The sequence below is a fragment of the Gopherus flavomarginatus genome, chromosome 7, assembly GCF_025201925.1.
Source record: "Gopherus flavomarginatus isolate rGopFla2 chromosome 7, rGopFla2.mat.asm, whole genome shotgun sequence".
Classification (NCBI taxonomy): Eukaryota; Metazoa; Chordata; order Testudines; family Testudinidae; genus Gopherus; species Gopherus flavomarginatus.
Window position 1 is genome coordinate 109,878 of NC_066623.1, and position 71,400 is coordinate 181,277.

At 44.9% G+C, this 71,400-nt stretch overlaps 1 protein-coding gene across 7 annotated transcripts; it reads right to left on the reverse strand.

Annotated features, from left to right (window-relative positions):
• Positions 1-10,492: 10,492 nt before the first annotated feature.
• REEP2 (receptor accessory protein 2) lies at positions 10,493-60,039 on the reverse strand. Of its 7 annotated transcripts, none has more exons than XR_007775477.1 (9): positions 59,888-60,039; positions 58,655-58,727; positions 51,818-51,894; positions 51,240-51,378; positions 50,527-50,640; positions 49,868-50,012; positions 48,320-48,480; positions 45,379-45,533; positions 10,493-10,926 (listed from the first exon to the last, which is right to left on the reverse strand). XR_007775477.1 is itself a non-coding variant. In XM_050962356.1 (8 exons), exons 1-8 carry the CDS (start codon positions 59,917-59,919, stop codon positions 45,459-45,461), a joined length of 777 nt encoding a protein of 258 aa, XP_050818313.1. In that variant the 5' UTR covers positions 59,920-60,039; the 3' UTR covers positions 43,235-45,458. The 7 variants fall into 7 exon arrangements, 4 of the variants coding, with proteins under 4 accessions (XP_050818313.1, XP_050818311.1, XP_050818312.1 ...); XR_007775476.1 differs by lacking the exon at positions 10,493-10,926 and adding an exon at positions 43,235-44,358; XR_007775475.1 differs by lacking the exon at positions 10,493-10,926 and adding an exon at positions 43,235-44,358 and having other exon boundaries at positions 44,681-45,533.
• Between the last annotated feature and the right edge of the window lie 11,361 nt (positions 60,040-71,400).

Below are 71,400 nucleotides of genomic sequence, written 5' to 3' on the forward strand. Positions count from 1 at the left end.
ATGCTGACCCATCAGTGCTGTGGGACTGAAACAAAGTCATCCTGGTGCTTACCATCTGAGAGTCCCTGGCAAAAATAATGGAATAAATAGTAATAAGGAAGCAAAAAATCAAGCGCCCCGAGACTACAGGATGCACCAGCAAAGCTAATGTGCAGCAGCAGTCAAAAATGCTAACAATGTTAGGAAAGAATTAGAAAATCAAGCTGAAAACAAGATAATGCCACCATGTAAAGCCATGATATGCCTCCAGCTTAAATACTCTGTCCAGTTCTAGCCATCCCTTCTCAAAAATGATTTCATGGAACCAGAAAAAGTTCAGAGAAGGGCGACAGAGATGATCAAAGGTATGGAACAGCTTCCATACAAGTAGAGAGACAACAGGTTAGAGCTGTTCAGCTGAGAAAACAGACGGCTATGGTGGGATATGATAGAGGTCTATAAAATCATGAATGTTGTGGTAAAAGTGAATGGAGAAAAGTGTTATTTACCCTTTCCCATAGTGCAAAAAACGCAGGGGCCATCCAATGAACTTAATAGGTAGCTGGTTTAATACAAACAAGATAAAGAACTTTTTCTATACAAAATGCACAATTAACCTGTGGAACTCATTGCCATGGGATGTTGTGATGGCCTAAAGTACAGCTGGGCTCAAAAAAAGGACTAGATAAGTTCATGAAGGATAGGTCCATCAATCACTATTAGCCAGGATGGTGAGAGATGCAATCCCATGCTTGCCATCACCCTAAATCTCTAATGCCAGCAACTGGGAGAGGAAGACAGGGTGGATCACTCTAGCTGGCTTGTTCTGTACACATCCTCTGAAGCTCTGGTATGGGCCACTGTCAGAGACAGGATACTGGGATAGATGGTTCGTTGATCTGACCCTGTATGGCAGTTCTTATGTTCCAGCAGCAGTCCTAGCATGTTAGAATACATTTTCCCAAACAAGTCCTACAATTTTAAAATTTCTGTAAAAAAATACCAAACAAAACCAAAAAAAGATGTGTGAATTAAGGTAACTGGAATTCAAAGAGCACTGGGGCTCCTTCATTTGAAGCGAGGTGCTGCCCTGAAGTACAAGTTAAACATCAGAACATGGAGAGGGCCAGCAATACTGTCTCATAAAAGATGGCATTGACTATAATTAGTGTTTTAATTGTATTTTAATCACAAAGTAGGCTGAACTTGCAGCATGAGATGGAATGATTCCTGGAAGTGCTAAAACTAAAAACTGGATGATATGAGAAATGCCCCATGGGATTTTGCTGACTGTATGTTATAACTCTAAAATCATTCTATTGTTTCCTTCTTGTTACATGTAGCTATGTATTTTAAGATTCCTCCGTTTAAAAGATTTTAAAATTGTGGATGAAAGGAATGCAGTAACTTACTATTTCATTTTAGAAAAACCTTTCATACAGTGTTTTAATTTTGCAAGATTTTAATTAAATGGCTTGGATATGATACTGTCATGTGGAAAAAGGCCCATAAACGACAGATGATTAAACACAGTAAAGTGTTTTAAGGAGGGACTCATATAGTGAGACACAACTGGGATCAAAGATATATAAAGAAAGTCTGAACCTATTCATTAGTGAGCTGTGATTTAAATTCACAGCTGATACTAAAATGGGATGAGTTGCATATGCTGTTGCATACAACCGCAAACCAAAAAGGATCTAAGTACAAATCCTACTCCCATTGAACTCAATGACTAAACTCCCGTTGGCTCCAGGGACACAGAATCAGGGCAGTAGGGAACTTAGGGGGATACGGGCAAGTAATAGAAAAGTAAGATACAATCTGAAAAGTTTACATTAATAGTTCTTGGCAAAATTATCTAACCATGATATTCAATGGGAGAGAGAATGCTAGAACACAGTGATGGCAACACAGCTAGGAACAGTGAACAATTAGAACCATTAGATCTGAGTTTACAATGTGATATGGCAGAAAAAAGCTGATAATCTGAGTTGCATATGCAGACCTTTACATCATGCAACAGTGAGTGGACAGTCCCTCTCTTTAAAAATCTCAGGTGAGACCACACCTACAATGCTGCATTCATTGGTGGATGCCTCTGTAGAAGAGAGACTGAAAAGAACAAAGAATGATTTATGAGGCGACATGATGAGAGCTAAGTATGTACAGTTTAGCTAAGCACCATCCTATCAGTCCACAAGTAGCTGAAGGATGTGAACCCCAAAGGAGGAAGACTCATTTAGATGGAATAACGAATGATGGGTCTGAAATTGGAGTTGATTGAATAGCTCATATTGAATAATTTAGTCGACTTTTGCCTCCATGTCTGTTCATAATTGTGCAGCACAGATCAGGACTTTACTCATTATTCACTGACAAAAAAGCTTTAACACATAATTAAGGCTGACTGGTGGTATCTTGTGTTCTTCCAGAATGTCAAGTTGCGCAAACCCCAAGCTTCTGAAAACCAGGACATATGTGTTTTGGTATTTCAAATTTAACTCTGTATTTCCTGGTCTTTAGAAGTTTAAGGTGCACAGCAATGCAACCTTAACTCAGTCCTCCTTGAACAATGCACACATTCTGCTCATAACATATTTATGAGGGCTCAGCAGTTAGTGCAGAGCCCTCAGAGAACAGGGCACATAATCTACACCTCCCCTACACTCACACATGTAGCCTACTCCACCTGCTAAATTTTACAACCCTTCAATAGAACAGGTATGTTAACAACAAGAAGGTCAGGGAAAGTGTGGCACCCTTACTGAAAGGGGAAGGCAACCTAGTGACAGATGATGTGGAAAAAGCTGAAGTACTTAATGCTTTTTTCGTCTTGGTCTTCACAGACAAGGTCAGCTCCCAGACTGCTGCACTGGGCAACATAGTATGGGGAGGAGATAAGAAGCCTCAGTGGTGAAAGAACAGGTTAAGGACTATTTAGAAAAGCTGGACATGCACAAGTCCAAGAGTCCAGATCTAATGCATCTTGGCTGCTGAGGGAGTTCGCTGATTTGATTGCAGAGCCACTGGCCATTATCTTTGAAAATTCATGGCGATCGGGGGAGGTCCCAGATGATTGGAAAAAGGTAAATATAATGTCCCTATTTAAAAAAGGGAAGAAAGAGAACCTGAGGAACTACAGACCAGTCAGCCTCACTTCAGTCCCCAGCAAAATCATGGAGCAGGTCCTCAAGGAATCTATGTTAAAGCACTTGGAGGAGAGGAAGGTGATCAGGAACAGTCAACATAGATTCACCAAGGCCAAGTCATGCCTGATCAACCTGATTACCTTCTATGATGAGATAACTGGCTCTGTGGATATGGGGAAACCAGTGAATGTGATACATCTTGACTTTAGCAAAGCTTTTGATAAGGTCTCACACAGTATTCTTGCCAGCAACTTAAAGAAGTATGGATGGATGAATGGACTATAAGGTGGACAGAAAGCTGGCTAGATTGTCGGGCTCTATTGGTAGTGATCAATGGCTCAGTGTCTAGTTGGCAGCTGGCATCAAGCGGAATGCCCCAGGGATCGGTCCTGGGGCCAGTTTTGTTCAATATCTTTATTAATGATCTGGATGATGAGATGAATTGCACCCTCAGCAAGTTTGCAGATGACACTAAACTGGGGGGAGAGGTAGATACACTGGAGGGTAGGGATAGGGTCCAGTGTGACCTAGACTGGCATTGGGCCAAAAGAACTCTGATGAGGTTCAACAAGGACAAGTGCAGAGTCCTGCACTTAGGAAGGAAGAATCCCATGCACAGCTACAGACTGGGGACCGACTGGCTGAGCAGCAGATCTGCAGAAAAGGACCTAGGGATTACAATGGACAAGAAGATGGATATGAGACAGGAGTGTGCCTTTGTTGCCAAGAAGGCCAACCACATATTGGACTGTATTAGTAGAAGCATTGCCAGCAGAACCTGGCAAGTGATTATTCCCCTCTATTTGACACTGGTGAGCCCACACCTGTAGTATTGTGTCCAGTTTTGGTTCCCCCCACTACAGAAGGCATGTGGACAAATTGGAGAGTCCAGTAGAGGGCAACAAAAATGATTAGGGGGCTGGGGCACATGACTTACGAGGAGTGGCTGAGGGAACTGGGGTTATTTAGTCTGCAGAGAAGAGTGAGGGGAGATTTGATAGCAGCCTTCAACTACATGAAAGGGGGTTCCACAGTGGATGGAGAGGCTGTTCTCAATGGTGGCAGATGACAGAACAAGAAGCAATGGTCTCAAGTTGCAGTGGGGGAGGTCTAGGTTGGATATTAGCAAACACTATTTCACTAGATGATGCACTGGAATGCGTTACCTAGGGAGGTGGTGCAATCTCCATCCTTAGAGATTTTTAAGGCCTCCCTTGACAAAGCCCTGGCTGGGATGATTTAGTTGGTGGTGGTCCTGCTTTGAGTAGGGGATTGGACTAGATGACCTCGGGAGGTCTATTCGAACCCTAATATTCTCACCTCTGCTATAATTTGAATTAGACTGAAAATAAGAGATACCTTTTTAATAGTGAGAGTAATTAGTTCCAGTGGTTATCTACCAAGAGTTGTGGTGGAGGTGGATTCTCCATCACTGAACATTTTTAAATCAAGATTGGATATTTTGCTAAAAGATCTGCTCTAGGAATTAAATTTGGGAAAGCTCTCTGGCCTGTGCTATACAGGCGGTCAGACTAGATGATGACAATGGTCCCTTCTGGTCTTGGAATCTTTGAATAACATTTTCTACCCTCTCTCAGCTTTTCCCATTATTGTGCTGAGAGCCAGAAATTGTCTACAAGTTCTGGCTCTGGATCCAGTTCACCCTCTGAAAATAATCTGAATAGAATTGGTAGATTTGTTTTTTTTACATCACTGCTTAACTTTATGGTAAATATTTTCTGTCTGACTGAAGGTTGTAACTGCCTTCCCTGAAAACTCTTGAGTATGAGCAGAGCTCACAGGCTCTCTTCACTGTGATGACAGAAGCTCCATAGCAACAGCAGGTTTGCTGCTTGCATTCCCTCAAGGACTATGTTGCTTCTGCACTGCCTATCACGAAAAGGGATTCAAAATTGAACCTATAAATATCACAGGTATTTAGTTTGCTTTGTAAAGAGCTTGCTTCAGTTAATGGTCTGGAGCTTTAATTAAAAAGAATGCTGCATGTTTATCTATAACCACTGCTGCTTTAACATCTCAGCTATCAGTTAACAGATGTGGAGACGGCATTTCTTTGGTTTTAAGCAGATAGGGATGCTGCTCTCATTCATTTACAGTCCAATATGTGAACATCTACAAGAGCTGATTGGACGTTGTAAGCAGACATTCCTTGAACTGTTACTCCATTTCCTCTGCTGAATCCACATTCATTATTATGTAACCAGGGATTGAATGCGTTCTCCCCTACCAGCTAGTGATGAGTTGGGGAGCGGGAAAGGCTTGAGTACCAGACAGTATTTACATAAACACACCCACTCTACCTAGGTATCCAGCAAACAGAGCTGTGTTGCCAAAGTGACCAATCCCTCATTCCAAGCAGTTCTTCCTTACATCATACCATCTACAGTGCTTTTTTCAAAATTAGTTTGCAGTAGGCTGCACTGTATATATAAAAGAGTACACACAAGCAAATCAGCAGTGACTGGATAATACAGGTCCTACAGCCAGAGGCTGTTATGTGCAATGGAATGATTCATGGAAGTTTTAGAACTATTAATTAGACATTGGTGTGCATTTGGCCCCCAGCTCCTGTTGTGACATGTACATTAGAGCCACCTAGCTCATTAGTTCTAATCTATAGCCACACAGGCAGTCTTTGAGATTATTTAAAGCTCTGCTGCAGAGAAGCAGCATGCTCCCACAGAGAAGGCCCAGACCAGTGCCCTAAGTAAACTGAGTTCTATTCCCAGGTCTGCCACTGATCTGCTTTGACACTTTGGACAAGTCATGTCACTTTATCTGTGTCTGTTTTCCCCTCTAAATTTTGTCTTGTCTATTTAGTTTGTAAACTCTTTCAACTTTACCTAGCTACATAAAAGCTATTTTAAAAAGTCTTCTTGATGCTAGAAAGAGAATGGACAGGTTCTGCCAGAGGCAGTGTTAGCCCACTGGTGACTATAAGCAGGAATATTTTTGGCCTCCCCCAACACACACACGACACATACTAATAAACCAAGCCCCCTTCCCCCCCTCCCCTTGAGCTGCTATGGGTCCTAAGCAATTACTTAGTGTGCTTATGCCTAGCACTGGCACTGGGTTCTGCACCCACTCCAGCTAGTAGAGAAGAACCAAGTGACTCTTAGAGAAGGCAGGTATTTATACCTTCAGTCAATGGAAAGTTGGGCTCAAGTGAATTACACATGCCTCCCCACCACTGCCAACTACTGCTCAAAAAGATTCTACAGTCACATGACTAGGCATGTGATTCAAACAGAAGACTCTGTTAAGGCTACATCACAAGCTAAAATAGTCATTTTATTGATCCTCAGGGCTTCCCTTCATTGCAGTATTAGTACAAGGTATAACTTGAGTGTTGCACCAACCTATTTCCTGTCCACATACAAAAATCTCAAGCTCAAGCAATGCTTTAAAACTTCAGCTAGTTGACCCATCGGGGTGTATGGTATGAAGGTTGAGTTAGTAATGTAGTAAGGATGCAGCTACAACTCAAGTTACCATAACTCATCAAGATCCATTCTGACCCAATTCCAGGTGCAGATAGCTGCAAACCTGCTGGTAGTCAGAACTCCAGATAGTAACATTTTGAGGAACAGCATATTTTCCAGGCCCTTACCTGTAGGTCACCAGCCTGCTCCACTTGTAGATGTGCTGCTCTTTCATTAGATATTTGAAAACCTCTGAGGCTCACACAGTTGGCTCGGCACCCAGGGTTTGGAACAAAATCTTCCTTTGCCATTCTGGAACTTCTAAGATTGTAATGTCCTAAAAAATGTGGGAAGCCTGAAGGTATAGAGAAGGTTTATGTAGTAAACCATTTTGCCCCCTTTCCCCCACAGTTCCCCCAAAAGGCCAAGGAGCTCTGCAATTCATTTAAAAAAATTTTAACTTACCATTGTTTGTGCAACCCTTTTACTGTGATTAACTGGGTTTTGTCCATAGAGTTTCTGGGTGATGAGGCATTGCTCTCAGAATACACTGAAGCCCACTTTTACAAAGTATCATTTTTTGGCAGTGCAATTCCACAAGGGTTGCCTGGGGATGCACTGAGACTTTTGTGAAAGAACCAAAGCAATAATGCATTGTTTGGTGTCTGCTTTTAGGCCCTTCAAGCTCTGCTGGTCCTTCCACCTCATCAACGCAGGCATACTCCAGCAGGTCCCTGGGATTCAGAACTGTGATAGTGCAAGCATTTCTGTAATGGACTTATGATGGACATTCTGGAGAGGGCAAACAAGCAGATACAGTACCAAAAGGAGAAGGCATCATGGCAAGTGGAAAGGCAGACAGGTTGGAGAATGAGAGGACATTTCAATACCTGAGGAGAGGCTTGCATCGCAATATCTGGAGTAAGAATATCAGCTGAGGGAAGAAGATAGCCTCTCAAACAGGTCTTTCTCCTGGGCTCTATTTACACTTATGGCCACCAGCATACAGACTCCTGATGTACCCACACCGTGGCCTAAGTCCCCTCCACAATTCCACCTTCTGCAGACCAGGAACACTAGATAATTCCATAGTTGGGTGGCCAATGCAATCAGGAATTAATAGCAGGTGAACAAAGCAAATCTACCCAGTGCAGTCTTCCACCCACCTGCAGGCACCCTCCCCCCACCAGCGTACTTCCACTCCCATGTAGACCCCTGCTCCCATGAAGAGCTCTAGTCTTCTGCAGCAGCACAAAATCCATGCTAAACATGGAGGGAAGGGAAAGGAAAACAGGGAGAGGGGCAAGCGACATGCAGCAGAAGGGGGTTTATTGTTTTGAACTGGTTTAATTGTTTGCACTGTCCCTGCACTTTGTTTAGTAAAAGGTTTTGGTGTTGGTTTATTACTGGTGTTTTGGTGTGCTAATGGCAGATGGCAGCCTGTCAATGGTTTATTATTGTGCTTTTATAATATAATATTAATAAAATAAAAACCTTTATTTTTGAAGAAATTTCATTGCTGCCCCTGCATCATATTGTAGAATGTGTATGTCAAATAATAAAGGTAAATGCATGATAAGGGATAGGAAGTGGCATGCAAACATTTTCTGAATACATATATCTACATCAAGCCCCACTGCAAATCCACAGCTCTTGCCACTCCTGACACCCCCCCATTTCATGGCAGTCATGGCATTAAAAACTACAATGCTTAGCAACTCCTCCCCCCTGCACATTTCATTGCATGATGTGACAGTGTGACCAGATGCATCCCTGTATTCAGGCTCTATACACTACTGTAATAATCTCTGTATAAAATATGCCTTGTGAGGTATCATTTGAAAATTAATAACTTGCTGGTCAATTATATGATGACAAAATCTGTATAGCAACATTATATGTAAAGTTACAAATTCCTCCTGACTGAGGTTGGTGGCATATGTTCCAACTCACCGAGCCCCGATTAGACTCAAGCAAGACTGCTGAAGCAGGTCCTAAACAAAGGAATAAGTGTTTATCCCAATTTACAAATACATTGTAAACAGTGTCCTCAGACAGCAAGAGAGAGAAGATAGGAGACAAGGAAAAATCTGCATTTCAGCAAACTGAGGTGAGAAAAAAAAACACGTGCATCCCCTTCCACCACCAGACACCTTGTTGGCTTTTTTTACTGTTTGGATTAACTTTAACTAGGGGGTAACTCTCAGGAAAATGCATTTCCAAGGGTAACTGAACTATAAAAGTGAGGGGCAAAAACACTTCAAGTTCTCTCTCCCTATCCATCTCTCTCTTTGTCACCTAAGACAACAAAAGAAACAACATTTGGACTTTGGGAGCAGACTCTGGCCTGAGAATTTGGTCAGCAATGTTACTGGAAATCTGTGATAAGAATTTCACCTTGAACCATTCTACTTTAAGTTTAGAAAGTATTTTCTCTGTATTTGTCTTGTAACCATTTCTGATGTAAATGCCTTATACTCTCAGGCACTTAAAATCTCTAATTATATAAATTTGTATTATTTAATTAAAACTAATCCAGTGTAGTGAATTGTTTGGATAACTTCATTTAAGGTAGCAGACTGTTGTAGGTTTAGCCCCGTGAGGGGCAATAGACCTAATATATCTGAACTGTCCAGGAGAGGGTCAGGAAGTGCACACCACAGGTTTTTGGAAAAAAATCTGGGACTGGGAGTGTGTTGAGATCACACTGCAAGTAGTAACCAAGGCAACTGGAAGCCGGTGTGACTGGTGTTTGCTAACAGGTTGCTAGGGTGAAAGCTGCTGAACCAGGGCTGTGACCATACACAGGCAGGCACTCAGGGGGTGACCTGACTGCTGTTTGTGAGGAGCCCAGATTGGGAAGTACAGCAGCAAAGCATTGTGAGGCACCCCAGGTTGCAGAGCAGGACTGACAGCTCCTCACTGGCCTGGGTTGCACCCTGGAATGTCAGACAGTACCTCTTACTGTAAAGATTGTACAAGCACATTCATAAACATACTATTCTCAATCTTTCATTGTCTCATGCAAGACCATAATGTGGGAACATGAAGCATCCCTGATTTATCATACCTGGGTCCATCCTTCCCTGGCTGTGATGGGGGAACTTCATAGAATCATAGAATATTTTCTGGTTAAGTGTACCAGTTCATGAATCTGTTACTGCCATAGGTCCATTCAGGGGCAAATGGTTCACCTTTAGTTTCACAGACTATGAAGAGGACAGCAAGCCACAATAATACAGACACCATTGATGACACAGGCATCCAAACATGTCTACAAACAGCACTAGTAGGATTTCAGGCTACCAAATACATATCCAACCACATTCTATACCTCCTGGGAGTATAACTGAACCTTTTTTTGCCAGGCCCTCTGAGATTAAGATATGGTTTCATAAACCAAGGCAAAAGGGGGCATCTGGGATCCTCCAGGAAAACAGCAGGGATAGCAGCACATTAACTCCATTTATGACAATATCATTTGGTGGGAATAGTGTTCCAGACTGTTGATGAATGTTGACTCCTGATAGAACATCCTTGCATCATAAACTTTTCTAGTGTACCCCACTTTGACATCCATACATCAGCCTCAAGGGCCTGCACAATGATAGAGTTGTACCCTCTGAGCTGTATGTACTCATGTGCTGCTTGAGGAGAGCACACTATGAGCACATTAGTCCCATCAATGGCCCTAGCCCAGTTTGGAAACCCCATTCTTTCAAAATCAAGAAGTTATTCCAAAACCTCTGCAATCACTTTACCCATGGTTGACTTTCCATTGCCTACCTGGTTAGTAATGGACATTTAACAATCGGTGGTAACCAGTTTCCTGACTGTAATAGCAACCCATTTCTGGAACAGTATGGTCACCCTCATGTGTGTGTCATGACACTAGAGGGTCAGTTCAAGCTGCTCACAAAGCTCAAGACAAGTAGCTTTCTTCATGCAAAAGTTCTGGACTTACTGCTGATCATACCAGGTCTGCATGATAATGTAATTCCACCAGTCTGTGCTTGTGGCCCTGTTACAAAAGCACTGGTCTACATAGGGGGCCATCAGCAGCTATGCGGAGTCATGAACAGTATCAGCCAATTTGTTTCTTCCATGTCTCTATCATCCTCATCCTCCATCATCAGGTATCTATGGTAAGTCAGAGACTGTCACCAGAATCTCCACCAGCATCTCATGAAAACTCTGCCTGTTTGCTTAAACAGGAGAGAAGGTGCAAGCAAGAGAAGCTCTTCAAATGGTGACTCCTCCATGCTGCTGGCTCCAGGTGCCAGGAGCATGCAGTCCCAAAAGACAGCTCAGCTGGATCTGTTAGGAACTTGGTGGGCTGCAACAATTTCCTGTAACGAGCAATGTGGACAGTGAAGTTTTCCCACGCTGTACCAGGAACTAGAGCAGCCAGAGCTCGGGAGGTCACTAGGAAGCCTGGGTTATGGCAGTTTGGCTCAGGTCTGTGTAATGCAGTGTGGATGCTGGGGCCCCAGGTTTGAAGCCCCTGTCCAGAAGTGCTAAACCTAGGGTCACTATGCAGTGTGGACACTCAAGCCTTGGCTTGAAAATCCATGGGCCACAGACTTGACTCCCTCTAACCCTGTACTTACATTGCAGTGTAGACAAACCTTCAGTGTTGTTTCGCAGTGTAGCTGCTCCCACTCATGCTAAGTTAGCTAGTAACTTGAGCTAGCTGTTGAAATGAAGACAAAGTTGTATGCTTGCATGTGTGTGACAGGAGGCACTAGCATACAATAGAAGAAGGGTTCCTTGTGTCCCCAAACCTGTATAAGGGTGGGCACAGTCTGAGAAAAAAAGTAAGGACTTCAGGATTTGGCTCATAGTTAACGTACGTGTTCTCCCACTCACATGCTCACACTGACATATGAACTTGCCCTCTGTGCACAGAAGAACAGACACAGGCAAACATATCTGCTCTGCACACACAGAGGCATGCTAGGAACACAAGCAACACAGACATACAGTATGGCGCATGTCCTACACACAAACTCAACCTCCATGTTAAGATATGCTACACAGACACACCCTTTATGGAAAAGTTCTATAAAAATTAATAGCAAAGGATATAATTTCTATAGGATTTTTCAACCAATCTATGGAATTCTATAGCAGGAATATAGAACTTTCTTAAATTCTACAGGGCTGTTTAAATTCTGCAGGTTTGAGTTCAATTTCGATAGCAATCTATTTAATTTTCATAAGCTTTTGCTAAATTTAATCTTACCTTGTATGCTCACAGTTCTGTGACACAAATCAGTCACACACAGAGAGATATATATTAGGGCTGTCAAGCAATTAAAAAAATTAATCACACCGTTAAACAACAAAAGAATATCATTTATTTAAATATTTTTGGATTGCTTTCTACATTTTAAAAAAATATTGATTTTAGTTACAACACAGAATACAAAGTGTACAGTGCTCACTTTAAATTTATTTTTGATTACGAGTATTTGCACTGTAAAAAAAATATTTTTCAGTTAATCTAATACAAGTACTGTAGTGCAATCTTTTTAACATGAAAGTTGAACTTACAAATGTAGATTTATGTACAAAAAAAACCTGCATTCAGAATAAAACAATGTAAACTTTTAGAGCCTGCAAGTCCAGTCAGTCCTATTTCTTGTTCAGCCAATCGCTCAGACGAACAAGTTTGTTTACATTTGCAGGAGATAATACTGCCCACTTCTTGTTTACATTGTCACCTGAAAGCGAGAACAGGCATGCTCATGACACTGTTGTAGATGGCACTGCAAGATGTGTGTGTGTGTGTGTGTGTGTGTGTGTGTGTGCGCGCGCGCTAAAGATTCACATGTCCCTTCATACTTCAACCATCATTCCAGAAAACATGCATCCATGCTGATGACAGGTTCTGCTCAATAACAATCCAAAGCAGTGAGGACCGATGCATGTTAATTTTCATTATCTGAGTCAGATGCCACCAGCAGAAGGTTGATTTTCTTTTTTGGTGGCTTGGGTTCTGTAGTCTCTGCATTGGAATGTTGCTCTTTTAAGACTTCTGAAAGCATGCTCCACACCTCATCCCTCTCAGATTTTGGAAGGCACTTTAGATTCTTAAACCTTGGGTTGAGGGCTTTAGAAATCACACATTGGTACCTTCTTTGTGTTTTGTCAAATCTGCTGTGAAATTGTTCTTAAAATGAACATGTGTTGGGTCATCATTTGAGACTGCTATAACATGAAATATATGGCAGAATGTGGGTAAAACAGAGCAGGGAACATACAATTCTCCCCCAAGGAGTTCAGTCACAAATTCAATTAATGCATTTTTTTTAAATGAGCGTCATCAGCACGGAAGCATGCTCTCTGGAATGGTGGCTGAAGCACGAAGGGGCATAAGAATGTTTAGCATATCTGGCACGTAAATACCTTGCAGTGCCGACTACAAAAGTGCCATGCAAATGCCTGTTCTCAGTTTTTGGTGACATTGTAAACAAGAAGAGGGCAGCATTATCTCCTGTAAATGTAAACAAACTTTTTTGTTTTAGCGTCTGGCTGAACAAGAAGTAGGACTGAGTGGACTTGTAGGCTTTGAAGTTTTACATTGTTTTATTTCTGAGTGCAGTTGTGTAACAAAAAAAAATCTACATTTGTAAACTGCACTTTCAGGACAAAGACTGCACTACAATACTTGTATGAGGTGAATTGAAAAATACTATTTCTTTTGTTTATAATTTTTACACTGCAATATTTGTAATAAAAAATACACTGATTTCAATTACAACACAGAATACAATATATAAAAACATCCAAAATATTTAATAAATATCAATTGGTATTCTATTGTTTAACAGTGCAAATGAAACTGCAATTAAATTTTGTAATCATGATTAATTTTTTTTAGTTAATCGCATGAGTTAACTGCAATTAATCAACACCCCAAATATACATAGAAAAAAGTGAAACACCAAAGACATCTACAGAGACATGCAAACACACAGAAAAATACTTGTTTCCATGTGCATTTGGGCATATGTTTGTGTGATGTACCACGCACTTACACACACCCCGCTACCCACCCACAGACGCATAGACTCAAAACACACAGACATTTCCCCTCAGCCTCTCACTTCTGGGATGGGAATCTCATCTTTGAGGTGGCTGTTACTGCAGTGGCAAACCTGCCCCCTTAGTGAGGATACCTGTGGAGGCAGAGGGCTGGAACATCTGATAACATTGGCACAAAGCACTGACAGCAAGGGGGAAGAAGAGAAAGTGTTTCCACCTACACAAGAAACTCCCTAGGGGCAGCAGGTGCACTGGACCTTGCTCCATCTTAATGCAGCCAGTCACACTGTGATGGAGGGAAACTGTTGGAGAGTTCTCCCTACTGCCCCTCTTCCCTCCAGTCACCTTATCCTCTCTCTCCCTGCCATCCCTACACAGCAGATATTTTAGCAATTCGGCTGGGTATTGGAGTCTTTTCTGCAGGACTGCAGTTAGTTTCTGACCAGTTTAATATTTCATAGTTAGGTGTGCTAATCAGCTACTGCTTTTGCACTCACAAAGAGCCAGGAATTCAGACTGATCTCTGGTTTTAAACCCATGATTTGCACATGCAAATAAATACAAACTTAATTTACACTCAGTTACTTGCAGGTGCAGTTGAGATCACTTAGATGTATAAAAGTGATGTTGCTTGGCCCTACAAGCAGAGGTCCATTTAAGGCTAGGCTAAAAATCTCACTCCAAGTTTTTTTTTGTTTACATATCTCATTGGTAGCCTTGCCCATTCCACCCTATAAGAAGAAATTCTACAATGGTTTGGACATGTGTTGTGAATCTAAACCCTTGAATAACAGCCTGAAAACAGACAACTATCTATTAAGGTAACAAGGCCTATGCCAGTGAGCAGACTTTAGGGATTTTTTTTTAATCTAATCCTCGGTTTTCAAACTACAAGAAGTAGCTCCTTTTTATAGTTCAGATTTTTATCTGAAGCTGTCAGATCTTTGTAATGGAGGAAAATGAAGGAAGGTAAAAGAAAGCGAACACAAGGAAAGTAACAAAGGAAATCTATATATGGAGCTATTCAACCTAGACACATACTTTATATGGGTGGCGAGTATAATAGCACCGCGGGACCAACAGACCCCTAGCTGGTGGGGGGGTGGGAGTTTTTGATTTATTATGCTCATGCAGGTTCTGGGGCAGCTGAGAAGGCAGTACGTGCTATTCACCTTCCCAGGTTCATCAGTAATCTCCCTCAACTTCAGAGAGACTAATGATCAACCCAGGAAGCTGATTAGCAAATACTGTCCCCTTAGCCACCCCCAAACCTGCATGACACATATCAAAAGCGTTGTAAAGAGACGCTTTTCCCCGGGGAGGCTTGGGTCTGGGGCGGGGAGGGGAGGCGCGGTGCGCTGAACTGGGGCTCCTCTGGGCAGGTGGGGTTGGGGGGCTCAGGACTTTGCCTGGCCCAGGGCTTCTCTGTCCGGGGGGGGGTGTGTCTCGTGTCTTCAGCCACGGAGGGAGCAGGGGGTCTCAGTGCTCTGGCCGCGGGGGAGGAGGAAGGGGCTAGCCTTCCTGAAGGGGAGCTCCACCTGCTGCCCATGAAAACCACCAGTCACAGTAGACAGATTGAGAAGGCGGCAAGAACAGTTAGCATCCTGGCCAGCAAATGAGGGGCAAGCACTGTCAAGAAAAAACAGAGAGGACAAATCAGCAAGATATTCTGATACAAGACTCAGCAGTGAAGAATAGCTCTGCCTGCAAACCATAACCCAATTCTAATGCCACATGTAGATTTCAGTGCAAACATTTGTTTGATAGGTGAATGGGAAAAGGAAACAGAAAACAGAAAACAGAGGTAATAGCTTTTAGCAGCATATTACAAAAATGGCATCAGCAGGCACACCTCCGTTATGACAATGACAACATTGTGTGTGTAGTGGTGTCCCGCTATGTCTAGTTGCTCTGTCACGTGCTGGAACAATCTACATCCAGGAGAGACTGATTTGCAAACACAGGAGTAATACAAGCTTCAACTAAAACAATCCTTGGGTTTCATCTCCTTGTCCTATAGGGACAGACATAGGCTTTATCAACCTGCTGAAGGGTAAGTAAATGTAATATAACCGAAGATGCAATCTTAGATAGTCTCTACCCCCCGTTGTATGGATTGTGTTATGTTCCCAGAATACACACAGAGAAATTAGATTTAAAAAACCCCAAATACTCTTGCTGGAAGTTTGCAATGTAACATTTCTATTTCTTAGAATTCAGACCATGACCACCACACAAGAACCCACAGACAGAGAAAATTGGGAGCTCTCTAATGCAGTAAGGCACAACTCATCTGACTTTGCTTTAAGATGGCTCTTTTCAGACTGACTCTGATAGCACTTTTTGCTTCAGAGCTCCCTTGGCTTGCAAACATGACCAGGAACACCCTTTCCCCCACCAAAACAGAACAACCAAAAATTTTTTAAAAGTTACAGCGTGCAATTCCAACACAATTCTCAGTACATTACAAATTGCATTTACAGATTCAGATTCATACTCCTCATGCAGGGGTATGACTCTGGGACTGCTTCTTCTAGCAGAAACAAAGTCACAATAACTGAGAATTAACAATAGAGGCTCTGCTGCCACCCAGTGGAATACAGGAGGCTGTGTAGCACAGCAGCACTTTCCTATTTTCTCTTAAAGCATCAGCCGCCAGAAAATCAATGGGTCCTTTGGAACATCAGGGCTAAAGTGAAAAGCTGAGGAGCAGGACATTGCAGAGATAGTAAACATTTTATTTTAATGACTCTGCACCACAGAGGATGTTGGGAGAGAGACCAACTATTTCCAGGTAATAGAGTGAGCGCAGTACAAGACTGAGGTGTCAAGTAGTCCTGGACTATAATGACAAATTAAATAGTAACAAGTCAGCAGGCCCATATGGTTATACCCAAAAGTAATGAAGGAACATAATAATTGAGTGTTGCTGTTGTTACCAAAAATATGCAGAACTGCATGATAGCCAAGTGTTGAGCCTATTTTTTTAAAAAGGCAGTTGGAGTAATCCTGAGCATTATAGCCAAATATATCTTACACCTCAGCACTAGCAAATTGGATTAAACAAACAATTAAAAGCAGAATTACAAAATACCTATATGAACATAATTTGATAGAGACAAACCAGAATGGTTTCTGAAAAGAAAAATCATGAGTCACTAAAAGTATTAGAATTTTGTGTGCATGTCAGCAAGATAGTGGACACAAGAAAACTGGTTGGTGTAATTGATTTGGACTTTGAAAAACTCTTTATCCTTTTAAGGAGGTACCTTGTCAAAGAAAACTAAGTTTTGGGACTGGGAACTGGGAAAGAGACAAAACTTGTAGGGCTAAATCAGGGGTAGGCAACCTATGGCAAGTGTGCCGAAGGCGGCATGCGAGCTGATTTTCAGTGGCACACTGCCCAGGTCCTGGCCACGAGTCCGAGGGGCTCTGCATTTTAATTTAATTTTAAATGAAGCTTCTTAAACATTTTAAAAACCTTATTTACTTTATATACAACAATAGTTTAGTTATATATTATAGACTTATAGAAAGAGACCTTTTAAAAACTTTAAAATGTATTACTGGCACGCAAAACCTTAAATTAGAGTGAATAAATGAAGACTCGGCACACCACTTCTGAAAGGTTGCCGACTTCTGGGCTAAATGGTCAATTCTGACAACCACTGAAGATTCACAATGGTGTGCTACAAGGTTCCATACTTGGGCCCCTATCCTGCAACTGGATCTTCAAAAAAGGAATCTATTGACATTGATAGGGCTCTTTGCAGGAACAGTATTCTGCTTGGGTGCAGCTAGATCGGGTGTTACGTGATGTATTAATTCATCTAGAAGATGGAGTGAGTAGTGAAATGAAAGTATTTGCATCTGACACAAAAATTACTCAGGTTAGTAAAGAACAGAAAAACTGAGACACTTGAAAGGGGCCTAACAAAACTAAGTGAATGAGCAATATGATGGGCAGCTGAAATTCAAAACTGACAAACACATCATTATATTGGAAGGAATAATTTGAACAACTCATATACCTTTTGGCATTTTGAAGTAACTGTAATAAGGCAGAAGACATGGACCACACTGGACAGCCTCAATGACAACCTCGAATCAATGTGCAGGTCGGAAAAGCAAACAGCTTTAGAAAGCATGAGGAATGTGACAAAGCGTAATATTTTTAACGTTACAGTATTATCTATTATAGCCTCACCTGGAATAATGTGTTTTTCCCGGCCTCATCACCCATCTTTGAGCTGCTCTGTTTCTATTACATCTTTTTTTAAGACAGGGTGACCAGAACTGAGCACAGTATTCCAGGTGGGAACGTATAAAATGTTAGGATGCATAAGGAATGGGACTGAAAAGATCAAGACTGTTTAGAAAATAGACTAGCAAGAGACATAATAGTAGTATACATAAAAAGGAATGATAAAAGGTAAATCAGGTGCCCCTAGCTGCTTGCTCATAAAATACAAGAACAAGAGGACACTCAAGTTGAAAGGCAACAAGTTTTAAATTGAGGTTTTTGGGTTTTTTTCCAAATTCTCAATGCATAATCAATCTATGGATCTCATTGCCACCAGATATCAAGGGCCAAGAAATCTATAGGGTTAAAACAAAAATTAGATTTTATATGGCTAATGTGAACATCCAGAGTTACGAGGGATTAGATAAAGAAGGATACAAACCCTCATTCTTCTGTGCATAAACCAACCACTAACCAACGAAAGAAGCTTCTCCTATAGGCAGGTTATTTCATAATCATCCAGTAGAGGATTTCAACATTTCATACTGGCCAGTGTCAGAGAGAGGAGACTGGACTAGATGGCTTGCTGATCTGATGTCTGAGTTGGGCTGGCAATTCCCATGTACCTATCCCTTCTATGAAGTAATGATCCTAGGGGGTAAACAGTGGGCATAGTTATCACGATCACTGTTCCTGTGCCAAGTGTTGGTATGGAGGTGAGGGAGGATGGCTATATGGAAGTATAAGTCTGTTAAGTTGACAGTCATGAACCAATCTTGAGCCTGAAGGGACTGAATGATGGAGGCAAGCAATACAATCCTGAATGTGAGACAGTATGTATTTCTTCAGTCTTCTAGGGGCTAGGATAGGATGGAGACCACCTTTCTTCTCTTCTTCAGGATAAGGAAACACCAGGAATAGAGCCTCTTCCCTTGTGCTCCTTTGTGGCTCCTAGACTAAGCAAAGTGACCACTTACTTTAATGGACTCTTGTGAGAAGGGCTCCTGAAGCCTGGGGAAAGGGGCGGGTGTAGGGAGAATAAAGATTAGAGAATTGGATAGGGTAGTCATGGATGATTATGTGTAACACACACATATTTGTCAGATGTAAAGGCAGAACAAGCCTGATGGAAAGGGACAAGGTGGCATCTGAAGAAGACATTTAGCTCTGGAAAGGCTCCTGTGGCTCTTCACACTCCCATCAGACCTGCTACCTTGAAGCAGATGAGGAGAATGGCAAGTGCCTCTTGGCATACCTATGCTTTTTCCTAAGAGGTTAGTCAGGTTGCTTGAGAGTAGGTGGGCATCCTCTGTCTTTGCTGTGGTTGATATCTATAGGGCTTATGATAGGGTGCTGAAGTACACACAATGTGGCCCTAGGATCCTGGAGAGAATAAAGTCTCATCTATCTACTTACTGAACTGCTCCATTCCCTGAAATGGCAGATCTTGCAGCCACAAGGATCTCTGCATTGTAACAGCTGTGTCCATGACCTAGCAGCTATGTCAGAGGTATTCACAGCGGCCTGCAAGGATATTTTTGACATGAACTAGCCTTCTTTTGCTATGGGCTTGAGCTTCTGCCTAGAGTCCTGCTGTTACCTTGTCCCACATAAGGAAATTATACTTCACAAAGAGGGCTTGGCAGCTTGCAATGTGAAGCTGCATTGAGGAAGAAGAGTATTCCTTTTCTATCAAGAGGTTGAATTTTTGGGGATACTCTTTGCAGATTTTAACTTCTCTTGCACTGAAAACAGTACGGTGGATTGGGGTGAACAAAGAATTCCTTAAGTCCTGTGTGGCACTTGATACCTCTTCTTGACTCTTCTGGCTGTAGGAGAAAGGGTGTCAGGTGTTTGCCATGGCATCTTTGCAGGGTTAAATATTCCTTCATTAATAGGGAGGTGAGGAACTTAATGTCAAAAAATTTGAGATACTTCGTAGATTACAGAAGTCTCAATATCCAGGATCTGAATCTAGGCAGTAGCTCCTGGAGTGCCTTCAAGTCATTTGGTGCTGGGGTACCCAGGATGAAGCCACTGTCTGATCCAGGGATAATGAAGATTCTTTAGGAGGCAGATCTCCTGTATGCTGGGTGAATGCCTACACGAAAATAATTTTTAAGCTCAAGAGTGGGACAGCAGGCAAAAACTCGACTGGTGCAAACAAGGAACCTCCCTGCTGGTATGCCTTTGGTTGTGCAGGGGAAAAGGTACACAAAAACCTAAAGGCCTTATGAAAACTCTTAACAGTGATCCACCTTGATCCAGTGATGGGATGATCCTGAACCTCAGACATCAAATGTAGGAGCTCAGTAGCCTGAATTCTATAATAGATCTTCATCGTCCTCTTTTCCTGGAGAGGAGGAAGTACCCTGAGTAGAAGCCTCTCCCTATGTGCCAAGGATATACTGGTTCTGTGAATCCCAGCTGTAGAAGCTATTCCACCTCTTGAATGAAAATCCTCTTCTGCATGGGATACCTGAAGAGGGATGAGATGGGTAGATTTGGAGAGAGTAGTGAAGTAAAATTGGATAGTATATCCTGTTAAGACTCACCAGCACCTATCTGATGTAATTGACTGCCAGTTTGTTGAAAATTGGGCTAGTTAACCTCCAAAGGGAGTGTGTGGGGAAGGCAGGAGAACCAGATCCTACCCTGTCAGGTTAGTTGGTCTGCAGCTCTGGAGAGTCCCATCAAAATGGCTGTTTTGACTGAGGAGCCATGTTAGAGAATGAAGGTGGTGCATTAGATCTCCTTCTTTGCACCTTCTGTCACTTGCAGCATGGTTTGTATTGCTGCTAGTGGTAGGAGGGTGGAGTAGTAGGCCCTTTTCTATGATATGTTGGTCACCTAGTGTACTTTCATGTGTGTGCTGGAGTGTAAATCCTCAAGGATCTAAACATGGCTCTTGAATCCTTTAGGGTGTACAGTAACTCATCAGTTCTCTCACTGAACAGATTATTACCCTCTAAAGGGAGGATCTTCCAATGCCATCTGCACTTCCCTTGGGATGCAGGACAAAAGGAACCAGGCTGCCCATCACATGAGCATGGCTATTGCCAGGGTGCAAGATACAGTGGCTGCTGCATCCACTGATGCTTAAAAGGACTTTCTGGCCAGCAGCTGACTTTCATCAATGATGGACTGAAACTGCTGTCTGCAGTCCTGGGGCAGTTTCTGAATTCAGATAAACAGTTGTAATTAATAAAACCATATTTTACCATGAGTGATTGATAACTTGCAATATGGAATTGTAGACATGGTGACAAATAAGATTCCTGACAAACAGGTCTAGCTGGTTAGCAGTGCAGAGAACATTTTCAAGTTGCTGATTAATGTGTAAGGCAACTAGGCCCTTCTGAAACCTGCTTGCAAGAATTTTATAAGAGAAGCAAGAAGAGGGTGAAACAATTTGTAAGCAAAATTCCTATCTACGGGAGAGACACTCCAAAGTGCAAAATCAAGAGGAGAGCCAAGTGACAGTTTCCATCCTGAAGGAGCAGTTAGTGACAGGATGAGGGATGATGGGTTAAGACATGAAATGAAGCGGTAATTCAAGGAGCAGCCTACATTGTCTTTTTCTGACCTGAGGACAGGCACTGAGTGGTCTGAGGAAGAGTGTGATGTTTCCCTAGTGTTATCTGGACCGGTGACCTACTAGATCACTCCAATCCTCAAATCTGGGAACCTGCTTTATCCTGCTCTGCTGTGAGAACCCCCATTCCTGGACTGTTCATGCACAGCTTCTAGCATGTAAGCTGCTCCCAGTTATGTGAGTGAGCACTTTTTGGCCAGACGCTGCTTCGACTGAGCAACCAAAAGACACTAGCCAATATTTCTGGTCCCAGACACAACCCTAGGAACCTCCAAGTTTTGCCCGCAGGACACTGCAAGCTTATGAGAGTTTGTCAATTTAACAAAGAAATTGGTATGTACCAGGCTTGTTATTCCCAAGCAGAGTCTCTTACATGCTTCAAACCAAATGCACTGCTTTAGACAGAATATGCAAACAAATTTATTAACTACAAAAGATAGATTTTAAGTGATTATATGTCAAAGCACAACAAGTGAGATTTGATCAAATGAAATAAAAGCAAAAACGCATGCTAAGCTGATCTTAACACTTTCAATGCCCTTACAAACTTAGATGCTTCTCACCACAGGCTGGCTGATTGCCCTTTAGCCAGGATCTCCCCTTTGATCAGTGCTTCAGTTGCTTGGTGGTAGTGTCTGTAGATGGAGGTGGGAGAGAGAGCGCATGGCAAACATCTGTCCCTTTTATCATGTTCTTTCTTCCCTCTTGGCTTTGCGCCTCCCATTCCCCCAATTCAGAGTCAGGTGAGCATTACCTGATTGTAGTCCCAAACTGACCAAAGGAAGGGGGGAGGGTGACCCAGTCGAGAGTCTAATAGATCCTTTGTTGCTGCCTAGGCCAGTGTCCTTTGTTCCTGTGAATCTGGGGTGGGTTTGGAGTGGGCTGCTATGGAGAAATTCCATGCCCTGATGAGGGGTGAACTGCCCCTCTATCCTGAAGAGTTCTCTCTGGGCTTGTTTTAAGCCACGAGGACACATTTTCAGTCTCATAACTTTATACATTAAAGTATAACCTATAACATTACTATAACAATGCTTAATGCATCATGAGCCTTCCGAAGACATCCGACATGACAAACTTCACATTGGATACCACACAATCAATTATAAGGATGAACATGGGGATGCTGGGTGTTCCCTCGAAGTACAGAGTGTTACAGGATGAACTTTTTATTTGAAGGAGTTGGAAATAAAGGTAATTGTAGGGAAACAAAATGAAGGAGATAGCCGAACCACCGTGGCTGATCTGGAGAATACCACCACTGTCTTGGTGAGTTTGAACAAAGCAGTACAAAGAGTTGGTGATCAACAAGAACTGTTTAGAGTAGTGTATCAACCAACTCTTTCACTGAGACAACAATGCATTCTGAGAGGCAGAAAACTGCAGGAGATCGCCATTAAGAGATAGTCAGGGCAAACTGGTTTGCTATGGATGCCATGAGTCTCATTACATCTGGAGAGAATGTCCATGTAACTGAAAGGATCAAGGAAGAATTTACTTTCTTACTAGAGAGAGAGAGAGAGAGAGAGAGAGAGAGAGAGAGTTTAAGGTCAAAACTCAAGTGAGGGCAGAAGAGACTCTCAAAAAGGGGACAATACCCCCACTACTTCACCTAGAGTGGGTTTACAGATGGTTAGAACTATGGCCAGTCCGCAGAGGAAAAGGCGGCATCAGAGCTTTCGGAGCCAACCTCACTGTATAAGTTGAGTTTGGAAGGCTGAAGACATGGTGTTTACTTGACATGGAATCTGAGGTCACCAGCGTGATGGCAAGTTACTTTTATAAGAACCTTGCAAGACCTCATGCCATGGGATCTTGGGATCATACCAGCTGGGTAAAGTTGACAACAGCTAATGGATTAGATATTCTGGTGATTGGAGATTTGGAGGCAGATAGTCACTGCTTAGTACACGTATTGCCTTAGAAGAGCGTTTTTATTGTCTGGGATGCTTATTTGAGCCTGAGATGGTGGGATTGAAGTTCCCATGATCCTGGACATGAATATCCTGAAGGATTTATATAGACCCTTTGGACCCTAGTGCAGCTTTCAGGAGGACTGTACTACGAGGACAGTGTCATGCATCTGGATGAAAGTAAATGCTCAGTGTCAGAAGATTCAACAGCCAGGCAGGATTGGATATGTACAAGAAGCTGGGAATAAAAGTGTCACAATTCCACCAACGAATGAGTGTCAGGTGCAAAGCTGTTGTTGTCTACAGTGGATATCCTCATGACAAGTTTTAGTGACTCCACCTATGACAAGCTTACCAGCAGGGGTTTCATAGCTCATGTATGGCCAAATTTTAGGAAGGAGTGTGGCCAGTCCAAATGTTGAATATCAGTGTCTGGGTGGCCTAGTTATCACCCTGGACCTGAGTGGCTGGGATAGTATGACCAGTCAGGATAGCGCCTCCAGAAATCTTGGAGATTGAACAAGGCGCTGCAGTGAGGGTTCAGGAAGCTCAGGAAAAGAAAGAGGGAAAGACTCACTACAACAAGAGCAGAAGCTGGAAATTGTTTCTCTGAAAGTAGACTGGGAAATGTTGCGTCCTGTTCAGAAACAGCAGTTGAGAGAGCTACAGAAACAAAGATGTGTTTTCTAAATCTGATAGTGACCTAGGGTATACTGAAGTAGTGGTGCTTTGTATACCCACTGGAAATAAAGGACCCGTAAAGCAGAGACATAGAAGAGTTTCTCCCCATGTGTACAAGGAATTCAAAAACCACATACAAAATTTGGTGTCTCAAGGAATTCTCAGAGAAAACGACAGTCCTTGGGCTTTTTCTCTGGTGACCATCAGAAAACAGGATGAGTCCATATGGTTCTGCTCTGATTACAGGAAACTGAACATGGGAACAAAGAATGATGCCTATCCATTGACAAGGATGGAATAATCACTAGATGCACTGGGTTGAGACACTGTTCTCCTCTCAATCTAATGGCTGGATATCTCCAGGTAGCAATGGGGCCTGAAGATATTGGGAAAACAGCCATGACTATCCCATTTGGACTGTTTGAGTGTATCTGCATGCCCTATGGGTTATGCAATGCTCCAGCCACCTTCCCAAGATTGATTGAGACAGTATTAGGAGATTAGGTATTTGAGAGTCTCCTAAATCATTTAGATGACATACTCATGTTCTCACATGTTAATCCAGAGAAGACCAGGGCACTGGAAAACTGGCCCAGACCAAAAAGTCCAACTGAAGTTAAAAGAATGCTTGGTTTTATAAACTATTACTGGGTTTGTGAAGATCTCTGTCCTTTGAATTAGCTAGTGGGGAAGCTCAAATGAGGGGTTAGGGTAGTACCTTTTGAGGGGACACCAGAATGCCAACAAGCTTTTGAAAAGTTGAAAAGGAGAGACTGATGACTACTCCAGTGCTAGCATATCCAGATTTCAAGCTGCCATTTATACTGACTTCTGATGCTAGTTTCTGTGGCTTAGGAGCTGTACTGAGCAGGTACAGGAGGGAGTGGAACGAGTGATAGCATACACTAGTAGGTGACTCCATAATTACAGCACATTCAAGTTGGAATTGCTGGCTTTAAAGTGGGCTGCTATGCAGAAATTCAAAAAGAGTATCTGATGTATACAAAGTTTACTATGAAGACAGCTCACAATCCCCTCAAGTAGTTAGACTCAGCAGATTTGCATGTTATGGAACACCCCTGGCTGCCACAACTCACTGAATTAGATTTTGAAATCTGTTACAAACCAGAAAAAGTGAATGGACACATGTATGAACTATCCACTTTGCCTGTATGGAATGAACCCGAAGGAAAAGATCCGCAGAATGATTTTATCCTCATTAAACCAGAAGAGGTGTGACCTACTTTATGGATGGACAAGGGTGAAGAGAACTCTCAGGAAACAAGAATGGTGGGATTGTCCTGTTGTCATGGTATAATCCCCCACTCTGAACCTTAGCGTCCAAAAGATGGGGTACCAGCATGAATTCCTCTAAGCTCAATTACCAGCTCAGTACTTGTAGCGCTGCCACCAACCAGGAATTCCAGTGCCTGGTACACTCTGGTCCCCCCAAAACCTTGCCTGGGGAACCTCAAGACCCAGTCCCTCTGGATCTTAACACAAGGAAAGTAAACCCTTTCCCTCACCATTGCCTCTCCCAGGCTTCCCCTCCCTGGGTTACCCTGGAAGATTACTGTGATTCAAACTCCTTGAATTTTAAAACAGAGACGAAAATTCACCTTCCCCCCTCCTTCTCTCTCCCCCTCCCAGACTCTCCCTGAGAGAGAAAGTAATCCTAACACAGAGAGAAAATTAACCCCTCTCTCCCCCTTCCCTCCTTTCTCCCCACCAATTCCCTGGTGAATCCAGACCCCGTCCCATGGGGTCTCACACCAGAATAAAAAAAAACAATCAGGTTCTTAAACAAGAAAAGCTTTTAATTAAAGAAAGAAAAAACAGTAAAAATTATCTTTGTAAATTTAAAATGGAATAAGTACAGGGACTTTTAGCTATAGACACTGGGAATACCCTCCCAGCCTAAGTATACAAGTACAAATTAAAATCCTTTCAGCAAAATACAAATTAAAACTCCTCCCAGCCAAATACACATTTGCAAATAAAGAAAACAAACATAAGCCTAACTCGCCTTATCACCTAGTACTTACTATTTTGAATCTATAAGAACCTGTATCAGGGAGATTGGAGAGAAACCTGGTTGTACATCTGGTCACTCTCAGAACCCAGAGAGAACAATCACCAAAATCTAACAGCACACACAAAACCTTCCCTCCCTCAAGATTTGAAAGTATCCTGTCCCCTGATTGGTCCTCTGGTCAGGTGACAGCCAGCCTCACTGATCTTGTTAACCCTTTACAGGCAAAAGAGATATGAAGTACTTCTGTTCTATTAACTCTTACTTATCTGTTTATGACACCTGTCCAGTGAGTTTATTACAGGATGTCAATTATTCCCCTGAGGCATTGAAAAGAATGTAGATGAAGGATCTGAATGTTGGTCCTGTTGCTCTTACTGAGGGTGAAGAGAAAGCAAGATAAATGTGATGCTCTCACTCTTGAGAGAAAGAAATGGAGGTGGCAGCAGAATAGATTGGTTTTACATCGAGGTCTGCTATATCACCACCTGACATGCCCTTGGGATAGCAAGAATTTGCTACAACTGACACCTGCGAAGGGAGATATATGAAGCTAAACACGATCATGGAGGACACTTTGGAGAATAGGATGCTTTAGAGATCACGAAGAGGAGTTACTATAGAATTGGTGTGACTCGAGATGTACAGAACTGGATACAACAGTGCAAGAGGTGTATGTTCTTGCTAGGGATGCATTTCCTCAAGAGAGACTGGCCATAATTTGTGTGACCATATCAGCACCTTTAGAAGTGTTAGCAATGGACTATACACTGTTGGAACCCAATAGAGTGGCAGAACTACCAGAAGTCGGACTGTCTACACAGCTGCTAAAGCAATCATGAAAAATTGGATATCATTATGGGTGTTCCACGAGGCTGCACTCAGATCAGGGGAGGAACTTTGAAGCTGGAGAGCTCCAGCAACTGTGTCACCTATATGGTATATCTAAAAGTCACAACACCATAACATCCTCAGGGAAATGGACAATGCGAATGATTTAACCGAACTATGCATGAAATGTTGAGGACACTAGTACCAGAGAGGAAGATAAATTGGAATCGGTATTTGTGAGTTGGCAACAGCCTACAATGGGCATATACACAGTTCCACAGGGTACTCTCACCCTTTTACTTAATGTTTGGCAGAGATCCTTATTTACCTCTGGATCTTCAGGTAGAGATCACTCTCAAACATATAGCTAACATGTAACATAAAATCCCTCCTTACCCTGTGAAGGGTTAATCCCTTCTTTACCTGTAAAGAGTTAAGAAGCTCAGACAATCTGGTTGGCACCTGACCAAAAGGACCAATAAGGGGAGAAGATACTTTCAAATCTGTGGGGGAAGGTTTTTTGTTTTGTGTTCCTTTGTTCTCTCCGGGTCAGCAAGGAACCAGGGCAGGGTAAATACATCTCACTAAGCCATATCTACACTAAGCATCTAATATTACAGAAATAGTAAGTAATGGCAAGGAAATGCATTAGATTATCTTTTGTTCTAGCTTGTGAATTTTCCCTGTGCTTAGAAGGAGGTTTATCCCTGTTTTTGTAACTTTAAAGTTTTGCCTAGAGGGGAAATCCTCTGTGTTTTGAATCTTTTTGTTACCCTGTAAAGTTATCTTCCATCCTGATTTTACAGAGGAGATACTTTTATCTTTTTTTTTTTTAAAACAAACTTCTTTTAAGAACCTGATTGTTTTTCAGTGTCCTAAAGACCCGGGGGGGGGGGGGAGGGTGATCTGTGCTCACTTTGTAACCAATTGGTTAGGATATTATTCTCAAGCCTCCCCAGGAAAGGGGGTGTAGGGGCTTGGGGGGAAATTTTGGGGGAGGTAGGGCTCCAAGTGGCCATCCCTGAAGGTTTGTTTAAATCACTTGGTGGTGGCAGCAATACCGAGGGCAGGGAAGGAATTTGTGCCTTAGGGAAGTTTTAAACCCAAGCTAGTAGAAATAAGCTTAAGGGTTTTTTTCCATGCAGGTCCCTACATCTGCACCCCAGAGTTCAGAGTGGGGAGGGAACCCTGACAATCACAGAGCCAACTGAAGCAAGAAACCTAGAGGAGTGGTCTGCGAGCATCACAAAAAAGTTAAAAGAACAGGAGTACTTGTGGCACCTTAGAGACTAACAAATTTATTTCAGCATAAGCTTTCGTGGGCTACTGCTCACTTCTTCGGAAATAAATTTGTTAGTCTGAGGTTCCACAAGAACTTCCTGTTCCTGTGCTGAGTTTAAATACGGGCTGTGGACCAATCAGGGCCCCTCATGTTCTGCAAATCAACTCCCAGGACTGGTGTCTTCTGAGTTCAGCTCCTATTCTGACAATAGTTAGCAGGTCCCTGGGTGGCAGATTGAATCTGCTAGCTCTACAGAGCCCTGCGGACTGGGATTCAAGACCCATTGTCCCTGACATCTGGGTTTGTGGGAAGTCCCTGCTCAGTTGGTCTGCTGTCGTGTTCTGACATCCAGGCAGATAGGATGCCAAAATGTCTATATTGGCAATCCATCAATTCCAAAGGCCTCTGTGCACAGGGGTATTATCGTGCTCCCCCTTGGTGATTTACATAGAACATGCATGCTATATTGTCCTTAAGGAGCTTGATGGTCTTGTCCTGGATTAAAGGGAGGAAGTGCTCGCATGCGTTTCGGACTGCCCTTAGCTCCAGTATGTTTATGTGCAGGTTGGATTCTGCTGGAGACCAGCGACCCTGGATCATGTTATGCTGGAGACCAGCGACCCTGGATCATGTTATCATGTAAACATGCTCCCTCATCCCATGAGGGAGGCGTCTGTCATGATTGTTATTGTAGGATCTTTCTGCTGAAAGGGGACACCTGAGCAGACGTTCCGTGGTTGTGCCCACCATGTGAGTGAGTCCTTTACCCTGCAGGGCATTGTGAGATGTCTGTTGAGAGAATGTTTGTGTGGTATATAGATGATTCGAAGCCAGGCCTGTAAGCATCTCATGTGGAGCCTGACATATTTTACAACAAACGTTGCACCCATGTGCACCAAAAGTTGTAAGCACTTTCTGGTGGACGATTGTGGGCTGTCCGTCACCACTGTAATCAAATTGGCTAAGGTGAGGAAGTGCTGTTGAGGTAACCTCACTGTTGCTGTGAGGCAGTTGAGGTAGGATCCTATAAATTCCAGCTGTTGGACAGGAACCACAGTGGACTTCTGTGCATTTATCTGTAACCTAAGATGTGTGAACAGGGTTATCATGGTCTGTGTGGCATTTACTGCTGCCTGCTGCATTGGTGCCCTTAGGAAGTCATCTAGGTACGAAAAAATCATCACCCCTGCCTGCAGAGGTGAGCTGTAATGATAGTGAGAACCCTGGAAAAAACCCCTGGGGTGGCTGACAGGCCGAACGGTAGCACTTTGTATTGGAAATGTTGGTTCCCTAGGTTGAATCTCAGGAATTGTCTGTGCACCAGGTGAATGTTAACATGAAAATAAGCATTTTGGAGATCGAGGGCCAAGAGCCAATCTCCTTTCTCTAATGCCAGAATTATTGTGGATAAAGTCATCATTTTGAAATGTGTTCTCAAAAATTTGTTGAGTTTTCGTAAATCCAGGATGGATCTCCATCCGCTGAGCTTTTTCTGAGTAAGAAAGTAATGGGAATAAAACCTCTCCCCCTGTGTTGAGCTAGCAGAGGTTCCACGGCACCTAATTGTATGGGGTAGTTTATTTCCTGTTGTAACAGATGATCGTGAGAGGGGTCCCTGAAGAGGGATGAGGAAGGGAGTGGGTAGGTGGAATAGAAATAAAGAGGATGGGGTAACCCTTCTGGATAATTTCCAAAACCCATTTGTCTGTAGTGATGGTGTTCCACACTGGGTAATATGGTGACAGACTGTCTCCAAATGGACTGGAGACCAAGATCAAAGAACGTGGAGGTCTAGTGCCCTCGATCACATCTTCAAAATGACTGTCTGGATGGAGGTAGATGATTGAGACGTGGAAGGCTGATCTTGGTTCGGCAGGCTTCTCATCTGTCTTTGTATACGTCGTTGGTCATCCTGTCTTTGGGCTGGGCATATGGGGCAGTCTGGAATCTCTGGCTGTAAAACCTGCCGTGTTTCTTTTTGTTTGTAGGTACATGGATACGCAATGTTTTTAAGGTCACCTGTGAGTCTTTTAAGGAGTGTAAGGACATGTCAGTGTTTTCTCAAACAACTTTTGACCCTCAAAGGGTAAGTCCTCAACGGTGGCTTGGACCTCCCTCAGGAACCTGGAGAAGTGGAGTCAGGATGCTCGACGCATGACCACAGATGTAGTGATGGACCGTGCCATATCTGCAGAGTCGAGAGAGGCCTGCAGGTCATTCTGGTGATGAGAGTCCCTTCAGAGATGTTTGCTTTGTACAGTTCTTTTTTGTCTTCTGGTCGATTTTTAATAAAAGTTGACGTTTTGGAGAACAGATTATGCATGTATTTGGCTAGTAGGACTGAAGAATTAGCTTTGTGGAATGGAGTGTAGCTGAGGAACAGGCTTTCCACTTAAAAAGATCTAGCCTTTTCCAGTCCTTATCATAAAGGGCGGTTCTAGACTAGTGTTGTTTTCCCCTTTGATTAACCATCTCTACCACCAGCAAGTTTGGTGCAAGGTGGGTGAATAGAAACTCAGCCCCCTTTGCTGGCACATAATACTTCTTGTCAGATCTCTTACAAGAGGGTGACAGATTATTTCTGCAGGGTCCATTATGGCATCATTAATCGGCAGTACAATCTTTGCTGTTGGGGATGCCTGAAGTACGTCAGAGCTTGTTTTGGGTCTCTGGTAGCTCTGTAAGGAAGTGTCCAGGGATTCTGCTACCCTTTTGAATATTGGAAATATTTGAAATCATCTGCCAAAGTGGGGGATGGTGACATTATTGGTTCGTCCGGCAATGAAGATTAAATGTGGTTGGGTTGCAGGGTATCACTCTCAGGCTCCTTGACCTCATCATCCCGCATCTCTGAGGGAGCTGGGGCAGTTGATGACGTGGACCATGTTGTTCTGGACCTTGGCCTGAGGTTCTGAGCCCTATATAAGGTCCACAGGTCCCAGTATGCCCAACTGGTCGGAAAGGTCAAAGCAGGTGGTACCCATGGTTGAGCCTGTCAGCAGATGTGCTGAGAAGGTCCCAGTTTAGGAGAAGAGTGGCCAGGGGTGTATATCCCTGCCTCATCCTCTTCTTCCCCATTGCTGGAGAGGGGAGGGGCTGATCCATCAGGAGTAGTCATCAGGCTTGGACTCAGTCTTGCTGGGCTACCATTGGTACCGAATAGGGGAATCCCAGGCATTGAAGCAACTATGAAGTCCACCTGTCTCATAAAATGCTGTGGAACCCAGGAGGCTCGGTGCCAGGGACTGCAGCATGCACTGGCTCGGAATCAGGGTCAGAGCTGCTGGTGCTGATGACTTGCTGTGTTGTGTAGGTACAGCAAATGGTGCCATTGCATGGCTTGGTGCTGGGGTTGTCTTCAGTTCCCTCCATGCTGAGCTGGGAGGCTTGCCTTTAATGCGCATGCCTCCATGAGAGATAGCCCATATAAGGTTTTTAGCTCTTTGGGAAGTCTCGGTGCCGTAAGTTCCCAGTGCCTCACAGTCCGGGACTCTCAGTACCATCAATTCCAGGGCAGATTTTTCACTCAGAGATCACTTTCTTTTAGGCGAAACTTGCTGTGGGGATGAGTGAGGCCACTTTTTGGTAGCCTATTTGGGAGCAGGCTCCTTAGCAGCCATTTTTGAAGCAGAGCCCCTGTCAGATGCTGTCACTGGCGACTGTTGGCCAGAAGAAGTCCTGGATTTGGGGTTGGAGGCTGGTCTGAGGGATTTCTCCATCATCAGGAATTTCAACTGGAGCAATGGGGATACTATTGAGTGATGTGTATCTCACCGAGGCAGCAGACACACTGTGTGGCCATCCGAAACCGGTATCCAAAGTCCGCAAGTCAGGCATGCCTGAAGAGATACTTGTTTTGAAGAAAGAAGAGGAATAAACCCGGTTTTGTTGTCTTTCAAAGCCGCGGACCAGGCAGGGTGAAAGGAAAGGGGGAAAAAAATAAGATTTATTTTTAGAAAAAAGTTGATATAAAATAGAGGATATACAGAATTAAATGAAGGGCTAACAAGTCCGGGAAAACAAAACTATTGATCTAAGGTAAGAGAAGCGCTGCTGTCGCTCTGACTCAAGGTGAAGTCAGTAAAGAAGGAACAGGGGGACAGTTGGCTGTGTACGCTAGGTAGCTGCTTGGAGTGGCAGGAGATGACTGCTGCGTGTGTGCAGCCAACCGGGCACTGCTACTACAAATCTCTGATTACAAGTGCAGGGCGCCAAGACACTTAAAGTGGAGTACCCACAAGAACACTCCTTGAAGAAGAGCCAAGTGTTCAGCTAGATATGAATACGAGCTTGTCTCAGGCCAAGGTCAGTGACAAGAAACTGAAAAGGCAGTTGGGCCAGCACCATCCTTTATAGCCTCTGTAGGGAGCACTAGGGTAGGTGGGGCACATTTGTGGGCCAAAAGACATTGCTAGCAAAAACCTTCCAGTCTTGGGTGTATACAGAATCAGAAGTGGAATACACAGAAGAACAAACACTCAAAGAAGAATCTTTTCCTATTCCTCCTCTCCTAAAAACTTCACCATTCATGGCAATAACTGGTCTGCTATAGGACAATAATTCCAAGCAGCAACCACATTTCCTGATGGTCCCTCAGGAGAGCCCAATCCCCTGAGCTACCCTTCTGATCCTCTCCAACAGGACCCCACTCGGTCACAGAATTCTTTCTTCATATCCAAAAGTATCCCCATCTCTCCCATGCAGGTGGCCCAGGACATCACATCTCTTAGTCTGTATAAACCCAGGACTATCTCAGCCAAAGAGAATGAAAGGTTTATGATAATTCAGTGCAGGTGAGCCTGAACGCTAAGGTTCTTTTCAATACTCATAAGTCAAATAAACTCTCCTTTCAATACAGTACTAGTTGGTTTTTTTTCCCTTCTCCTCCCAGAGAGCACAGAGCTCTCAGCATAACATTTTATTGTTGGTGATTCAGTCTCATCCCTCATCTTGAGGATGGTCATTCTGGTCTGGCTGTGCGGTCAAAGATTTCCACATTCCTCTGGTGGAATGAAAGGATCAGAAGGGGATGGGTCCTGCACTGCAGATCAGTCCAAAGAGTGTTAATATAATCAAAAATGCAAAGAAACACATGGGGTTGGGTTTATTTTCTTGTCTTTGTAACATGACACATTTGCATGCTACACTAGAATAATCAGCACAGTGCTGAAAGTCTTTTAAATAAAACTTAGCTATTAGGAGTCCTGACAAACAACTGTACTAAGAATTAACAGCACAGTAAAGCCCTAGGTGACATATTAATTTCTTGCTGAGCCCTAAGTCTCAAGCTGATATTGTATCTTAAATTGCATATATGGTTTAAAATGATGTGAACATTTAGTGGGCCTGATCCTCAATCTCTCTTCTCTATTCCTCCAAACTCTAATAATGAGAGGTCAGGTGTCTGGAATTAGTTTGCAAATATTTTTGTATTAGTAAAGGTCTGAAAAGGAAGAGAACTCAAACTCCAAGAGAAGAAATCTCTCCTCAGTAAATACCTCACATCAAGCAGCCTGACGGCTCACATGGGACACAGTTTTAAATCTGCAATAGCGCAATATTTCCTTTTAGTGTTCAAGCAATGTTCATAGACAAATTCCCATTGGACCTATAGACCCTGCAGAGTTAAAATTCAGCATTTTCCCTGAAACATTTGAAAAGAGGTAATTAGTTGGTTGATTTTAAAAAAAAATTGTCCTTCAAATTCATTGCAAAGCTAGTTCTCAGTTGCCATGGTCACCAATTGCCATGGAAACTATTAGATACATCTATATTTTTAGACTATATTTGTTAGTATGCCACATTGTGCAAATGAGAGCAGTGATGCTGAAATACCAAAAACCACTTCACAATGCATATAACAGGAAACAAAGCCATGTACAAAGCTGCTCCTTGAAAAGACAGCTACACTGCCACAATCTGACTGGGCAGTGTAGGGACCTGAGAATGGATATTCCTCCAACCCCACATTCCAGGAGCAGAGCCAATTTTCCAAGCAAGAGATTAATGGCAATTGCACTTGATGTTTCTCCATTAAAGCCCCAGCTGTTTCACAGCTTCTAGACAGGAAACAATTTCACCCTCAAAGGTCCAGACTTTACATGAAAAGATTGACTTTTAACCAGTGTTGAATATATAATTCCAAACTAGTCCCTGCCAGTCACTTTAGCATATCTCCCATCTCCACTGATTCAGTTGCTGTATTTGCTCCATCTGGTGGACAAAAACCAATGCTCACTTCACTTCCACCAAAGTTTTTATACCGGATCCTTGAGTTATTAAGTCAGGGAATAACTTCTCAAACCCAAGGCTCCTGCTCCTCAGGAGGGCTAACAAGAGCTCTGTTAAGTTTTTCCATACCAGAGTGAGAAGACAGCATCACCAAAAGGGTGAATTCAAATCATTTACTGGTATGCTGTGTCTCATTCAGTGACTCAATTAAGTCTTTTCTGTTACTTCTCATATTGTCAAAGCCGTCATAGAAGCAGTATTTCTCCATATTTCCCCAGTTTTCATGTGTTTCCCCTTGGGTTTTGCAATTCAAGGCATTCCCTCCTTGAGAATAACACTCTGGAATTTAGACATGATCTTGATCATTCCACAAAACCAAAAATATAATTTATCTCCACTTAAAATGTTGGCAAAAAAAATTAAAGGGGAAATAATAATCACAAAATTAAAATAGTGCAGTATGTCAGCTTACAAAGTCATCAAAAAACAGCAGCAAGAACATACAAATTGTGATCTACTGAAGTTTTAGACATTTCCTACCCACTAAGTGAAAAGGTATTAAAACAAGAGACAGTTTGTGCAGATCCTTCATGAGTGTTAACAAAAAACACCATTGCAAAAAAAGTGAACAGCGTTCTGGGATGTATCAGCAGGAGTGTTGTAAGCAAGACACAATTAGTAATTCTTCTTCTGAACTCCATGCTGATAAGGCTTCAACTGGAATACTGTGTATTATTCTCCATACCATTCCTTATTCATCCTAACATTGTCTGGCCTGGTGTTTTGGGTTTTTTTAATCTGTATGTTGAGTAAAGGTCTTCAGTTAGTCTATCCACGGTGTTGCTTCCCCCAGATTATTTCAGTTATGTTAGAACTGGTAAGGTGTATGCATAGTTTAAATTATTCCATCCAATGTGCATTGCCTTGAAATTCAATACTGACAAATTCATCTGCCATTGTGTTGTCCATTTATCTCATTTGGTTAGGTCCCTCGGAAGTTCCAGTCTTGACTAAGAGAGGCAATTTTTGCTCCTCCCATTGGGAAACCCCAGAAACCTACAGCCAGTGATTAGTATGCACTCATAATAGAAGCTGGAAAGTTTGTATGAAAGGGTCAAGTTAGGCAGCAGCATAATTATGATGGGAATCATGTGAGTATCTACACAGATACATGTTCTGTACATGCAGGAGAAATTTGATAAAAGCACTAACCTGATATGGATGAGACATGGGCAGTATAACCAGCTCCTTCAATTGTTAGATTTCAGCATTGCCATATGTTATATGGGCTCTCATTCATCCCCACATTTCCTCTTTCACCATGGGTTTGTGTTTTGAGTATTTCATTTTCTTATAAACTTCTAATAGTGGTTTCTTCACTGGAGTTTTCTCTATCCTTTCTTAATTTTAATCTCTCCCCTCTGAATTACTGCCATTCATCATCCAGGTGTCTGAGGGTCAGACAGCACCCTAACAATGCCTATAGATGCAATTCAAATGCACCCACTTCCATGGTATCTAGACAACACACGTAAGTTAAGAAATATCAGTTCTTCCACAAGAGGAATTAAGATTCTACTCACCTGATAGGAGTTACTATTGAGCAAAATAACGGATTAAACACACTAGCAAATGATGCTGCCTGCAGTTCTCTTCAATTTTGGTCTCAAGAATTGGCCTTGGAGAGCATACATCCAATGTTTCTCTGATGTATAGCAAAACAGGCACTCCCTGCCCCAGGAAATAGACAAACTTGAACCTATAGCACCTGTATGATATAGCATTGCAAAGCTCTTCCATCCTCAGGAACAAGTATTCTATTCTGGTCTCCTGCATGGCTGTACAGAGCAGTCTAGCCCAAGACCTGGCCCTGAACAATAGAAGACAATATTTTAGATTGAATTAAGGTTACAAAAGCACCATTAAACTTTAGAAGACTGGCATTTTCCAGCCTGCCAGCCAAATCAATAATTACAAAGGCAATTGTATATACGCCTCTACCTCGATACAACTCTGTCCTCGGGAGCCAAAAAAACTTACTGCGTTATAGGTGAAACCGCATTATATAGAACTTGCTTTGAGCCACTGGAGTGTGTAGCCCCGCCCCCCAGAGAGCTGCTTTACCGCGTTATATCAGAATTTGTGTTATATCCAGGTCCGGCACTACCATTTCGGCAGCCTAGGCAATCGCCTAGGGTGCCAGAATAATTGGTGGGCGCCATTTTGCCTGGAGCTGCCACAGTGGTGCCTGCAGAGGGTCCGCTGGTCCGCGGCTCTGGTGGAGCTGCCGCAGTCGTGCCTGCGGAGGGTCGGCTCCTCACGCAGCTCCGGTGGACCTCCCGCAGGCACCACTGCAGCAGCTCCACTGGAGCCATAGAGCACCGGACCCTCTGCAGGCACCACTGTGGCAGCTCCAGCGGAGCCACGGGACCAGCGCGCGGGATGGCGAAATTGCTGTCCGCCTAGGGCGCTCAAATCCCTAGCGCCGGTCCTGGTTATATCGGGTCGTGTTATATCAGGGTAGAGGTGTAGATGCTTAAGGATTAATTTCTATCATTCATTGTAATTGAACCGTGGCACTATTGCTTATGGCCAGACAGTTGCTCATTTATCTTGACTCTACTACTCCTTGAGCTTGCCGCAGAGAAAGAATTCCCTATCTCTGTACATCTTTGATGGGATTCAGTTCAAACTAAAAGTATTTCTAATGCTCTTATTAATCCTATTAGGGACATTCTTTCTTAGAAGAGTTGCTTGGGGAGTTTAGCATTAGAGGAGGCTCAGGCTGTCACATATAGTAGACTTGGAAAGTCCAACCTAACTCCCACCTCCGCATCCTTACAGATAATTGGTAGCCCTGCAAGGGCATTAACCACACAAGGACAGAAGTAAACAGAAAATTGTCTTCTCTTCCAAAGGAAGTATGTGCAACAAGTAAATTTCCCTCAGAACCAAAAGTCACTATGGGAGATGCCATGGACATATACTGGTGCAAGAGTTGCTTAAATTCAGCTCTTGGACCAGCCTGAAACCATGTCTTGCAGAATAAATGATTGAGAATCCAATGACAACAGAACATCAGGACTTGAGGTTAGCCTCCAGAAGACTTGGATTCTCACAGTGAAATGGTCATCCATGGGAGCCTGACAGTGAGTGGCAGTGAAACGAGGAGGAAGAGGATAAGCCTATGTGCACAATTTGCACAAGCCTCTATGTCTCAATACCAAACAAACTGCATTAAAAGTGGAATTTTGTCCAGGTATCCAGCAGACTGGATGTGCTTCCTTGTTTAATATAAGGAAGGATGTGAGAAATGGACCTAGGACATGAGAGGATCCAAAGTGAGCAGCACAGCAAATCCATGGAAGGAAGAGTATTTGTGCACAGGGAGCGCATGAAAAGGTTTTGGTGATAACAGCACAGATTCACATTTACCTGCAACATTAAAAAGAAACAGAGGCAGATGTGGATTTTTGTCTACATTCCATATTATTTCTGATTTCAACTCTTCATTGCAAACAGAACAGTGGCAGTTTTGCTATTTGACTTTGCTACAGTTGTTCAAACATGAGTCATCCTCAGAAACCTAAAGCTCAAGCATTACAATTAATCATTTTGGCCTCAAATACAGTTGAGGGTTTCCCAGGAAAAAATCCATTTCTCAGCCTAAGCTCGTCACAGGGCATTCACTCCTTTCAGTATTTGCCCCATATGGTGTATTTACTACATAGAGTGACAGAAGAGACTAACACCATCCTGCCCTCCTTGAAATTATCAGAGGTGTTGTGGGTTGTCAGGATCTAACCTGGGGGCTGCAGCATGGAAGCTGTGCTTAAGGCTCAAACTGATTCAAATACATTCTTTGGACATACCTTTACAATTTTTGTGACCTATATTTCCCCCTCGCCCTATCCTACGTGGAAAGGTCTCAGCTGCTACAGAAAGTGGAAGGATCGCTCAGTCACCATACAAGTCAATTGTTCCCAAATATACATTGCTCTGGACACCTCTTAAGACCTCTCTGGGACCCCTTGGCCTTGAATTTAGAAGTCTCTAGGGACCCCTAGGATTACTAACTTTTATAAATATAGAAATCTTACCAGAAACTGTAACACAAGCCTTCCTGAATCGTTGCATAAACCCATTTCAGGTGAGATAGTACCAGAGGCTCAAGAAGTAACACTGATGGGTGTACATGTACACATTCTGGAACATTAAGAATGAGCGCACGTGCGTGCACACACACATCCCAGCTCTAAGCACTTACACCAGAAACACTCATACGTAGCTTCAGAATGTGAACACCTGCAGCTGTTGGGCTTCCATAAGCCTGTTTTACACACAAAATCAAGAAATGGCATGGTATGTGCCATTCCAGTGGCTTGGTGATGTGGTGAGGAAAGCTAGGGTGCATGACAGGAAGAGTGATAGTTTCTCATGGGGCATCATACAGCATTTCTCCATCAGGCAGCAGCAGATTTCCTCTCTCGGATGATGGTATAGTATTTCCATTAGGGAATACGAGGTGAATATCCTTGGCAAGTGAGGTAGGGAGTTTCCTTCTTAAGCAGCAGACCATGTTACCTACACTGCATGAGGGCTTGGATTTTCCCCATTAGGCAATGGGACATTGGTTCTCAGAGTCTCACGAGCATGTGGTATGGCATTTCCTAGTTAGGCAGCAGGACATGGCGGCTCATGGGATGTTTTGTGGACCAGCATTGTGCTCCATACTGTACAGAACATCACACCAAGGACTTCTCTAAGATGACAAGCTTAGACAAGAATTAAAGCTCAAAAGCACAAGTGGTGGGAACTCAATGTTCTCAGGAACAATAGCCCTTCAAGGAGCTGAGGTAACATGGTTTGGGGCCTTGAGGAGGAAGTATACTCCCAACAGGAACATGGAAGGAGAGAGGCATTCAGATACTATGGTGATAAGGGCCATATAAATAGTTAGACAGATGGGTGGATCTTATTGCATCAGGATGGGAAAGAGGAGCACTCTTTGAAAAACCCTTTACACCATCAGAATGACTATATTGATAACACCCCCACCAAAAAGAGTGAAAATCTTTAAAAAAAAAAAAAACATCCACAAACCAAAATCCTTCACCCTCCAATCAGTTTTTAATTTAAAAAAAGGGGGGGCAGAGGAGAGATGCCAGAGATTCCATAATGTGCACTAGGACCTTTGCTATCAATAATTATTTTATGTGGAAGGTGCTCAGATACAACAGTGATGGACAGCTATATAAAACCCTAAGACAGACAGATATAGCATTTCCTCCTCCTCAGGCTGCAGCAGAACATGGTAAGGGAGTGAGGAGGAAGCGTGGCAGTTGGAATGGTACAACTTTCCCTTCTTATGCAGCAGGATGCAAGATCATCATGTTTCATAAGGAAAACATGGCACAAAGTTTCCTTCTCCAGCAGCATGACATGGGCTCTTAGGGTGGAAGTATGGCATTTCCCCTTTATGCGAGTCAGTAGCATAGCTAGGCAGGGCAGCGGCTGCTCTCCCACCGAGCTCAAGTGGCGCCTTTTTAATTTTACTCACCCGGGAGCAAAAAAAAAACAAAACAAGGCACCACCTGCTGCTGCGCTTCTACTGACGGAGCGGCGTTCTGGGTCTTCAGTGGCAGGACCTTCACTCGCTCCGGGTGTCTTCGGCAGCACTGAAACTTCATCACAGAAATGCCGCTGAAGACCTGCAGAACGGGTGGTGCCTTTTTTTTTCCCCCGCTCCCCCTGTTCCCTTCACCTGGCTATGCCACTGATGTGAGTAGGAACCACAAGTGAAGCTGCCTCCAGTGATTTCATGTACTTAGTGTGCTATAGCTTACTCATCCTATGAGTAAGAAACACCTGAGAGTCATTTCTTCTCCTATCTTCCCACTTACATCTCTGCATCTAGACATATAAGCAACTGGGTGTGGGGGTGTTATTGGGTGCAATAGGTTCTGCTGCAAAGTAAAGATTTAACATATAACAATTCACTTGCATCATTCTGAACCCTGAAGAAACCAATGAATGTGGGGCAGCATCAGCATTTTCTGCCACATAATGGTGTTGTAGGCACAGCAGCTAGTAAGTATGTTACTGAAACAGCAAGTGGAAAGCTTTCATTAAGGGAAAGAGGTTATACACGCTACCACCCATCCATACTTAAAACCAGGGCTGGGAACTGACTTAAACTGTCACATGAATGTTTAATTAGATTTTGATCTACCTGGTCAAAGCCTTTACATCCCATATGAGGATCAAGCTTAGCCTCCCTCCGGTGCTCACTTGGGAAGCTGACAGAAGGCACACAGGCCATGCTGAGGTTTTATTCTTGGTAAGAATAAGAGTCACTTTCTGCTGCCTCCTGGCCCAGGAGATAGGGAACAAGACGTGGAGTTCAAGAAACCTGGTTCTACTGTGACCTCAGCTGAGTTATTAAACCTCAAGGTAAAGTGGGGACAGGGATACTGAACCACCTTTGCTGACAGCTTGGAGATTAGTGATAACGTAGTGCTAAATATCAACTTTGTTTTCTATTAATCTAGCACAGGAAGGCAGGAGACCAGGCCCCTGAGACTGGAGCCCTTAAAAGCAACAAAAAGCCCTGCTTTGGAAGGGCAGGGGTTGGCGGCACCAAGCAAGAGACAACAGGAGCAGCACTAATTGCCGAGCAGTGCTAGGAGCTCAACAAAGAAAGAGGCAGAGGATGAGCTGCTGACCAATTCACCAGAGGGGCAGTGAGCAAGGGAAGGTAACTTTTGATCCCCAAACAGTCCCAAATCCTTTGCCTAGCAGGGATACAGCAATATAGCGTCCCTGCTACATTGGGTTGCATGTACCTCTCCGACACAATATTCCTAATTCTACCTCTCACAGACACATTCAGAGACTAGAGAGTGCATGAGGCAATCTGTGGAAGGAGTTGAGCACGACAGTGTGTTACTGCTATTCCAGGCAAGGGGAGTTGGCACCACCCCTCTATTCATCTGCTCTCTGCACTGGTAGTAAAGCTGCCCTCGATCCCCACTTGTGTCTACAAACTCATGTTTGCAACTACTCAGCCAGGACACCAATTTTTAGATACCCCCAGCTTGGATCAATAGAGCAGAAAGAGGGTGAATTTTACTCTCAAGGGTGACAGTATCCCACTCTGTACTTTCTATAATACATAATTACAATTATGCTAGCCTGACCTTAGAACATAAAAATGGCCATACTGGGTCAGACCAAAAGATCCATCAAACCCAGTATCCTGTCGCCTGACAGTGGTCAATGGCAGATGCCCCGGGGGAATGAACAGAACAGGTTATCATCAAGTGATCCATGCCCTGTCATCCAATCGCAGCTTCCAACAGAGGCTAGGGACACCATTCCTGCCCATTCTGGCTAATAGCCATTGAGGGACCTATCTTCCATTAATCTATTTAGCTCCCTTTTGAAACCTGTTATAGTACTGGTCTTCATAACACTCTCTGGAAAAGAGTTCCAGAGGTTGACAGTGTGTTGTGTGAAAAAATACTTTCTTGTGTTTGTTTTAAACCTGCAACCTATTCATTTCATTTGGTGGCCCCTTGTTCTTGTATTAAAAGGAGTAAATAACACTTCCTTATTTACTTTCTCTATACCACTCATGATTTTATAGACCTCTATCATATCCCCTTTTAGTTGCCTCTTTTCCAAGCTGAAAAGTCCCAGTCTTACTAATCTCTCCTCATACAGAAGCAATTCTATACCCCCAATCATTTTTGCTACCCTTTTCTGAACCTTTTCCAGCTCCAGTGTTATCTTTTTTGAGATGGGGCGACCACATCTGCATGCAGTTTTCAAGGTATGGGTGTGCCATGTATTTATATTCAAGGATAAAATAAAGACAGCTGCAGAACAGTGATAGTATTTGATAGACAACAGACTAATGCAATTGATATTCAAAAGGCTATCAAAGGAATGTTAAGGCTAAAAAATGAAGCACTCATGGGTCAGAAAATGACAGTTAAGGCTATGCATTCAATTCTGCCCCTAATGTGGGTGTGCACAGATTACAATGCAATATTTAATTGCATGATTACATACCAATTTTCCCAGAGAACCACTGCCCCTTTCAACATACAGAACGGATCGTGCACAGTGAATGAAGCAGCTCTTTCATGCTTATTTTTTATTATAATTGTTCAGTGTGTGGTTCCTTTCTCCATACACTGCACACCAGCCAACTCCTCCACAAAGACAGGAAAGGAGCCTCTGCCTTATTCACTGGATAAACTTACCTCCTTCAGTTCACACTGTCCAGCTTCTGGAGTGAGCAAGGCAGAGGTCTTGTGGAAAGTGACAATATGAGGATAATATAATTAGAGATTGTATGGAAATTAATATGCACAAAGAGAGCAATGGGGGGTTGGAAGTAGAATATGGGCTGCCTTACCCTTGGTATTCCCAGACTTGAGTCCTTCATAATTTAAGAGAGCATTTGATATGGAGATTTTTATGTTAAAAAAAAACAACAACAAAAAAAATTGATGAAATCTGATCATGCAAAGTTACTTACTATACAGCATAATTGCCCTGTCCTGTCCAATACAGGATAAACTTGGACATGGTTCCTTCACAGCCAAGTCTCTTTCCAAATGCACATTCACATGTCATTCTATAGAATAAAAAGTTTCTCTTCACTTTCTTATGCAGTACCCTGAATGAGAATTTCTACTTAGATAGATACACATGCAAGTGCAGTAGCACTGGAACATTGGCAGATCATTAGTAATTAAGAAAAAAATACAATGCACATACAGAAAGCTTGTAAATCTTAATGCCTCAGCCAAATCAAAAAGGACTTTCACCAGACCACCTTATCTATTACTTAGGGTTAGCATCCCTGACAAATTACAAGATTTTTCCACAGCCTACCAAGACACTAGAACTGGTCAGTATACTTGATTTTTTTTTTAAATGGCAAAAAATTTATCCCTTCTCTCTTTGTATTTGAAAGATGTGAGCTTTTCATAAAATTTATGCCCAGGCCAAGAACAAACATGCAAAATTTCAGCCCAAAAGGTGGCAGTCTTGACAAAGTTATAAGAAATTGAAGAAAGCTACAGGAGGTGTTTCTATACACTGCCGACAACATAACTAGACGTTTAGGCTAAGAGCTCTGCCATAGTTTTAGAAGCGAGAAAATAGACTACAGAAATGGGGGGAAATCCATACTCCTAAAATACAGAGAGAATGGTCTTTAATAGGCAAGAAAGCTCCTTTGGCAGCTAATCTCAGTGAAAAATCACGGCCACCAAATATTCATCTCCAAGACATTAGTCAAGTGGTAACAGAGATATGAGGGTCCCTACTCTTCTTCTGCATCCCCCCCACCAAGAGACGTTGGGAAAGATCTACTGACAGGTACAGGGTTAGGATGTATTCTCACCCAGAGGAGGGGGGATCCCTTCAGCTATTCTCAACATATTGGTGTCCAGCATAGCTTGCATTGACACACCTCAAAAGGTGTGGGATTTTTTTGTTTTTGTTTTTTTTAAATGTGAGTGCTACTGTCGTCCAACCCCCTCATTACATACCCCATATCCAAAAGTATTTCTGGCTTGAATCTTACATGTTGCTCAGGTTCCAGGAGACTGACGGATCTGGCACATTGTTAAATACAGGAAGAGTTGTTCAAGGGCTGAAGTGAGATGCAGCAGAAGAACTGATCACAATCCCAATACTGTATTTTTCCCCCCAACTGAAGAATGGAGTCCTGGTATCAGGATAATGAAGTTTTCATACTTTAGTTATTTGTAAACTCTCAAGCCCTGTGGATTGGCTCTCCTGGAGCCTTCTGAGTTGGGACAGAAGGGCCTCTAGATTTGTTCCACCTCACACTTACTCAAGTAAGTCTGCAGACTGCATTGAGCCAGGTTTTCCAGTATCATCTGTTAGAATGAAAGAATTTGTCAGATTAGTTCTAGGGTGACTAGCATCGGGGTGCTGTGGAGTTCAGCCATTGGGTGTGACTGTAACATCCTCAAAGTCCACCCAACGCATTGCCAAGAGAGGCTCATTGGCCCCCACATTGCCTCACACACCCACCCTTTTTGACATCATCCATACAGGAATTGGATTGGACTATGGAATCCAAAATAAAATTCAAGCAATTCTGGAGACGGACCACAAACTCCGGGAGTGCCAAGTAGTCAGTTCTCCAGCAGACACACTTGTATATACGCCAGCATGTGCACACACTCACACACCCACTCATGTCCTCCTAGCCACTGTGGAGTCTCAGCTCCCTCCCTGCTCTTCCTTCTCCCTGAAAAGCAAAGAAAGCCATTCATCCTCACTTCCTGAGAGTCCATCTGCAGCATATGCTGGAACCCTGACAATTCCACTCCTCCTACAAGTCAATCATGAATGAAGCTGGAAAGCATCAGCCACATATTGCTTCAGTCCCCTTCCCTAAAAGAATGGGCTTGAATTACGAAGGAACTGGTACCAGCCACTTTGCTACAGGCACTTACTACCAATAATTCCCCTCAGTAGCTTCAGGAGGATGCCCAGGCTGATGTAAGACATTTTCAGGAGCTGTCCACCCCAAATGGAATTTCAGTGGCCCCATCCTGAATATTTTCAGTCTCTGCACAAGGGATGGCTCTAACTCTAATTAACCAGTGGACCAAATTTGGCGATGAATCCTGGTCATGTGCCACCTGAGGCACATTGTACATATATTAAGAATAATAATAATCAGTTCTTCCAGCAGAGTTTCCCTATTAGGGTTATGCAGAGAGGGGATCCCAAAGCAACAGGCTATGTACAGACAGATCAGCATTCCCTCCAACAGAGAGATGAAGACTAAATAATTTCTGAGGAAGTGCATCCTCCACTCCACATGCTGAATCCCTACCACGCCCTCGCCTTGGAATAAGCTCTACAAAGAAGTAGCTGTTATGTACATGTATCTCAGCTCCATTCCTTTGGAAAGTGTCCCTTCAAAGTGACAGGCAAATCCTGGGACAGATGGGTCGGGGTTTCCTTAGGCTGACTCCCCAGCAGCAATGGAGCCTGCAGCTTTCTTCTTGGGGCGAGCTTTCACACTCTTTAGTGGAAGCTGCAAAAGAAAACAGAGAAACTATCAGTTCATGTAGGGCACAAGTACAGAGGAGAAAGGAGGGATAGCATAGATCAACACAACACAGCAAGGAGGGTTGGCAGAACACAAGGAGTCTATTTAATCCAATAGGCTATCCTCTTAAACATGGCTGAAGGGACACAATCTGCTCAAAAATTTGGACTTCTTGATATTTTTAAACTTTTTTTTGTCAGTGTCACTGTATAGTCATTAAGTTTTCTGTTGTTTCAGTGGGTCTTTCACACAGCAACAGGGAATGAAAAACATTTTAAACCATAGGAAAATTTAATAGGAAAAAAACCAAGAATCAGCAAGGGGCCTTGAGAGTAGAAGTGTCTTGGGGGCGGGGCAGGAAGAAGAGACTAGGTTTCAAATCAATCATTAGTCTCTATTCCAACTTTTCTGGTTCTAAATAGTACCCACAATCCTGCTCTTCCAGAAAGAAAGCCATTAACATCTTGGACTAGTTCGTACACTCTGCTTCAATTGCTTATCTTATTCCAGATCCTTAGGGAGGGGAGTGGATTCAGTTAGTTGTGAAGACCTGACACCATTGACAGAGCTGAGAAGTTGCCCAAAGCATGTTTCTGAAAAAGTGTCTAAGAATTCCCACAACAAAAGAACAGAAATTGGACTTGAAAGTTCTGAAGGAAGATTAAGCGGAACAAACAAGTCTTCCTGAAAAGTACCTTGCCTTCTGTATTCATCATGAAGCAGCAGAAAAGGACACAGTCCCTATTTCCTGCCCCCTGACCTGCACTTTATAGATCACCTTTAACACTCATTAATAGGAGAATGGCAATAGAATCTGGCCCTCCTGCTTCGCAGCAGTTTATGCTAACTGTTCTAGGCCACAGGGCCTTTTAGCAAAGAGAGCAGGAGGATCAAGCCAAAGGAGCTTCTAGGATCAGAAATCCAGGCAGGTTTCAATCATCTCATTAGACCAGGCATTTTGCCCAGCAGGGGACTAGACACCCAAGTGTGCAGCATACCCAGTCTAAACGTTTAAATGTTAATGCCATGTTACTACAGGCGGTGCAATTCAAACTATCAATCCATCACTAAATGTTTCAAAGTTTAGCAGCTTGAGTTAGGCTGAGCAAAAAATGGCCCCCACCTTAATAATAAGAAACAACGTATTTATCATTTGTAAACCAAACTATGATGACGGGGAGACCTTCAGCAAGAGCCCAAGCCTGGAAAGTTTCAGCTCAAAAAACAAAAAAGTTTCAGAGTTATGAGCATCTGAAAAAGAGGGGATTCAAATGGAAACTATACTGGGCATAAATGCACCCATTCTAGTGTGTGGCTAGGCTTAGAGATGTGATTGAAGGATGGAAGGCATAATAACCATCCACTCCTATCTGAAAAAAGGCCAAAAGGGGAGTAACAGAATCAAGTTATTCATCTAAGGCATTTCTAAGACTCAAGACACAGGCTGGATCTATTAGTAAAAGTTTCCTGACAGGAACTGTCCCAGGGAAGAGGGAGTCTCATTGTTTTACATCCCACATCATCTAGGCTAAGAGCCTCTAATGGACTTATCCTCCATGAATGTATGTACTTCTTTTTTGAACCCATTTATAGTTTTGGCCTTCACAACATCCCCTGACAATAAGTTCTACAGGTTGACTGTGCATTGTGTGAAGTAGTACTTTTGTTTGTTTTAAACCTGCTGCCTATTAATTTCATTGGGTGACTCTTGGTCCTTGTATTATGTGAAGAAATAAATAACACTTGTCTATTCACTTTCTCCACACCATTCATGATTTCACAGACTTCTATCATATACCCCCCTTAGTCGTCTCTTTTCTAAGCTGACCAGTTCCATTCTTCTTAATCTCTCCCTCATATGGAAGCTGTTCAATACTCCTAATTATTTTTGTTTCTCTTCTCTGTACTTTTTTCCAACTCTACTATAACTCTTTTGAGATGGGGTAACAACAGCTGCATGCAGCATTCAACGTGTGGGCATACCATGAATTTATATAGTGGCTTTATGATATTTTCTGTTTTATTCTCTGTCCCCCTATGTTGGCTTTTTTTGACTGCTGCTGCACACTGAGCAGATGTTTGCAGAGAACTATCTATGATGACTCCAAGATCTCTTTCTTGAGTGGCAACAGCTAATTTAGACCCCACTGTTTTTTATGTATAGCTGGGATTTTTATGTATATAGGCATTACTTTTCACTTACCAATACTGGGCAAAAAAAATCACAGGTGAAATTCAGTCACTCAGTTTAGCGAGGTCCTTTTGTAACTCTTCACAGTCAGCTTTGGATGTAATTATCTTGAGTAATTTTGTATCACCTGCAAACTTTGCCACCTCACTCTGTTTACCCCTTCATTTATTAATATGTTGTACAGATCCCTAGGGGACCCTGCTATCTACCTCTCTTCACTGTGAAAACTGACCTTTTATTTCTACTCTTTGTTTCCTATCTTTTAACCAGTTACTGATCCATGAGAGGACCTTCCCTCTTACTTCATGATCACTTACTTTGCTTCAAAGCCTTTGGCATGGAACCTTGTTAAAGGCTTCCTGAAAGTCCAAGTACACTACTGTATCACTCTTGTACACATGCTTGTTGACTCCCTCAAAGAATTCTAACAGACTGGTGAGGCATGATTTCCCTTGACAAAAGACAAGTTGACTCTTCCTCAACATATCGTGATCTATGCATCTGATAATTCTGTTCTTTACTACAATTTCAACTATACAAACCAGCTCCAGCCCAAGAAGTCATTCATACACCAGCTCACCTCGGCTTTTGTCACTTTCTTAGGAGCTTTAAGGCTCTGGGTGCGTTTCGGTGTTTTGTCTCCTGCATCCTCATCTGAAGGTTCTGTTCTAGAATCAGACTGGGCCCCATTTGACCTTTGAGACACACTGGCCTCTTCTCCTGAGGAGTAACAGGAAGCAGCTAAGGATGAGAAGAAAACAAAAACACCTTTTGTACTTTTCAGTACCAAGTCCATCCAAAAGGGGCTCCCAATCAGGGCTGTCAGGAGGGGAGAGAGGTGTCAACAGCTCTTACTCAGGGCCTGGGGGATACACCCAAGAGCGTGCAAACATGCCCATAATCTGGGAAGGACATGGAAAATGTGGAAGACTTATGCCTCCTAACCAAGGTAGATTGATTGGCATCAAACAATTTAAATCACTGGTTTTCATCATGATTTAAATGAGCAAGCAGAAAATCTTGATTTAAATAATCAATTTTACTCATTTTGCATTTTTACCTTTTAGTTATTTTCCTAAAGAGGGGTTGATTCTCATTGACTGGTAACCATTAAAACACAACGGTACATTAAAATTGGTACTTTTGCTAACAGGAGAATATTCTATAACTATACACATTTACTTTAAGCTGCTAAAGTTTAAAACGTTTTTCAGACTCTTCATTTTTACATTCTTCTATGTTAAAAAATAGTGAATGATGCACTTCTTATTTACTAGAGGATTGATTTTTACTTGCTGTTTTTGTGCTTTTTCAATAGCACTTGACACAAATCACATTTAAGAAAGCTACCTTAAATGTGCTGGATACACACGAAAAAAGTTTATCAAATGTTTTGCTTTTGAAACTGATTAAGCAAAGAACGAATGCATTATCTGTAATTTGTGAATTGATATATTGTTTCTGTTCACCATGTCCTTCAAGATTTTAGAATTAGTAGAGCTCATACTCTAACATACAGTTTTTACTCTTAGATTGGAAAAGGAAAACAAGCTTTCCTGCTTTTGTACTTTCCCATTGTTTTTTTAACCTTCAAGGAACTAGATATTGAACTGCACTCATTGAATAAACCGAAATGAAGAGAACTCTCTTCGTACCTCCAGAAGAAACTACTACTGAAAAAGCTAGTTTAGCACTTAAAATAAAATAAATAAATAAATATGGTTCCAGGTGCATAGCCAGCAACTTCCACCAGTTCAGTGATGTGGCATTCTTTAAAAATTATGGTAGTGTACGCGTATTGTATGAACATTTTTTCATGAATTTAAATGACTAATGTCTAAACTTACTATATTAATGTAGGCTATCATATTTTCAAATTTAATTTTAAATAGATTTTAAAAATAAAAAAAATCCAGGGATGACAGCAGATTCATCTGGAAGGGAACTCACTCCAAAAATCTCTTTCCCCCAAGTAACAGGCAACTCATACTCCTGTATTACATGCAGCATTCAAAACATAAAATGCAAAGCTTTGGCAGCACTTACCACTCTCTTGAAGCCTCAATACCCTCCCCTTACCCCTGTTGTTCAGGGCCTCACAGAATGGCCTACCAGGAGTATTATATACCTGAATCCTCAATGGTTTCAAGGCCACTAGTGGAGGTGCGCAGCTGTGGCTTGGGGCTCCGCAGATGCACAGTATCTTCATCCCGGATCAGAGTCAAGTCCTGCATGCTGAAACTCCTCAGCTTCTCAGACAAAACTCCCTGACCCTAATAGGACATAACAGTTAGTGACATGGATATCTCATACATGGCTTCTGTCATCTGTGATTCTTCACAGAGACAAATTGAAACGAGAGGGAAAATGTCCCATTCCCCACAAAGAGACTCAAGAGGAAGAGACATGCATGCTCCAGAAGCCAACAGGAAAGAAGATTGACCTAGGGAAATTTCCCCCTCAGCCCTGTCCCATGCTGAAGTGCTGTGTGAAGAATAATGCAAACTGGAGGAAGGCAGGAGGAGAGTGAGGTCAGCAGCACCCACCACCTTCCCTCCAAGCCAACAGGGAATCAGCGGGAGGGACACAGCAACAGGAACTGAAATAGTTTTAAAACAGAATTTGATAAATGTATGAATGGGATTATATGACACGGTTGCCTACGATAGCTGGGCAATGCACTTGATGACCAAGGAGGTCCCTTCCAATCCTATGGAAGTTATCCTGCTGGGGGCAGACTGGTGTCTCAGAGGCTAAAGAAGTGGATGCAGCACACAGTTGTGTTACCTTTGCAGCTGCAGTGACTGCTGCATTGGCAGCCAAGTTTAAACCTTTCTTGCCAACTCGCATCATGGTTTCATAGCTCTTGTCACGGGCCTGGGTAATATACTCATCAATCTCCTAGGAAAGAAGTGGGGAAACCCAACATTTAGATTCCTGATTACAAGCATGGTCAGAGATCCTCCCCATTAAAAACCAAAAGCTCACATCAGGCACTTTTCTTCAAGACTAATGGCACCAGCTACTGGGCATTACTTTTGTCACTGCCATCCCTCTGCCATTTACAGCAGGCTTGCACCCAGTAGAGGGTTGCATTTGCAACTTGTCAAAAAGCAGTGAACTGTATCTAATTTACAGAAGATGGAGCAGAGGATAGCTGCGCCTACCATAATATGAAGTTGCAGCCTGCAGAAACTACAGGTTCTAGAATGCATGGCTTCCATCTTGATTCAAACAGTCTAACTGCTGGAGCATTCCATGCGGGAACCCATCACATCTGCAAGCCACACATCTATACTAAAAATTACAGCTACTACAGGTCATATTGCAATACTCCATAGGGTGCACTTTGGCCACCTTGCTTTAGAGAAGTAACGCATCCTACATCTCTATGCAGCACAAATATGACTTGATGCATCAGGATCTTTATTATGGTCTAAATGGGTCAAAAGTCACCCAACTTCCAGGGCAGATCAACAGCTGTGGCAATAGAAAGGTACCTTTTCTTTACTGGAGAGCGTTGGGTGCACAAACTTCCTGTAGAGGACGCTGGAGCCCTTGGTGTAAGGAGAGAGCAGCCAGATCACAAATGCGATTTTCAACTCAAAATAAAATGGAAACCTGAGCGAGATGGAGAAGCTGGAATCAAAAGCAGGTCAGAGACAGATACAGATAGGTGGATAGTCCAAAGTGGAGCACAGATCGGATTAGTAAAGAGAAGATTCAGAAATGGAACAGAATAATGACAAGGCCAGCAATGTAACAGAGTCCTTCCTGAACCTCTGGGACACACTTCCTTGAGGCCTCTCTGGGGATGCCTCCATAGACTTGGGTTTGTAGCTGTGTAGACTGGGTTTGTAGTCGCAGTTCAGGCTGGAGCTCAGGCTCTGAAGCCCACCAGGCATTTAAGGTTACATAAGGCAAAGAGGCTAAGTCACAGCTTCCAGCCACAATGGCTACAAAAAAAGTCCTTGAGTGGAGAGGACCCTTCCTCCTGTATCCCACAGCAGTTGATCCTAGAAGAGTATCAGAGCTTTCCCGCCCTTCCCCACATGGAATGAACAGCCTGAATACTCACCAGGAAAGAACAATATCTGTGAGTGTTTCTGCTGTGGTGAAGAAGGCAAACACAATCCAATACATCATCCACTTCACCTGTAAAAGGACAGCTATTCCATTAGAAACCAAAAAACACAAAACACTAGGTTACAACCCAAAAACTGGGATTTTTTCCTTGTCAAATGACTTGTCACCTCAAGATGTTAATTTTATCCTAAGGATGAGGGTACGTATCAGTAATTTAGGATAGAACACATTAAATGGATGTCATAATTAATCCATAAAACATGAAATTATGAACACAGGAAAATATCAACTAAGGTTAACCTTTAAAAAAATCCAAACAAATTAAGATATGCAAATACATAGCTAGGAACGCCCAAATAACCTTAACTCTTATGTAGCAACACCATAAAATACCAAATGATTACAGCATTTTAACGTTTATAGTCCCAAACTAGATCAAGACTTTTTGACTGAACATTAGATTTTTCTTTTTGCCATAAATCACAACATGTTTGGATTTTCTTCTAATTTTAACTTTGATCCTGAATTTCCTGGATTTGTCATGCTTGGAGATACATATAGCAACATGCCTGTAGTACTGCTTTTACTCTAAATTACTGATATGTACTCTAAACCTTAATTCCATCTTTGATGTAGTTTGTTTGGGAATTTTCATTTTAATTAAAAGTTTTATAAGTGAACACGAAACCCATAGAAACTGTTACCATGTGATATTTCTGGGGAAGTTTATTTATTTAAAGAATGTATTTATTATTAAACTTTTAGGGACATATTTCCCTGTGGATCCTGATTGTTTTTTGACGCTCTGGAGCCAAAAAATGTTCCCCTCCCTGTTGAACTGGTGAACTGGGTAATTTTTGAAAAGACATATTTAAAGACATTAATGATCACTTTTTGCTATTATTCATAATGGAAAGAATATCTATTAGAGACTGAAGAATAAAGTTTTCTCCTTCAGAGAAACGCATGAAGTGTTGACCTTTTTCAAAATTATCATTAACTCCCTTTGTTTTCAATGGGAGAAAAGTCAAGATGCCCTGGGGGAAGATGGCAACCCTCCTGTATTGTTAGGAGGTAAGGAGAATCACTGCAAGCAGCACATAAATGGAGGCAGTGGCTATCTTTGCTAAAGGCAACTTATAGTCTCAATGCCTGAGAATAATGGCAGATGTTAGCCATTGTGAAATAGGGGAGTTGTGTGTGGAATTATCTAGAAGAAGGTTATGCGCTGAAGTTTACATTTTCCTGCCTGATGAAGACGTTTGAAGAGTGTCATTAAGATAATTTGGGAGAAAAAAAAATAAGATCTGATATAGGATGCTAAATTTCTTAAAGAACCACCTTAATTTAATTTTATTTCAAACTAATTAATGGATTTACTTGTAAAGTCTTAGAAAATTCATTCTATGCTCAATAAGTAAGTGCTGTAATTTTGGAGAAAAATATAGCATATCCTTATACATAAGAGGCAAACCTCAACTCAGCCTTAACTATGGAGCCACAGCTGAGAGACACATCTACAATATACTGAATACTATTGGTCTCAATATAGAACTTTATGGTGTTGTGTCCCACTTCACTTTTTGTCATATTGCAAATTGGCCATTTATTTGATGTCCCTAGCCTCTATTTGCCAGAAGTTGGGAATGAGTGACAGGGGATGGATCACTTGATGATTACCTCTTCTGTTCATTCCCTCTGAAGCACTTGGCATTGGTACGGTTGCCAGGTGTCCGGTTTTTTTTTACCAGAGCACCCGATCAAAAAAGGACTCCGGCAGCTCAGGTCAGCACCACTGACCAGGCTGTTAAAACTCCAGTTGGTGGTGCACACAGGCTCCACGTGGCTCCCAAGAAGCAGCCGGCATGTCCAGCTCTTAGGTAGAGGGGTAGCCAAGGAGGCTCCATGGGCTCCCCTCACCCACAGGTTCCACCCCGAGTACCAGCTCCGCAGCTCTCATTGGCCGAAACTGCAGCCAATGGGAGCTGTGAGGGCAGCGCCTGCATGCAGAGGCAGCATGTGTAACCCCCTGGCTGTGCTTCCACCTAGGAGTCAGAGAGACATGTTGCCGATTCCCAGGAGCTGCCCAAGGTTAGCGCCGCCTAGAGACCGCACCTCCTCCCACTCCAATCTTCTGGCCCCAACCCCCTCCCACATCCCAAACCCAAACCCTGATCCCCCTCCCGCACTCCAAACCCCTCTGCCTCAGACGAGAGCCCCCTCCTGCACCCCAAACACCTCATCAATAGCCCCACCCCAGAGCCCACACCCCCAGCCAGAGTCTTCACCCCCTCCCGCACCCCAACCCCCTACCCCAGCTTGGTGAAAATGAGCAAGTCAGTGAGGATGGAGGAAAGTGAGCAACGGAGAGAGGGGGGAAGGGAGTAGGCGGCACCTCGGACAAGGAGTGTTCAGTTTTCTGCAATTAGAAAGCTAGCAACCTTAGGCATTGGCCACTGTTAGAAGATAGGATACTGGGCTAGATGGACCTTTGGTCTGACCCACTATGGCCATTCTTATGTATTCCTACTCTTATTTTCTGATAGCCCCTTGCAAGAGGCTTTATCAAAGCCATTCTGAAAGCTCAAATTAAGTTATAGTGACTGATTCTCCTTTACCCATTATTCTATTGACTCAAAATTCTACATCAAAGACACATGGTTTTCCTTTAAAGAAACTGGGCTGCTTCATCTCGATCATTAATCCCCGCCAAAGACAGAAATTGTTGGGCCGCACCAGAATAGATGACTTCACACAACTAGAGGCTGTACTGATGTTAACAGAGTCAACCATCTGTTAACTGCTTGGACTGTTCAGTGCAGCAGAGGCCGAAGGCAATTGGTTGGTGGGAGAAAAAGCCAGGCAGGAAGCTAGGGATCGTGGTCTGCAAAAACAGGGGGAAAAAGGACAAGCTGAGTTTGCTACAAACTAGAATAAAAAGCATTGGTAAAGTGGGTGAAAGTGGGGCATGTAAGGTAAATTGGCTATGTAAGGCAGGAATTTAAAAAAAAAAGGCAAATGAGCATAGATAAAAATTCTTCTCTCTTCTTTGCCTGTGTTGTCTATTTTTTAGACTGAGCTTTTCAAGGCAAGGACTACTAGTTTTGCATTTCGTTTTTGCAGTTTTAAATAATTGGCAGACTGCTAATTGAAAAGAATAAATATAATTGTGTTCCTCAGAGCACCACTCTTTCAGGTATTGTAAAAATTATAAGCCAAAAGCCTATACTATAAACATTAAGGTTGCATAATCAAGCATTGAAAAGTTAGAAAATGCCAGTTATTCAGATTGATAGGGCAACAATAATATTTCCTAACTTTCAAGTGCTTGATCTTCCAACAACACATTCCTTTAATATACTTTTATAGAATAATAGGTCTCATGCTGGCAGTATTATCCTTGGGATTTCTAAATATTAGAAATGACAATTTCTTAACTCAAAGTGTTGAATCCAACATGAAGGAATTCTATATAAGACATCTTGATATATAGAGAAGAACTGATAACAAAACAAAAAATTAGTGGCAGTTTAGGTACAAGTGCTCATGACTTGACCACATTTGTTATGTGCCAACAGACTAAAGTTCAAACCAGTAATACCTGATGCTGTAAAAAGGCTGTTTCACAAAGCTGAAAACAGTTATGAGCCAAATCAGTTGGTTGCCACATAACAGTGTTTAGCCCACTGGTTCATCTTCAGTCCATGCATTATGCTTTTCCGGGATGATGGGTAAACATCCTCCCCATAAAAAGACAAAAAAGTGGGGAAATGTAGTAAGAAGAGAACCTGAAACAGAAGCCCTTGTATCAGAGGCCTGGTATAAGGTAGGACTTGCTCACAAAATCTGGCAAGAACAGGACTGATATTGCTGATATTGACATTCCTGAAAAGTGCTAAGCACAGAGTACTCACGCAAACACATACCGATATCAAGAGATACCAGAACATCTCAATATCATGGATGGTATAAAAACATTCCCCAAGAGTAACAAGAACACACTGACCTCTCCTAAAAAATGAGATCAGGATAACAGTACATCATAAAAATGTTTTAATCAAACAAACATGTACAAGGTAATGGGTAATAACTAGCCACTTCGGGGAAACTAACTATGTCAGAGGCAGTAATAACTTGTTTGTATCAAGGTATAAAAATGTATCTCAAAGGAAGTATCCTTGTTCAGCCAAGGGGAGAATGAAAAGTCCCGTCATTCACTAAACTGCATCCATTGTCATGGGCATACATGTCTTAGTATCCTTGTAAAGTCTGCCAGGTGCTATTACCGTGCTTTGTTGACAATAAACCTGACCTGGTGCCTTTGCACCTTAACACATCTTGTGGTCATTGGGAGATTCGCTCAAGGTCTGTTGTGCCACCTGTCTGCACAAAGCTGGGACAGCACACAGGAAAAAAAAAATAATAATAACAAACCAAACCAACACACACATGCAGCCAAACATCTAACCATCAGTACAAATACTATACTTAAGAAGGAAAAAAATCAAATGCACAAATGTAAAATGTTTTTTAAATTCATTTAATGTGTGCCATTTAATTCTGCATTGTTCCACCACAACCCATTTCTCCCTCAAACTGACACCACTACTGAGTCACTACTGATGTGGTCTGGATTCAATAGACAGAGCTCCATATAACTTTAGAAGGCTGAAGAAACAGGAGGAGACATTGCAGAACTAGGTCCTGTAGCCCTCACTGTTGATACCATTCCTGGCTCTGCAGTTCTGCACGTAGGAGAACCACAAGTCACACCACAGACATCAACTCCACCACACCAGTGTCCTACTAATCAGTGATGCTGCTCCTCTTAGAGGCAGCAGTGAAGCAGGCAAAGAAGAGTAAAGAGGGACTAGACTCCACCCAAATACCAGCCAGATATCACCTCTCACACTGAGGTGCTGTTCTGAAATGCTCAGAGGAGCACCATGCTCAGAGGAGCACCATGCCTCCAATCAGGAGATTCATTGCTTGCTGCTGGAAAGTCCACGCTGCGACACCATGGGCAGAAGCCACAAGGGTGGGGAGACTAAAGAGAAATAAGCCCTAAAACTGGGGTCAGCAACCTTTCAGAAGTGGTGTGCCGAGTCTTCATTTATTCACTCTAATTTAAGGTTTCGCGTGCCAGTAATACATTTTAACGTTTTTAGAAGGTCTCTTTCTATAATATATAACTAAACTATTATTGTATGTAAAGTACATAAGGCTTTTAAAATGTTTAAGAAGCTTCATTTAAAATTAAATTAAAATGCAGAGCCCCTCGGACTGGTAGCCAGGACCCAGGCAGTGTGAGTGCCACTGAAAATCAGCTTGCGTGCAGACTTCGGCACCTGTGCCAAAGGTTGCCTACCCCTGCCCTAAAAGGAAGCTGGAGAAAATCCAGCCTGACAGAAGTCTCTTATCATTCAAGAGAAGAAACAGGGCAGAATAAATCATCCAACCTACAAAAGGAAAACTAAAGAAGACTGAGAAGACTGAAGAGTAACAAAAGGAGGTAGAAGAAAAGGGTTAGAGAGCCATATTCCAATGAATAGGGGAGGGAAAAGCATCTCATCTGTTTGGACTTTGAAATACTTTCAGATTATAATATATTTTCACACTTCCACTGTCTCTCCTGCTAAACTAGATTTAGGATTTGAAACCTCCAGCCAAATCAGCCTCTTTCCATGACATCATCTCCTTTTGTTCCAAATCTGTCAATAGGGAGGGGTAACATATTACCCTACAACTTGGACAAAAGGGCCCCTCGTAATTTGAGTACCTGGATATTTTTAATAAAAATTATCTGGACAACTAAATGATCAACTCTGGAGCTGCTCACCCTTCTTAAAAAGATACTGTTGCAAAATGTTTGTCTGTCTGTCTGTCTGCAGAGAATCAGTGTGACATCCATGTATGGGGGCACACATTTCCTTCAGGACCAGAAACTTAAGGAGTTTTAAATTTAAACTTAAATGGTGCCGCCAGAGAAGTACTGTTTTGATAAAGCACTGCTTGCCACCTCAGTCTGGTCCCTTCTGCCAGGGTTTTGCTATTTGACCTCATTAGAATAGATTAATATCCTCCATCCCTTCCGCCCAATAAGCAAATCTGAAACACCACACCTTCTTAAAGGATCCATTAATGTTATCAATAATGAGCACCTGCAGAGCATAAAAACACAAGAACGGCCATACTGGGTCAGATCAAAGCTCCATCTAGCCCAGTATCATGTCTGACTTCAGCCTGATTTTCAGGAGAGCTCTGCTTCCTTATGGGTACCTAAACATAGACCAGATTTTCAAACTTGCTCAGTAGCCAGCTGCTCCCCTGTAACACTTATAGCCAAAACGCCTAAAGAGCTCAACACCCAATATGCTGAGCTCTTCTGAAAACCTGTCCCTTTTTTCTGGTGCTTAAATGGAAGTGGAGCTCCTTTGAAAATCTGGCCCCAGTTGTGTGAGCAGAATTCTGTTGGAAATGCCTGGTAAAAGCATTATGGTCAGCATCAGCTAACCCTTACAGTCTTGAGAGGCTAGTATTCTCATTTTACAGATGAGCAACGGAGATGCAGAGCAGCAAAGTCAGAAGAAGTCACTGTCTGAACTTAGCATGGGTGAGTCTGAACACACTCCATCCGCACCTAGCCTTGTGGGGCTGGCCTCTAGCTCACCACACACACCCAAATGATAGGAGATATGCTTTGTCCCATACAGGGAAGGAAAAAAAACTAGTTTCAGGAGGGGGAGGATCTTGGGTGGTATGGTATTGTTGAAAACAGGATGAGAGTCAGGTTTGCCAGTGGGAACACAACACGGTGACTCACACTTACATATTCTTTTACATTTTTCGTCTTCACGGCCTTGTAAGAGGAATATGCAGGATATAAAGTGCCGAATATTAGCCTGGAATAAAACACAGCCCATGAGAACTATTCAGCATTCTTAGTCACTTGATGTTCCTCCCCTCCTGGATCTCAATACCTCATCTTAATTTTGCTTTCCGGCCCCCCCCCCCATCCGCCATCCTTTGACCTCAGGAATAAGATTCAGTTATTGGAGTGCACACGGCCTGCCTGAAGCCACCACAGGCTTTCACCTAGGGCAGTTTCACTGGCACCAAACCCTCCTTTTATATCTAAAAGCTTCAGCTTCCTGAATTTCCTACCACTGTCTCTCTCTCCATGCCTCTCACAGCTGTGGATGGTAGAGCTTGGGGAGCAGGAATAGCTCAGTGTTGAGCATTGGCCTGCTAAACCCAGGGTTGTCAGCTCAATCCTTGAGGGAGCTACTTAGGGAGCTGGGGCAAAAATTGGTCCTGCTAGTGAAGGCAGGAGGCTGGACTCAATGACCTTTTGAGGTCCCTTCCAGTTCTAGGAAATTGGTATATCTCCAATTATTACCTATTACCTTAATTACCACATTACAAGGTGATTCACCTCAAGACTATTCAGAAATGTACATTAGTAAATAATTTTGCTGCATTTCATGCAATGGACATAGTGCCCAAGTGCTCCAGCTAGCACTGCTGACAACCAAGAAGCCAGGTTTAATGGGCTAGATTTGACCTACAAAGCTCACAGCGCTCATCCATTTCAGGAAGACTCTCGCGGGTGGGCTGAGTTATGTGTCTCGTTCCTACGAGGAGAAGGGGGGTGCTGACAGGGACCCCGTCTCAAATTCACACCCCCGCTGTTTCCGAATAGCCTCCAGTGCCCCCTGCCAGATGCAGCTAATGCCGGCGGATGCCCGGCAAGGTGGGTGGGCTCAGGGCTGCAGACGGCTGGGGGGCGGTGTCCCTGTGCGTGTGGCGAAGGGCTTGGAGCTCCCGAAAAAAAGGCACTAGCGCTAAGCCCACGAAGCCTCCCCACCCACCCCGGCCTCGCAGCGCACCGACACGCCCGGCGCCTGAGGCTGCGGCTCGCTCCGCAATTCTTACAGGTCCTCAGAGCCGCTGGCTCTGAGGGGCGCCGCGCAGCGCAAGTGGGTCTCCCGGCCCCCGCGTGCGACCCGCGGCTCCGCAGACTCAGGGGGCCGGGATGCTGCAGAGCGACCCCCGCACTCACACCACGAGCCGGGAGATGATCCACGAAACCATGGCAGAGCCGGGCAGGCTCGAGGTCCGAGAGCAGCGGGTCCGCGGCAGCCGGCTCGGGGAAGCCTGGGACGATCCTTAAAGGGCAGGTTCCTGCAGCAAGTATGGCCCCACCCCAGGCTCTTAAAGGGTATGCCTCGCCGCGTCGGAGGGAAAACGGGTCCAGAGCATCCCAAGAGCAACGTCTCCTCAGTGCGAGTCCTGCGCGGCGCAGTTTGTCCCACCTACCCTCCCACCACACAGCGTCATCTCCCCCCGTATACCTCCGCGCTGCCACACAGTAAGCCCCCGGTACCCGGCCGTACCACCACACAGCGACCCTCCCGATACCCCTCCGCGCCCCCATACAGCAACCCTCCCGGTACCCCCCCTCCGCAGCACCACACAGCGACCCCTCCCGGTATCCCCCCTCCCGCGCCGCCACACAGCAACCCCCCGGTACCCCCCCTCCGCAGCACCACACAGCGACCCCTCCCGGTATCCCCCCTCCCGCGCCGCCACACAGCAACCCCCCGGTACCCCCCCTCCGCAGCACCACACAGCGACCCCTCCCGGTATCCCCCCTCCCGCGCCGCCACACAGCAACCCCCCGGTACCCCCCCTCCGCAGCACCACACAGCGACCCCTCCCGGTATCCCCCCTCCCGCGCCACCACACAGCGACCCCCCCCTCGGTATCCCCCCTCCCGCGCCGCCACACAGCAACCCCCCGGTACCCCGCCGCACCAACACAGTAATCTCTCCACGCACCGCCACACGGCGATCCCCCCCCCCGCCGGTACGCCTCCGCGCCGCCACACGGTGACCCCTCCCTATACCCTCCGCGCCACGGCGACTCCCTACCAGTACCCCTCCATGCTGCCACACAGCGACCCCCCGTACCACCCCCCGGTACCCCTTCCGCGCCGCCACACAGCACCCCCCACCAGTACTCCCCCGTAGCACCACATAGCGACCCCCTCCACTGTACCGCCACATAGCGACCCTTCCCCATGTCCTCCACACCGCGACCTCCCCGGTACCCCTCCTGTGCTGCCACACAGCGACACCCCCCACCGTACCCTCTGCGCCGCCACACAGCACACCACCTCCCGCACCGCCACACAGCGACCCCACGCTGGTACTCCCCTGTACCACCACATAGCAAACCCCCCTCCCACCGTACCACCACACAGCGACCTCCCCGGTACCCACTCGCACTGCCACATGGCAACTCCCCCCCCGGTACCCCCCCTGTATGGCCGCACAGCAACCTCCCCCGTACCCCTCTTGCACCACTGCACAGCGACCCTCCCCATACCCTCCGTGCCTCCACACAGCATCCCCCCCCAGTACTCCCCCGTACCACCACATAGCGACCGCCCCCATCCTACCCTCCACACAATACCTCCCCCGATACCCCTCCACACTGCCACACAGCATCCCCCCTCCCGGTACTCCCCCACACCACTACATAGCGACCCCCCTGGCACCTCTCCGCACCGCCACACGGTGACCCCTCCCCATATCCTCTGCTCCGCCCCACAGCGACTCCCCCCAGTGCCCCTCCATGCTGCCACACAGCGACCTCCCCAGTACTCCCCTGCACCACCACACTGCAACCCCCCCCCCACCGTACCATCACATAGCGACCTCCCCAGTACTCACCCGCGCTGCCACATGGCGACTCCCCCCGGTACCCCTCCGCGCCGCCACACAGTGACTCCTCCCCATGCACTCCGCACTGACGCACAGCGATCCCCCCCAGTACCCCTCCACGCTGCCATACAGCATCCCCCCTCCCAGTACTCCCCTGTACCACTACACAGTGACCCCACCCCCACCGTACTCTCCCCACAGCCACACAGCGACCCCCCAAGTATGCTCCTGCGCCGCCACACAGTGACCCACCCCCACCGTACCCTCTGCGCCGCCACACAGCAACTGCCCCCTGGTACTCCTCCATGCTGCCACACAGCATCCCTCTGCCCCGCGTACCCCCCCTCCCTTCGAGCTGCCACACAGCGCTCGCCGTATCCCCCCTCCATACAGCATCTCCCAGTACCCCTCCATGCCCCCCATTCCCCTCTTCCATGCTGCCACACAGTGCATCCCCCCCACCCCGTACCCTCTGCGCTGCCACACAGTGCACCCCGAGTACTGTACTGCTTCCTGTTATCAGAGCACCCCCCATACTCCCCCACCCCTTGTTACCACACAGTACCCCACACTACCCGTCACCACACACTGACCCCCCGTACCCCTCCACATTGCCATATAGCATCCCCCAGTATCCCTCTGCCTCGCATTCCCCTCCCCCCTCCACACCGCCACACAGCACTCTCCGTAACCCCCCTCCACGCCACCAGAACACTCCCTCAGTACCACCACACAACCACCCCCTGGTACCCCTCCACACCGCCACACAGCTCCTTCCATAACCGTTCCATTCCTCCCCCTCCACATCCCACATATTCCTCCGTGCCACCACACAGCGACCCTCCCCAGTACCCCTCTGAGCTGCTACACAGCACCCCCGTATCCTCCCTCTGCGCCGCCACACAGCATCCCCCACTACCCTTCCACACCACATACCCCCCCTCCACACCACCACACAGCAGCCCCTGTACCCCTCCTCGATACTGCCACACAGCACCCTCTCCAGTACTCCTCTGCACCCCATACCCATCACACACTGCCATACAGCAGCCCTGGTACTCCACTACACATGGCCACACAGCGATATCCCCTCCCATTGCTGCCACACAGTGCACCCCCATACTCTCCCTCTGTGCCGCTACACAGTGCGCCCCCAGTACTCCCAGTACCATACCTCTGTCTCATCACAGAGCAGCCCCTGTACTCCCCATGCTACCACACAGTACCCCGCACTACCCCTCTGCGTGACCATACAGCGCCCCACACTACCACTCCATATCATCACACAGCGCTCCCCCAGTACCCTCCCTTACTGTGCCGCAAGGCAGCACACCCCTGGTACATCCCTCTGCGCTACCACAGAGCGCCCCTCTTTCCCCTCTGTGCCACTACACAGAGTCTCCAGTACCATTCCCCCCTCGGTACTGTAACCCTCCCCACACCACCCCTTCTCCATGCTACGCTACCATACAGCACCCCATTCCCCCTCCAGGATACTTCCCGTGCCACCACACAGCACCCCCCATTTCACCCCGTGCTACTACACAGCATCTCTCCTCCTTGGCTATTGTCCACATCAGTGCAAAGCCCTTTCCCCCTAGATATTCCTCTGTACCACCACATAGTGCCTGCTCTCTTGTATTCCCACACACACACACACACACACACACACACACACACACCACTCCTGCAGGATACTCCCCACCCCCATACCACCACAGTACTCGCAGTATCTTCCCTCCATGCTACCACACAGCACCCCTTCCCCCCTCTGGGATACCACATCTATATATACACACACATTTACATTTAGCCCTATTAAAATGCATATTTCCTTGCACAGTTTACCAAGCAACCCGGATCACTGTGTTAGTGGCCTGTCCTCTTCCTTATTTATCATTCCCCCAATTTTTAATGTCATCTGCAAACCTTATCAGTTACAATCTTATGTTTTCTTCCAGGTCCTTGATAGGGGTCTACTACAGATCACCAGATCAGACAGTGGAGGTGAATGATGTATTTTGAAAAACAAAAACAAATATCCAAAATGTAAGACCTGGTAGTTATGGGGGACTTTAACTATGCAGACAGCTGTGGTAGAAGTAATACAGCAAAGCATGATTTCCAGTAAGTTCCTGCAATTTATTGGGGATACTTTTTTGTTTCAGAAAGTGAAGAAAATAGCCAGTGGATAGCCATTTTTGACATGATTCTGACCAACAGGGCAGATTGGTTGTAAATCTGAAGGTGGAAGGCAATTGGGTAAAAGTTATCATGAAATGATAGATTTCATGATTCTAAGGCAAGGAAGAGGTAAGAGCAGCAGAATAAGGACAAGGACTTTATATTAATTATGGTAATATAAATCAGAAGTTAGGAATTGTACAAAATTGATTAGAAAAAGTAAGGAACATGAGGAAAAAAGTCTGTGGACAGCAGAGCTAAAGACAATATTAAGAGTTTTTAAAATATATTAAGAACTAAAAAAATCTTGACAATGGTATTGGTCTGTTACTAGATGGAAATGGTAAAATTATCAATAATGCAGAAAAGGCAGGAGCATTCAGTAGATTTCTGTTCTATATTTGGGGGGGTGAGAATATAGTCTCATCAGATGGTGGTGGTAAAAAACGGTTACCCACTTTTTAGTAACTGTTGTTCTTCGCGATATGTTGTTCATGTCCATTCCAAGCAGGTGTGCGCGCGCTGCGTGCATGGCAGCCGGAAGATTTTCCCCTAGCAGCGTCCGTAGGGTCGGCCTTGGCACCCCCTGGAGTGATGCCGCTGTGGCACCCGCCGACCCTCCACCCCCTCAGTTCCTTCTTGCCGGCAGTCCAACAGAGGGGGAGGAGGGTGGGTATAGGAATGGACATGAACACCGCATCTCGAAGAACAGTTACTAAAAGGTAGGTAACGTTTTTTTCTTCGAGTGGTTGTTCATGTCCATTCCAAGCAGGTGACTCAAGCCGGAACCTAGGCAGTGGGGTCGGAGTTCACTGCTGACTGAAGCACTGCACGGCCGAAGGCTGTGTCATCTCTAGCCTGGTGCATGATGGCATAGTGCAACGTAAACGTGTGGATGGAAGACCACGTAGCGGTTCTACAAATTTCTTGAGTCAGGATCTGGGCCAGGAATGCCGCAGAAGAGGCCTGCGCCCTTGTGGAGTGGGCCATGATCAGAGGAGTAGGGATCTTAGCTCGACAATAACATTTCTGGATGCAGGCCATGATCCACGAAGAGATCCGCTGAGATGAAACCAGGAGCCCTTTCATTCTATCCGCCACAGCAATGAAGAGCTGGGTAGATTTCCTAAATGGTTTGGTCCAGTCAATATAAAAGGCTAGGGCCCTACGGACATCCAGGGAATGCAGTCTACGCTCCATACCTGAAGAGTGTGGTTTTGGATAGAACACCGGGAGGAAGATATCCTGCCCCATGTGGAACTGGGAGACAACTTTGGGGAGGAAAGCCAGGTGAGGCCTAAGTTGGACCCTGTCCTTATGGAAGGCAGTGTATGGGGGCTCAGATGTCAGCGCTCTGAGTTCCAAGACCCTTCTGGCCGAGGTGATAGCAACAAGGAAAGCAACCTTGTACGAGAGGTATAGCAGAGAGCACGAAGCCAGGGGCTCGAAAGGAGGCCCTGTGAGGGCGGAAAGGACGAGGTTGAGGTCCCAGGTCGGGGCTGGTTGACGAATGTGCAGAAACAGCCTGTCCATGCCCTTCAGGAAGTGACCAACCAGCGGGTTCGCGAAGACCGAAGTACCCTTCTCCCTCAGATGGAATGCTGAGATGGCCACTAAATGAACTCGAACTGACGAGAGTGAAAGCCCCAGCTGTCTCAGGTGGAGCAAATAGTCCAGGATAATGGGAATTGGGGCCCGCAATGGCTCCTGCCCCTGCTGATCAGCCCAGATGGAGAAGCGTTTCCATTTGGCCAGGTAAGTGGCCCTGGTCGACGGTTTCCTGCTACCGAGCAGCACTTGCATGACCTGTTGGGAGCACTGCATCTCCATCGGGTTCAGCCATGGAGCATCCAGGCTGTGAGGTGGAGCGATTCCAGGTTCGGGTGACAGAGGTGGCCCCAGTCCTGCATGATCAGGTCCAGGAGCAGGGGCAGCTTGAGGGGCGCTCAAGTGGACGTGTGCAGGAGCAAAGTGTACCAGTGTTGGTGTGGCCATGCCGGTGCTATCAGGATTACATGAGCGCAGTCCCTGCGGATTTTGAGAATCACTCTGTGAACCATGGGGATCGGGGGAAAGGAGTACAGCAGGCCATCCCTCCAGGATAGGAGGAAAGCGTCCGACAGAGACTCAGACTTTAGGGTCAGAAGGGACCAATGTGATCATCTAGTCTGACCTCCTGCACAAAGCAGGCCACAGAACCCTACCCATCCACTTCTATAACAAACCCCTAACTTATGTCCCAGTTATTGAAGTCTTCAAATTGTGGTTTGAAGACCTCAAGCTGCAGAGAATTCACCAGCAAGTGACCCATGCCCCACGCTGCAGAGGAAGGCAAAAAACCTCCAGGGCCTCTGCCAATCTGCCCTGGAGGAAAATTCCTTCCCAACCCCAAATATGGCGATCAGCTAAACCCTGAGCATGTGGGCAAGACTCACCAGCCAGCACTCAGGAAAGAATTCTCTGCAGTAACTCAAATCCCATCCCATCCCACATCCCATCACCGACCACTGGGCATACTTATCTGCTGGTAATCAGAGATCAATTGCCAAAATTAAGCTATCCCATCATACCATCCCTTCCATAAACTTATCAAGCTTAGTCTTAAAACCAGGTATGTTTTTTGCCCCCAATACTCCCCTTGGAAGGCTGTTCCAGAACTTCACTCCTCTAATGGTTAGAAACCTTCGTCTAATTTCAAGTCTAAACTTCCTAGTGTCCAGTTTATACCCATTCGTTCTTGTGTCTACATTGGTACTAAGCTTAAATAATTCCTCTCCCTCCCTAATATTAATAACTCTGATATATTTGTAAAGAACAAGCATATCCCCCCTCAGCCTTCTTTTGGCTAGACTAAACAAGCCAAGCTCTTTGAGTCTCCTTTCATATGACAAGTTTTCCATTCCTCAGATCATCCTGGTATTCCGTCTCTGAACCTGTTCCAGTTTGAATTCATCCTTCTTAAACATGGGAGACCAGAACTGCACACAGTATTCCAGGTGAGGTCTCACCAGTGCCTTATAACACGGTACTAACACTCCCTTATCTTTGCTGGAAATACCTCGCCTGATGCATCCTAAAACCGCATTAGCTTTTTTAACGGCCATATCACATTGGCGGCTCATAGTCATCCTGTGATCAGCCAATACTCCAAGGTCCTTCTCTTCCTCTGTTGCTTCCAACTGCTGTGTCCGCAATGTATATCTAAAATTCTTATTATTAATCCCTAAGTGCATGACCTTGCACTTTTCACTATTAAATTTCATCCTATTACTATTACTCCAGTTTACAAGGTCATCCAGATCTTCCTGTATGATATCCCAGTCCTTCTCCATGTTAGCAATACCCCCCAGCTTTCTGTCATCCGCAAACTTTATTAGCACATTCCTGCTTTTTGTGCCAAGATTAGTAATAAAAAGGTTAAATAAGATTGGTCCCAAAACTAATCCTTGAGGAACTCCACTAGTAACCTCCTTCCAGCCTGACAGTTCACCCTTCAGTACGACCCGTTGTAGACTCCCCTTTAACCAGTTCCTTTTCCACCTTTCAATTTTCATATTGATCCCCATCTTTTCCAATTTGACTAATAATTCCCCATATGGAACCGTGTCAAATGCCTTACTGAAATCGAGGTAAATTAGGTCTACTGCATTTCCTTTGTCTAAATAATCTGTCACCTTCTCAAAGAAGGAGATCAGATTGGTTTGGCATGATCTACCTTTAGTAAAACCATGTTGTAATTTATCCCAATTACCATTGACCTCAATGTCCTTAACTTTCTCCTTCAGATTTTTTTCCAAGACCTTACATACTACAGATGTCAAACTAACAGGCCTATAGTTACTCGGATCACTTTTTTCCCCTTTCTTAAAGATAGGAACTATGTTAGCAATTCTCCAGTCGTACGGTACAACGCCTGAGTTTACCGATTCATTAAAAATTCTCGCTAACGGGCTTGCAATTTCATGCGCCAGTTCCTTTAATATTCTTGGATGAAGATAGTCTGGGCCCTCCGATTTTGTCCCATTAAGCTGTTCAAGTTTGGCTTCTACCTCAGATGTGGTAATATCCACCTCCATATCCTCATTCCCGTTTGTCATCCTTCCATTATCCCTAAGCTCCTCATTAGCCTTATTAAAGATTGAGGCCAAGTACTTATTTAGATATTGGGCCATGCCTAGGTTATCCTTAACCTCCTTTCCATCCTCAGTGTTTAGCGGTCCCACTTCTTCTTTCTTCGTTTTCTTCTTATTTATATGGCTATAGAACCTTTTACTATTGGTTTTAATTCCCTTTGCAAGGTCCAACTCTGCTTGGCTTTTAGCCTTTCTCACTTTATCCCCGGACTGCGGCCCAGGAGGGAGCAGAAATGTTGACACTTTCTGTTCTCCCTTGAAGCAAACAGATCTATCTGAGGATAACCCCCGAGGTGGAAAATTGAGTGCACTACATCCCGGCGAAGGGACCACTCATGACCCCAGAATGAGCAGCTGAGGGAATCCGCCAGGCCGTTCTGCTCCCCCGGGAGGTAGGATGCTGTCAGGTGAATAGCGTTCTGCATGCAAAAGTCCCACAACGCGAGGGCTTCCCTGCACAGGGGAGAGGAGCGTGCACCCCCGTTTGTTGATATAGAACATCGCTGATGTGTTGTCCGTGAGGACTGAGACACATCTGCCTACCAGGTTGGGTTGGAAGGTGAGGCAAGCCAGGCGTACTGCTCTCAGCTCCCTGATAATGTGCAACGCGAGGTCTTCTGGCAACCACACCTTGGGTCTTGAGGTCCCCCAGGTGCGTGCCCCCAACCCCTGATCCGAAGTGTCCGTTACCAGGGAGAGGGAGGGCTGAGGGCTGGCAAAGGGAACTCCCACACACACTTCTTGTGGGTCGAGCCACCACCGAAGGGAGCTCAGCACCAAGCAAGGAAGTGTCACCACCGAATCCAGGGCATCCCTGGTTAGGCGGTATATGGTCACCAACCAAGACTGGAGAGGATGCAGCCTGAGCCTGGCATGGCTTACCACATAGGTACATGCCGCCATGTGGCCCAACAGCTTGAGACAGTTTCTTGCTGTGGTGGTCGAGGCGTGTTGAAGACCAAGAATGATTTCGGACATGGACCGGAACCTGGACTCCGGAAGGTACACTTTGGTGTGGGTCGAGTCCAGGACCGTCCCGATAAATTCTATCCTCTGAGTGGGAGACAGGGTGGACTTGGCCTCATTCAAGAGGAGGCCGAGCTCGAGGAAGGTCCGCCTGATGAATAGCACCTGAGCCTCCAACTGCATCCTGGCACGGCCCTTTATGAGCCAATCGTCCAGTGCAGGAAGGCTACCACAACTGCCATGCACTTCGTGAAAACTCTTGGGGCTGCTCACAGGCCAAACGGCAGCATTGTGAACTGCAGATGGGTGTCGGCCACGACGAACCTGAGGTAACGCCGGTGCCAGGGGATTATGGCAATATGGAAATATGCATCCTTTAAGTCAAGGGCGGCATACCAAAATCCTGGATCCAAGGAGGGAATGATCAAGGACAGGGAGACCATGTGGAACTTGAGCTTCTTTACAAACTTGTTCAGATGCCATAAGTCCAAGATGGGTCGGAGGCCCCCTTTTGCTTTCAGTATTAGGAAATACTGGGAGTAGAAGCCCCTGCCCCTGAGGAACTTCCTCCACTGCCCCTGCTGTGAGGAGGGACTGCATTTCCTGAATTAGAAGTTGCTCGTGAGAGGGGTCCCTGAAGAGGGACGGGAAGTGGGGCTGGTGGGGCGGGAGGGAGGAGAACTGGATAGAATATCCCCGCTCTACCGTGTGAAGCACCTAATTGTCCGACATGATTTGGGACTAGGCATGATAGAAGGGGGACAGACGTGACCCAAAGATAGGGATAGAAGGGTCCAGAGTCCTGACTGGTAGGTTGTCCTCGACCATACCATCAAATAGGAGGCCTGGGCCCCGATGGTGGTCTCGCCTGGCCGGATGGTTGACGTTGGTGCCACCTCCTGCCGTTCCTGCCGCGCCTGCGCCCGACGTCTGGGTGGTTCTGAGGCTGGTAGGGGCGCGGGGCCGTCTGCAGCCTAAACTGCCTGTGCTGGGTTACTGGAGTATGCAGGCCCAGCGAGCGAAAAGTAGTCCTCGAGTCTTTTAGGCTATGCAAACGCTTGTCAGTTTTGTCCAAAAACAATATTGGCCCCTCAAAAGGGGAGGTCCTGGATGGTCTGTTGGACCTCATGGGGAAGTCAGGCTCCCCGTCTCCTGGCCAGGCCTGTTGCCAGCATGCGCGAGGCCGAGTCTGCTGTGTCCAGGGCTGCCTGGAGGGAAGCTCGGGATATCAATTTTCCCTCTTCCACCAGGGCCAAAAATTCCATCCGTGAATCCTGGGGAAGGAGCTCGGCGAACTTAGACAGGGCCGAGCACGTATTATGTCTGTACCAGCTTACAATAGCCTGTTGATTGGCTATACGTAATTGCAGACCCCCTGTGGAATACACTTTTCTGCCAAAGAAGTCCAACTTTTTGGCCTCCCTGTTCTTTGGCGTCAACTCTTGAAACCCTTGACGCTCCCTCTGGTTAGCCGCATCCACCACCAGGGAGTCTGGGGGAGGGTGGGCATACAGGTGTTCATGGCCCTTGGAGAGTACAAAGTAACGCCTCTCCATCTTTTTGGCGGTGGGGGCCAATGAAGCTGGCGTCTGCCATAAAATGTGGGACGTGTCCGCTGTTGTCTTGATCAATGGCAGGGCTACCCTGGATAGGCCCAAGTGGGCCAGGATATCCACTATCGGATCCGCGTCCACCTCAATTTCCTCCGCCTGGATCGCCAAGCTCTGAGCTGCCCGCCGGAGCAGCTGCTGGAGCACCCGATTGTCCTCCAGGGCCGGTGCCATAGCCGTGCCCGGGACTGCCTCATCTGGGGAGGAGGAGGAGGAGATCACTTGCAGCGGACCCTCCTCCAGCCCATCCACACCTCCACGGGCCTGCAGCACACGGGTACTGTGGTTGTGGGGCCGGTGCCGGTTCCAGATGCGGCGCCGCGGCCTGTACCGGGGTTGACAAAGAGCAGCTTGGCATGTCGGGCAGTACCTGTGGAGCCCGAACCATGGTCACCGCCAGTGCTGATGCTGAGCTTCAATGCAGCACACCTCTGCTGGGTGCCGGTGGAGGAGGCAACTGTGCCGGGGCCACCGATGCCGAGGAGACCGAAGCAGACCTGGAGCGAGGACCAAACGCCTGACCCATCGACTGGTGGTAGGCCCACAGGGTCCAGAGTGGCCACTGAGAGGGCGGTTGCCATTGCTGTTGCCACTGCAGCGGGTACGGTTGGTGGCTCACCCACGAAGCTGACCTCCTGTTCCATGACCTGCTGGAGCGGTAGGACTCCATCTCTGATTCTGAAGTCTCCGAGTAGGAAGACCTGGGAGGAGTGGTACCCACTGTCGCCAGGGAGCGGTGCCACAGAGGCAGGGAACTCTCCCTCTGTCCCAGTGCCGCCAGGGTGGCGTGGGGCGGGGAGTGAAGCGACATCATGGCCGGCTTGCCCCATGATTGTACTGGGGGACGGGCCACGGTTGGCGGCTCCCTGCCACGGTGCGGGGAGGCCAGTACTGGAAGTCTTAACAGGTCAGAGGCCGCCTTGAACGCCTGTGGCGTCGAAGGGAGACGCACGT

Bases quoted from the DNA above. Each gene is read 5' to 3' on its own strand.
- REEP2 (XM_050962353.1), bottom strand. From the start codon at position 59,919: ATGGTTTCGTGGATCATCTCCCGGCTCGTGGT. The intron at 50,641-51,239 runs GTACCTTTCTAT...CTTCTTTCCTAG, and splicing joins CGCTCTCCAGTAAAGAAAAG to GAGATTGATGAGTATATTAC. The intron at 48,481-49,867 runs GTATATAATACT...TCTCATCCTTAG, and splicing joins TGAAACCATTGAGGATTCAG to CTGCTTCCTGTTACTCCTCA.